Raw genomic sequence first — 72,089 nt, forward strand, 5'->3', positions numbered from 1 at the left:
GTCCAAATCTGGCAAATCGTTTTGAAAAATTGATTTTTAGAAAGAAGTGCCAAACATGGACTGCTTTGCCAGATACAGAGTCACCACCTAAATATTTTATTTTGGGGGAATTTAGGAAACCCTCACTCGTGCCTAAGGCCACGTGTCCGTCATCACCAAAGTTGCCTCGGCTCGGGAACTTGGGTACGATTGGGGAAGGTCACTTCGTGAGCACCCCCGCTCGCCCGATCAAAGATCGGTCACTACTAAAAATGATATCGAGTTTTTGAAAACACATGCGTTCTTATTCCGGTTTATTAGCCTAGGATTACTATGTGATGCACACAGCATACAAGTATAGACTAGATCGCCTGAGTTGGAACAAAACATTTCATGTTTGTTTATTTGAAAATGGTTTGATGGTGCTACTCGCAAATAGGCTAAGCCGTGGATTTGCCACCCTCAAGTGGGCTTAGAAAACATGGTGATTTGTCACTCTCAAGTGGGGTTAAAACTCACAATCGATGAATTGTTCCAATTCAAGTAATCCAACCTTCACCCATAGGCATTCAGGCAGGTATATCACATAATCAGTTAGCCTCATGGCAAGCATGCTATTATGACAGTCACTCACACACATACAAGGATGCTAAAGCATAAACACTTACCGAGTACTCCGAGCCAAAGAAAGAAGCTAATTAGAAATCATGCATGAATCCTAACTATGCTGAGATGCCTAATGCAACACATGCAGGATGCAACTAAGATAGGCTCGGCTATTCTAAAATGGCATATGAGATGTTACAGATAACATGTATTCAATTTGGAATTGAAATACAATGCAGTTAGTATGATGCGCCGAGCCCGGTGCATGCAAGATAGATGAATGGATGCAATCATGCGAGCATAAGGATGCTAATTGAAACATGCCATAAAATTAACCATCATAAGCTGGTAAATAAAAGGGAGAAAGATGTGGGGTTGGAAGACATGCATCACACACACGCACACTTATTACAACAGTGGGCCCTCTCGACAGAGGGTCCGAATAAATAATACAACACCAACTAGCTAATCTAAGCTAATCTAATTAAGCTAGTTATTACACAACCTAAATGAATAATAAATTACAGTTAATTATTACACAACTCTAATTAATTAACAAACTAACTAAGTAAGCAATTAAACTAGCATGCAAACGACATGAATGTAGACTGCCTCAGCTCTGCCTTGAATGATAAAGGATGCATACATGCTCGAGTCGCCTTGTCGGAAAATCCATCGCGATGCCCCGACTTGCCTTTGTTTGCAATTGATTTCAGAAATTTGCACAAAGCTCCAGAGAGATGAAACTCCACCCCAGGAAACTGTGGGAAGGCTGCCGACCAGCTTATAGACATGGGAGACCAACTACCAACCACCTTTTGTGGTGGAAACCAAAGAAGGTGGTCGGCCTGCCAGAAAACTTGGTCGGCCGACCAGTCTCCTCTCCTGGATTCTGTTTTTCTGCAACAAAGGGAAAGAAAGAGGCACGACAAGGTATTTGCAACACATGTGTGCATGACCACTCTCCCCGTCATTGCATTAGCTCTAGGGAGTGTAGTCCTCGACCCTCGGGCCACCGGTCGTGCATCTCAATGCATGATGGCTGAGGAGTCGAATTGTCCGACTCAATGTGAAAAGAATGCACATACAAGCACCTAAAGCCAACAACTCTGTCATGGGTAGTCAAGAGTGTCGGCGATCGGAAATCGAGGCACGTTTCGTCACTTTGAGTATGAAACATCCCTCGTTTCTCGTGTTCGGACTAACTCCTATTCCGAACATAATGCAACAAACAATGGCATGCACAATGCGACTTTAAGTATGCAACCTAAATGCTATGCAACTAAGTGATGAAAACATGCAAACGATGACATGCAAACATGCAACTAGCATACACAATGCTATGAACTAACAATGGCATACTCAATGCGCGTGGTACTTAGCATACACAATGCACCTAAGAACTAACATACACAATGAGATGAACAAGGCATGTACAATGTAATGATCAATCATGCGACAATGTGGCATATTCAATGCTATGGAATACAATGGCATACTCAATGCAAAAATGGACTTAAACCAAAATGAATGGACCTCAGCCACACCCAAATCAGTGGCCAAACATGATAAAAACAAGACTCCAAAACTCATGCTAGCATACACAATGCAAGAACCTAAGCCCAAGGGCACAAAATGCAACTCTACAAAAGCATTGAAATGATGAAATATGGCATACAATGACACATGTTCCAACTCTGAAATGACATACAAAATGGCTCCGAATAATGCAAACAACTCACACAATGCGTGTTGAAAGGCTCAAGTACCGAAGCTAGTGAAGCACATTACACTAGAGGCATGCAAGGCGATGCTCAAATGACAAAACCAACTCCAAACAGACCTTAAGCAAGCCCAAAACAGTGGCAAAATGAGCCAAGATGGTGGCTTGAAAGGCATAAGAATGAAGCTCAATGCAAAGGCTCATAAATGGGGTATAATGATGCAACTCTCAAACACATTGAAAGAGTGACAAACATGAGAATATGGCCAAGAAATAAACTCTGAAATATCATGCTCAATGATGCTAAAACATGCAAACACCTCAAGTTAAGCATGCAAGCGGATTCAAAACTCAAGGCTAAGCAAGGGTACTACACTACAACCATACATGGCAAGCATCACTCAACCAAGGGACCTCAAAACAGAGCTAAGGCAGCCCAAAATATGAACAAAATCAGTTTGGAGCATGGCCAAAATATGCTAGCGGAGAGGGCCAAAACAACATGCATTATAAGCTAATGAACATCATTTACACTACAAGCATGTGAAGGATATGAGAGGCTACCAAACCAGCTAAAAACAGAATCATGGCATGCCAAATGATGGAAAAAAACCCACTGAAACATGACTAATACATGCAAGAATGAGGTGTTACTTTGATAGGCTATGCAAGGGATTGTTCTACACATGTAAGAGGCAAACAAAAGATGACCAAACCAGCCATAGACAGAGTCTAGGCAGGTCCTAAAAGTCACTAAAAATGGCCTGAACCAAGGCTAGGAAGTGTGGAAATATATGCTCCTTTGGAAAACCAAAAATGCAAGCAAACAAGGCCAAAAGAGAGGGGGTCATCCATCTCTGATTTTGGCCCTTAAAACCACATGACAACCACTGAAAATCCGCTGGATTTCAGTGGCTAAAGGGCCAAGCAAAGCTCAATACAAAAGTCTCTTGGCATGGCTCCAAACAAGGCTAAATAGAGCATGCAAGATGGTAGATGACCCCCAACACCAAAAGAGCCCTAAACAAACATGAAAATCACTTAAATATGAACCTTTTTTCAATTGACAACAAAGCTCAAATAAGCATGCAAATGAGGCTAAGAGAAGGATCAAAATAATGCTTAAAAGAGGGAAAAGTGATTACCCTTGAAGCTCAGCAAAACCAGCAAACTTTGGGACAAAAAACCAGCTCTTTAACCTTTGAAAACAACCTCCAAGAACCTCAAATGAATGGTGGAAATGTATGGCTATGAGGTGTAGTGTAAAAGGGTCAAGAACAATGCACCTTATGAGCCAAAATATAGAGATATAGAGAGATATGTATTGTTTTGCCTTAGAGAAATTCTGAACCTGGTTCAAGGAGGGGGAGGGCCTCTCTTATAGACAAACAAGGCCAAAGCTTATTCAAGAAGCTAAAAACAAGGCTCAAGATCCTCTATACACGTGTATGGAGGATACAGTCTATGCCTTCCAGCTGGCACAGCTGGCACCCACTCAAACAGACAAAACAGGAGGGAGCTGGCTGACCAGAAAAGGTGGTCTCCCATACAAAAAAGTGGTCGGTGGCTCCATTTGGTGGTCTCCACTTTGAAAGCAAGCTAGTGGTGTAGTGGGAGACCAGCAAATGTGGTCCAAAGACCAAGAAAACCAACTTCCCGAAAAGAAAATCGGTTGGCGGGGAGAAAGTGGTCTCTAAGGAGAAAAGGTGCTCTCCCACCCTTGTACCACCTCCCAAACAAGGAAAACAAGGTTCATGCCAAAAATGAACCGACACGGATGCAAAACAAGAGTTCGGGGGGCAAAGCGCGCGGCCGGGTGCCCCGAAAACTGGCTGTTGAGCACCAAAAGTGGCGTACGGCCACAAAAGTGGTCTCTCGGACCACAGTGTCCCTCTAGACAGAGGAAACAAGGTGTGTTCTAAAAACCGTGCCAAACGGAGAATGTTAAGTGGTCCCAAACCGAGGCGCACGGTCGACGGCTCTGAAAATCGAAAACTAGTCTCCAAACGGGAACAGTGGCCTACGACCACGAAAAGTAGTCTACGACCACTAAGAGATGGTCTACAAGACCTCTCCCTCACTTCGGGAAAAGAAAACAAGACCTGGTCCGCAAACCGAGTCAAGGCACAAAAAGTTTCGAGGCTCGGAGGGTAATGCTCTTAGCCAAAACTCTGAAACTTCAGAACGAGCATAACATGCACCATCACCGAGCGCTCAATCGATGACGTCTGAGTCTTATGGTCGGTCAAAAATGGGGTGTCTATAGTTGCTTCTCTTTGACAGAACTCGAAAGTCATAAGTGACAGGAGTGAATGTCAAAGCCCCGAGACGACCCATTTTTGACAAGGCCGAAGACTTAGACAAACAGGCGAGATAATCAAAGAGAAGTGCCCGCAGGCAGGGGCAAAATGCAAAGGGTATGCACAAAGCCGAGTGTAACTTATGGTCACGCAAAAAAAATTGTAATGAAGCAAATATACACAATAAATGCAACAATTTTAAGCAAGAATGCAAATCAAACTACATTTCATGCAATAAGAATGTAAGAGAATTATATAATTCTCGCTACGTCTCACACGGATAATACAATACCGTTCGGTTCGTCTGGTCGCACTAGCTTCAAATGAACTGTACATACAATATCGTCTGGTCGCACCAGCCTCGAATGAACTGTACATGCAATATCGTGCCTGTAAAAGAGAGAAACTTAACAGGTACAATATAGTTAGCAACACATGTTCAACGCTACATCGAACACGGATACGTACGACGCTGATGGAAAAGTGCATAGCAATGCAAGCGAAACGTGCGTGACAACGCAAGTTAAGTATGGATGCGTGGTCATACCAGTGAAACGTGTACAACGATGCAAATAGTGTGCATAACAATGCAGGACAAGTACAACTTCAAAACATGTTTGAAACAAAACGCTGAGTAAAGAAGTGCAAGCCTCGAAGAGAGCAACTCAAACGCGACCTCTGATTTACCTCTCGAAGGGGTCGCAACGTACTCAAAAAGGATACACCTTGCTCTTGGCGAGTAACGGCGAGCCACGCATTGAAGACTTGATTTGAAGTTCCCGCGGAGGCGGTTCCCGCCAAAGAGTGCACTTTTCTTGTACTTTCTCGAGAGCCGGGGACTCCAATCATCGCCAAAATTCACAGGGAGAACAAAGGGACCTGGGAGACCACCCAGGAGGGCCACCGACCAGTTTTTGCTCACAGGGTGGTCGGCCAGCCAGAAAACCTGGTCGGCCGACCAATTTACTAAACTTGGGGTAGTTTGGTCCTTTTATGCTCGGTTCTTTAAATACACACATCCCAATCACTTTTGCTCACACCCTTTAGGCCGAAATCAGCTACCCTTCCTTCCTAGACCATTTTGTCCCTCAGATCTGCGCTTTATACGCGTTTTTCAACGCCCCACGCGAAGTTATTTTGCGAAAACTTTCAGTTCTCTTCACTTTGAACCGATTAAAATTTGATTTCGAAGCTTCTTTCTCCATTTTCACCACTTGGGGTATGTTTTTCTCGAAGTTTGGCACATTTTCTCGAGAGTTGACTTTTGTTGACTTTTTCCTTTCCCGAGAGTTGACTTTTGTTGACTTTTTCCTATTTTGGCTCATTTCGCTCATTTTTGCTCATTTCTTCGAATGACGGATCACGGCGGAGGTCCTTCACATGCCGGGGACGAACCATACATCATGTCATTGCCTCCGAGGATTCGTCCTTTCGATCTGGAGAGGTACGACCCTTAGGAGCACGTCCTACCTCCTGCCACCTTCCATCATTTTACCGACTTCGAGCGACGAGCAGCCGCGGACCTATTACTATGGGAGCCTGAGTCTCACTTATCTCACCAGGCGCGAGAGGTACGAACTTTCCTTTTACATTCTCCGCAATGTATTGTGTATTTCCTGCACATTTCATACTTTCGCTATGTATTTTTTATCTGCTCGTTCTGAACACATTCACGCACCATTCGATCCATTTGGCACACAGCTCATATGTAACCATACTTTGCTCATTTTAGCATACAGCTCACAACACAATATTCTGTCTATTTGGGCACGCGGCTTGTTCTGAACATGCGGTTCATTCTTATCACACAATTTGTCTCGAGCACACATCACATTTTTGGGCACACAACTCATTTTTTCTGGCACACAACTCATTCTTCTGGCACACAGCATACCTTTCGGGCACACAGCTTGTCTTCCGGGCACACAACTCATTTTTCGGGCACACAGCTCATTTTTCGGGCACACAGCTCACTTTTCCGGGCACGCAGCTCATTCTTCTGGCACACAGCTCACTCTTCGGGCACACAGCTCATTTCTCGGGCACACAGCTCACTTTCGAGCGCGCAGTTCATTTCTCAGGCACGCAGCTCATTTCTCGGGCACGTAGCTCACTTCTCGGGCACACAGCTCATTTTCGGGCACACAGCTCATTTCTCGGGCACACAGCTCGTTTTCGGGCAGGCAGCTCGTTTTTGGGCACGCAGCTCACTCTTCCGAGCACGCGGCTCATTCTTCTCACTGCTCACTTTGAACACACGGCTCATACATTTTCATTTGCACGCAGCTCATTCTTAATTCTGAACACGCAGTTCATAAATTTTCGTTTCTGAACACACAGCTCATTCACTTCATTTTGAACACACAGCTCACACATTTCAATTCTGAATAAGCAGCTCATACATTTTTATTTGCACGAAGCTCATTCTGAACACACAGTCCACTTACTTCATTTGCACGCAACTCATACTGAACACACAGTCCAGTTACTTCATTTGTACGTAGCTCATACTGAACACCCAGTCCAGTTACTTCATTTGCACGCGGCTCATATGTTTCATTCCGAAACTGAATACATATGTTCGTTTTGAATACAGGTATCTTCCCGTTCTACACGGGGCTATGGATCGATCCTTGCTAGGGAGTGGTACGCGGAGCTCCCAGACACTGTTCGCTATATCGTGGATAAGGCAGGATTTGGACCTTTCTACGCAAGGCTATCTCGTTATCCAACGAGTAGGACCCTGATGGGGGCACTTATGGAGAGATGATGGGACACCACCAACTCGTTCCACTTTTCAGCTACTGGGGACATGGCGATGACCCCATTTGACTTTGCCATGCTGACTGGCCTTGACATGGCCAGCCGACCGGTCCCTTATGACGCAGATATGGGCGAGTGGGAGGCGACTTGGATTTATCTGCTAGGAGTCTGCCCGCTGATCGACAGATCATCGGGTAGAGTTCAATACACCTGGTTTCCCATGCAGTACAGGGAGACTATGCCCGAGACCGTCGAGGAGATAGAGCAGTATGCTCGGGGGTTTTTGATGTTCCTGCTCGGGACCACTTTGTTCTCCGACAGGGGAAACACAGTTGAACTTTATCTGCTTAGTGCTTTAGTAGACCTATCCTAGGTCAGCTAGTATGATTGGGGCAGTGTCGGCCTCGCTACCCTTTACTATTATATGAGTGCGACCTCCCGCGGGCGGGGGAACATAGTCGGTGGCTACTAGAGAGCCTGGGAGGTACTTTTTGTCCTCTTGATTTACACTCCTACTTTTCATTATCTGTACACTGCACACACGACACACTTTTCATTCTATACTCTACATTCTGCACTCAGCATTTTGTATTTTTCGTATATTCTGTATTCATATTATGCACTCAGCACTCTGTATTTTGTATACATTCTGCATTCTGATGGCCATTGTTCTGTTTTTCACAGCTATGGGTTTATGTATACTTCCCGACGTTGGCCCCAGAGCTCGAGGTGGTGGCACCTCTTGAGATCCCTTGCTCTCGCAGATTCGAGGGTCGGTGTCGGCCGAGGACTCGGGAGACTCTGCCCTTCCTTCGATAGTTCTTTGATACTGAGCGAGCGACCGAGGTAATCTAGAACTCTCAGTTCTTCAGTAGTGCTTTGGTTCATCTTGCATATTTATGACATCTAATCAGTTTGTGCACTTGTTATCCACAGATCACTTGGGAGCCCTGGATACCTTTGGGAGGAGATACCCATTTCTGATTCCCTGGGACGTGGGCCTCTTCTCGATACCGGATTTTATTTGAGGGGCCAGTGGGCAGGGCCTGGTTTCTGGGGGATCGCTTCATGCGTTAGACGATGGGCGTCCCCGATCAGGGTATCCCGACAGCACCTCCAGAGGATATGCGGTCCACTGAGAGACTCACTCCCTGGGAGGTCAAGGAGGCTATGATGGGCACTGATGTAGTTCTGCTCTTGGAGGAGGGGGAGTACGCAACCTACCGCCATACGTACTTGATGCCCTCATTGACAGGTATCCGTACTCCTACGAGGAGGGCTGTCGGTGCATCATCGTCGAGCCGAGTCCGGGCTGCAGATACCCCTTCGATTAGTAGGGCCGGCACATCGAGAGGTGGGGCTAGATTGATTTCCCTGACTTACCAGCATGCTGGGTGGCCAAACCTCCCAACCGAGTTGACAGGATGGCAGTACGGGACATCTTACCCGATTCTATTGGAGCCGCCAGTACTCGATCATCGATATGTCAGTGACCCTGACTCGCTACCGGTATGCTTTACAGTTTTGATGTAACATTCAGTTATTTAGACATTCATTCATTCACTGATGACTTGAGCTTGTATCTGCAGCCTCCCAGAGAATATTGTGATAGGTTACTCGGAGTGATGGCCTCACTCGAGAGCATGGTTTCGCGGAGGGAGACGCAGCTGTTCATCGCCGGTGTTTCGGTACTTTCCAATTTTCTTGTACTTATCATACTTCTGATGACATGCTGAATTTGACCATTTCACTGCGTTGGTTGACTGCATGTGTAGAGCACATCTGACACACACCACATTCATATACTGTATCCGCATGCACCCATTCTATGTAGCTTTCCTGTCTCTGCATCTAATATACATATTGGGTAATGTATTCAAATTGCCCTCTCTTTTTTAGATGCCACCGCTACAGGCTGGGTCATCTAGGCCTTCTCGAGGAGCTGAGAGAGGGGACTCGACTCACAGCCGAGGCAGGCGTAGAGCGCCTATCAGAGATGATGAGGAGTCTAGCGAGGAGGAGGAGTCTGTGCATCCTCAGTCGGAGACATCCGCAGGCAGAGAGGAGGACTCTGGTTCCGGTTCTGAGAGTGAAGGTGATGCCGGAGAGGATCCTGAGGACAGCAGCTCTGATTTAGATGATGGTGCTGGCGCGGGTGTTGCAGAGGCTGTCCAGGCGAAGAGAATGAAGAGAGCCTCCCGATCTTGAGCCTGAGAGCACTGATGCAGATGTTCCTGCTTTATTTTCCTTTTCTACTAGTAGTTGTAGCACATTGTACAGTGTTAGACAGTTTCATTTTCTTAAAAACTTTGTACCCTTGTTGTAAAATGTTGTAACAAAAGGATCATGATGGAATGAAACAACTTTTTGTTCAAAAAGTGTTGTATTTTGTTTTCTTAGCATCGCATTGCATCATTTTGCACAAAAATGAGATTGAATGAAAATCGAGCATTGTACATTGCCAAGTCAGGTAGTGAACCGACGCAACAAACTAAACAACTTAACTTACTAAGAAACAACAAAACCTTATCAAGTTTATAACACGATAAACAAATCCCGACAATGTTGATTAAACAAAGAGTAACAACTCGATGCACAAAACTCGACAACTCGATAAGCAAACTTAACAACTCGATAAACAAACTTAACAACAACTCGATAAATAAAGAACAACAACTCGATAAGCAAATGCATTTCGGACAAACCAGGCGACGGAATGCATCCGAAACAGAGGTAAACTCGGACCTTCAACACTCCCAACACATGGAAAGGCTAGGAGCTATCTTCTAGAGACCAGGAAAAGACCAAAAACTAGCTTTCCTCCATAGCCGACCACCAAAAGTGGCTGACCGACCAGTTTCTTGCCTTGGAGACCAGTTGTGTGGTCGGCCGACCAGAAAAACTGGCTGGCCGGCCGACCGACCAGAAAAAGTGGTCGGCCGACCAGTTGGCTTGGCGATCTCTAGATTTTTGACACGTGTCTTCTGAACAGTGCCTTATCCTTGATAAAAGTTCCAGCTTCGTGGTTCTTTCATTTCATCTCAGTTTTGCATCAAAATGGAGGCATTTCTCATCCAAAATCTCACAGCTTGGATTGCTACTTTAGATGGCTCGGAAAAGTTGAACTTCCGGGGCTTCGGCATAAATGCACTATTCACGCTAAGTCGCACTCCGCTGCATCTTCCATTCTTCCATGCCTCGGCAAGGTTTTAGAATCCGATAACACATGTCTTTAGCTTTGGTGGGCAAGAGGTGCGTCTTACTTTCGAAGATTTCCAAGCTTTGATGGAGTCCGAGCGCAACGAGGAAATCTTGCCCCAGCTTCGCTTTGGCCACGCCCAAGCCTTAGGACGAATGTGTGGACTCACTATGCACGACGCCCGGTCTTTGATCCGCGACAGAGAATTGGACATCCTCAGCTTGATTCATCAGTTTTCTGATGCCGGTGACTGCGGCGACCATTACTGGCAAGGTTTTCGGCAACATGCCCTTTGCTTGTGCATGTTGTCTCACTTTTTGCTTGCCTCAGGCTTCAGTGGGCCTAGCGTTCATTTGATCGAAGTTGCCCAAGGCTTGAAAGCGGGCAAGAGCTGCATTGCCATGACATTAGCCGAGACATTGATGGGCTTGGATGCTTTCCATCGTCGGGAAACGACCAGATTTACGGGGAGTCCCTTACTGCTGCAGGTAATGTTCCCAGCCTTCCTCACACATATATTGCTTACGTCACTCGACCCTCAGGCTCGGTTTTTCTCTCAAAACCCTTTCTCACTTTTCTCTCAACACACACCTCTCTATTCTTTAATCTCTTATTTTTCATCCCTCCCCAAGTGTGGTTGATGGACAAATTGCAAGTTGTGGACTCTTGCCGAGCATACTCAGCTAGCGGCTACTTCTTCCGACGACGTCTAGTCGATGCCCTTGATGAGGGATGGTGGTTCGACTGGATGTGCAATTTGTCTGCAGACCGCATTGCTTGGCGGTGCCCTTGGCTTAATCTACCGACAATGAGCTACAGCATGTCCCGGCAGCCTGGGATTCAGTTAATTGGCCTGACACACTGCGTGTTCTACTTTCCTTTCCGGTTCCAGCGCCAGTTCGGCCATGATCAGATTTTCCCGGCGGAAGGGATAGAGTATCCAGCTACATTTCAGGTTCGAGGCGCACAGCTAGCTCGGTATGCCACGGCATGGAGGACGAGAGAGCTTCTAGCCCCCGCTCCCACTTTCAATTGCACTTTGTCTGATGAGTGCATAGATTGGCTCAATGAAGAGGCGCAGATTGGGCCCAACTTGGCATCAGAAGCTTCGACCAGCTCTGGGAGGGGGTGCAGGAACACCTGACTTATCTATGCCCCGAATTTATTGCTTTAATCAGTACTTTCAAGTTTTTCTTTATGAATGTAACCAAAAAGCAACATCAATTTGTATTCAAGAGTAGGAGAACTTTGTATTGAAATCAATAAAATTGAAGGTTGTGGGTATTAAAAAATTTTCGCTTTGGTCCAAAAATGGTCTAAGTTGTAAAAAGATTAATTTGAACAAAATCAACTTTTATTAAAACTCTTCAAAACCGTTTTCGAAATGGATCAGAACTGGACATGCCTGAGATCTGTCATTGAGATGCACAATCCCGGATTCCAGCAACTGGAAAGTTGCCCCTAGTCTGAATAGCACTGCACCGGATATGACAACCGAAGCTCTTGAATGTGGAACACACAAAGATGACTGAGATGATCAAATGGACCAAGTTGATCGGGAAAGAGTTTATGGCTGGACTTCAAGATGAAGTTGCCTACGTATCCCAAAGATGGGAATCAAGCCTTACGTAGTTCGGCTCAGGTTCACTCGTGTATTAACCCTCACCTTTTATGCTCTAACTTTTGCCAAGGCCGTCCTTTGCGGGTTTTCAACCTTGCGAGCTCAGTTTTTATAATTTTAAATTTTCTGTGCTCTAACTTTTGCCTAGGTCGCCCTTTTGGATTTTCGGCCTAGCGAGCCACTCAAGGGTAATATTTCTTCAACTTGTCCATATTGATCGGCTGTGAGAACTCTAGGCCATCTAGGTCCATCAGAATGACAGCTCCACCTGACCAGATAGACTTAATGATGTAGGGACCGGTCCGATTGGGTCTGAACTTGCCCCTAGGGTCGTGGATGGGAGCTCGATTGTCCTTGAGTACCAAATCTCCTTCTTTCAAATTCCTGGACTTAACTTTCTTGTTGAAAGCCCTGGCAATTCTATGCTGATAACCCTGAAAATGGTACAGTGCTTTCAGTCTGCGCTCGTCAAAGAGCATGAGTTCTTCGAATCTGCTCTGCTGCCAATCTGCTTCGGCTATCTGACACTCAACCAGCACTCGCAAAGATGAAACTTCAATCTCGATAGGTAGAACGGCCTCCATCCTATAAACTAATGAATACGGAGTCGCCCCAGTAGACGTTCTAATTGAAGTCCGGTAGCCCCATAGAGCAAATGGAAACTTATCTGGCCAATCCCGGTATGTTTTCACCTTCTTTTGCAGTATGTGTTTGATATTCTTGTTGGCGGCCTTAACTGCTCCATTGGTCTGTGGCCGATATGTGGATGACTTATGAAAAGCCACGTTATATTTTTCCAACAAGTCAATCACTTCCTTCTTGAAGTACGAACCGTTATCTGAAATAATCTCGTTTGGAACCCCGTAGCGACAGATGATATTGTTCCTGGTGAACTTTGCAACATGCGAAGCCTTCAATACCGCATAAGATTGGGCCTCAACCCACTTTGTGAAATAATCTATTGCGACCAGAATGAACTCATGCCTATTAGACCCTTTTGGAGTGACAGCCCCAATCACATCAATTTCCCAAACTGAAAATGGCTATGGCGAAGTCATATTGTACAGCTTCGACGGCGGGATATTCATGCGGTTTGCATGAACTTGACACTTGTGGCATCACCACACAAAGCCGATGCAATCCTCCTCCATGATGGACCAGTAGTAACCTTATCTGAGAATTTTTCAGGCTAGCATCACCTCGTTTACGTGTGCTCCGCACTCTCCTCCATGGATGGCCTCCATTAGGCGCTTGGACTCTTCAGCATCAACACACAGCTTATGCATTCCCAGATAACCCCTCTTGTATAATTTACCTCCGCAGATGATGAACTGAGCAGCCATTCTTCTGATTGCCCTTTTATCCTTGGCATTTGCCCCTGGTGGGTCCGTCTCTTTTTCCAAGAAGTTCCAGACATCGTAATACCAGGGGTTTTCATCTTGTGCTTCGTCTATGGCAGCAATCAGCTCATAGGCCGGCGTAAATTTCTGGTCGATGATGATCGGACACATCCGACTCTGAAAGGGATGTCTATCATGGAAGATAGAGTTGCTAGTGAATCTGCGAACCAGTTGTTCTCTCTTAGTAGATGAGCGGAGTTCAGCTTCTCAAACCGATGAATCAGCGAGTCCAAGGTCTGGTGGTAGATTCTCATCTTTTCTTCTTTGACTTTCCAATCTCCTTTTGCTTGAGACACAACAAGGTTCAAGTCCCCAATGACGTCCAACCGTTTTGCCCCTAGTTCTAGGGCTACTTCTAGACCGGTAATGCATGCCTCATACTCTGCTTCATTGTTCAAGACTTTGAACCGAAGTTTGAATGCTAGAGGGATACGGGAATTGTCGGGTGCTATCAGCAACACTCCTATCCCATACCTGTATTGGTTTGACGCTCCGTCAAAGTACATCGTCCAAAATTCTTCTTCGACATGTAGAATGGCCTCATCTGGGAATAAGTACTCAACTGCTTCATCCCCGTCCACCGGGTGATCGGCTAAGAATTCTGCTACTGCTCTTTCCTTTACTGACTTGCGCGTCACATATTTCAGATCGAATTCGGAAAGCAGAAGCAACCAACGAGCTAGCCTACCCGTAAGTGCCGGTTTCTCAAAGAGATATTTGATAGGATCTAATCTCGAAACCAACATTACAGAGTGAGCTAACAGGTAGTGCTTCAGCTTCCTGGTAGCCCATACCAAGGCCAAACAAGCCTTCTTGAGTGGAGTGTAGCGGGTCTCGTAATCCAACATCTTCTTGCTCAAGTAGTAGATAGCTCTCTCCACTTTGTCCTCAGACTCTTGCGCAAGCATGCAGCCCATTGTAGCTTTAGTCACTGAAAGGTACAAAATCAATGGTTTCCCTAACTCAGGCGATGACAACACAGGTGGGTTCTGTATTCCTTGATCTATTCAAAAGCAGCTTGGCATTGGCTGTCCCATTGGAACTTTTTTCCTTTCTTCAGGAGACCAAAAAGTGGTTCCCAAGTCAAGGTTAGTTTTGAGATAAACCGTCTTATGAATTGCACTTTACCCAGAAAGCCTCTCACCTCCTTTTCAGTCCTTGGTGGTGGCATTTCTAAGATAGCCTTGATTTTGGAAAAGTCGACTTCGATACCTCTCTATGTAATCAAGAACCCCAGCATTTTCCCTACTGTAACACCGAACGTACACTTCTGAGGATTCAGCCACAATCGGAATTCTCTGATCCTTTGGAAGAACATTTGCAAGGCGGTGTAGTGGCCCTCTCTTTCTTTGGACTTGACGATCATGTCATCCACGTACACCTCAACCTCTTTGTGGATCATGTCGTGCAATATCGTGGTTGCGGCCCGTTGATATGTGGCTTCAGCATTCTTCAACCTAAATAGCATCACTCTGTAACAGTAGGTCCCTCATGGGGTGGTGAAAGCAGTCTTCTCCTGGTCTTCGGGTGCCATCACAATCTGGTTGTAGCCTGAAAAGCCATCCATGAACGAAAGCAAAGCATGCCCCGTTGTAAAGTCCACTAACTCGTCAATATGCGGTAAAGGAAAGTCGTCCTTCGGACTGGCTCTGTTCAAATCCCTGAAATCCACGCATACCCGGATCCTGCCATCATTCTTCGGCACCGAAACGATGTTGGCCAACCAAGTTGGGTACTCAGATACCAGCAGGAACCCTGCGTCAATTTACTTGGTGACCTCTTCTTTAATCTTGAGAGCCCAGTTCGGGCGGATCCTTCTGAGTTTCTGTTTAACGGGTCGGGCCTCGGGGTCAAGAGGGATCCGGTGCTATACAATCTCAGGATCGATTCCAGGCATGTCTTCGTAGGACCACACGAAAACATCTTTGAAATCTTTTAATAAAGCGACTAAGCGCTCGCGTTCCTCCGAAGACAACGTGGACTCGATCTGGACCAGCCGCGGGTCCTTCTCAGTACCAATGTTAACTGTAGTGATTTCATTAACTAAAGGTTTAACAAATCTCTCTTACTCTTGATCAATTAATCGTTGTAAAATCGGAGGAATTTCTTCCTCGTCGTTTTCATCAAAATTTTGAAAGTCCTGATTGATACAGTAAATCAAAGGCACAGAAAAGTACTCAGAAGCCACAACCATTCCATTCTCATTAATCATTTCCAAATCGTCTGATTCCTCTGTTACAACAGACTCAAAAGAGAAAGAAAAAGACGACCTAGACAGGACTGTGGCATCCGGGTTGTCACCCCCAGGAATATCTGTCTCAGACGAACTGGAACCTGATTCCGACTCCACAGACTTGGTGGAATCAGATTCCGGCTCACTACTTGACCCGGTGCTGCTTAACAAAAATCCCTCCTCGTACTGCCAGATATGAGAGGGTGCGATGGATGCATCCAAAATGCTTGAAGGTGGGGGCTCGTAGCTGTTTCATTCCCAATCATGGACACCAAGAAGTTATCCCCCAAACACTTTTGTACGATCGGAGGATCTGAAAGTAGACAAGCCAGCACTACCCCCATTTCAATTTCGGTGCTCTCATAATCCACTTTCTCATTCTGCTCAACCTCAGTTGATGGGTCTGTCTGCTCTTCGGCAACATCATCCCCGGATAACTGCAGGTCAAAGAATATCTCAAACCCTGGCAAGCGACGTTTCTCCGCATTCAACCATGGCTCTGGGAAGCCGCAGAATGGAAAATCCTCCCCCTCCCGGACAAAGCGTCCGTTTAGGGTACTCTGGATGGGTCGGTGCATTAACTCATAAGGCTTTCCTGCCTGCTTTGCTCTGGCTCTCCCGGCCATCACCTTGCCTTTCCTTACCCAATCCTCTTTGGTGGGCAGATAACCCAAGCCAAAGGTCTGCGGGTTGTGTGGCACTTCGGCCGATACTGCAATGCTTTCCGGCCACTCGTCCCCAATCCCATCCCGGGGATGTGTTGGAGCTTGTTCATGAGGTACACTGATTGTGCGCTAACATATAATCCCTCATCAATAGCTAAGATGTTCTGTACGACCCGGGCCTCAGCCAGAGTAAACCCTGATAGGAACACATCCTCCGTGCCGTGCTCAATTTCCAAAACTGGTGTAAACACTTCTGGCGGCGGATGGATTGACGAATTCCCGAAAATAATAGTCACCCCCTTCCCGTGGGGATATTTTAACATCTGGTGCAAGGTGGAAGAGACTGCCTTTACCTAGTACAGCCACGGTCGCCCCAAAAGTAGGTTAAAGGTTGCGAAAACATCCAAGACATGAAAGTCAATCTCGTGTTGTCCCAGACCAACCTGGGTCTGAATTTTCACAGTCCCCATCACCTCTCTGCTTGTGTTATCATACGCCCTTATCACCTGGGTTGTTGACACAAAGTCCGCGGGCTTTAACCCGATTGCATATGCCGTCCTTGACGGGCACACGTTAATAGCGGATCCTGTATCGACAAGAACCACCGGTATCCATTTGCTTCTACATTCCACAGATATGTAGAGCGGTTTGTTATGATTTATGCCCTCAGGCGGTAATTCTTTGTCAGAAAAGGTCAACGTCGGGGAACCTCCTTCCGGAAAGACCAATCCCACTAGCTGTTCAGGCGTGGTGTCTATTGCCGATAGGATAGCTTGTCTATGAACACGTGAAGCCATAAGCAGTCCCTAGATGGAGTTGTCTGCCTGTATCTTTTTCAACTGCTTCAGCACGGCCTCTTCTTCAAGTAGCTTCTCTTTCTGCTTCTCCAACTCCTTGTCTAGGTGTGGGGGCTTGAAATACCGCCCGCTCCTAGTCATATGATCAACTTCGCCAATGTACCAGGTATCGTCCGGTTGGTTACTCCCCCAATCCTCATCTGTGTGAACAAGACATAAATCATCGTCTTCCCACCACATGCCATCGGCAGCCGATAGACACCTGTCCGGCTCCGTTGCAACTATCCTTGTACTCGCAGTACCTTCCGTCCATGTGCTCGCAGCACGCTCTATCTTTGTGCACGCAGCAGGTTCAGTCCCCACAGGGGCCTTGGCTTTTCTGGCTCTCTCAGAGTCTTCGATTCCTTTCGGTTCTAACTGCGTCAATGCAGCCTGCTGTTCAAAATTTTCTATATTCAAAATGCCCAAATCCCGAGCAAAATTCTTGGCACCAGCGCTCTCTGGCGACGCATTCTGATCCTCAGCCCTTCCGACCACAATTGATGTCCTTGCCCCTGACGAGCCCTTTTCTAGCTGAGATTCTTCAACAATATCTGGTTGGTCGTCAAGCCACCCTGTAACCTCTGCTGACTCCTCAAAATCAAACCAATTGACTGTCATGTCTCCTGGATCTTGTTCGTTGAAAAACTGAAGGTTAGCAATGTCCCCTTCCAAAGCTGTTAAGTCATCTATCCCCTGATCAAGTCCTTTCCCCCGTATTAGACAAAGTTCTACCCCTACTGGCAATTCCAGATTCAGCCTAACCTGACCTGCTGATACAATGTAGCCACTCGGATCATATACCTCCTCAGCACAGCTCCCAATTTCCTCATATTCTGAATCAATAGCCCCACTTTCCTCTGAAATCATCCCTGTTCCATCTTCGATGATCACCACCATTGGTTCAGGTTGGGCTCGGGAGATGTCCAACATGCATAAGTCAGTGCTGTCAGGAATGAACACCTCCGGCTTTGGTAGGTGAGACGGGGTGATATATATGCTAGGGTTGTATGGCACAACCCTAGTTTGGATTGAGTTGATGCGTTTGGGAGGTGGGGCTTGGTTGTGTAGTGGGAGAGGGTTGGTTGTGACGTTCGGCTTCTTCGGAGGCACGACCACCCTGTTGTCGACGAGATCCTGAATCTCATGACGCAATCTAAAGCAATGGTCAGTGTCATGACCATGTTGTTGGTGAAAGGCGCAATATTTGGCTGGGTTATGGGAGGGGGGAAGTGTTTCTGGCAATGGCCGCGGCTCCAGGGGCTTCAAGTGCCTTTTCCTAATTAAAACCCCCAGAGCTTTGGACAGGGGCATATATAATGAAGTGAAGGTTCTTTGGCCTCGGGGTTGGTACTTGGTTTTCTGTGAGTTACTACCGGATGCACCAGTGAATGGTGTAGCCGCAAGGGCTCTTGGGGGGGGGGAGTGGTGGTGACCATGCTCACTTCTGAGGCTCTGGCAGTTGCAGCACTACTCGTTCCTGCATTTGCGTTGCGGTTGAAGGTCCTCTTGGGCTGTTCTCTGCCATTGTTGATCAGACCCTGCTTCAAAGCGTCCTCGATCTGCACCCCAATCTCGTGCAGATCTGCAAAAGTGGGGTGAGGGAGAACGATCATCCTCTGCATGAGCTTGGGTTGGAGGTTGCGCACAACCATCCGTATTTGATCTTTGTCAGTTGGCCTAACGATCATCATTGAGGCCTTGGCCCTCCAGCGGGTTACGAAATCAGAAAAGCTCTCCTTCGGCTCCTGTCTAGTCGTCTCAAGATCACGAGTTGTGATCTCGATCTGCGTGTTATAGAAGTATTGAGCTACGAAGGCCTCGGCCATCTCCTCCCAATTCCTCTTGATGGAATCTTCCAGTTTTGCGTACCAGATGGCTGCTACACCCGACAAGGTCCGACTAAATAAAGAAAGCTTTTGTAATCTGGTGAGGCCCATCGGCCTTAGTATGTCGGAAAACAATCGCAAGTGCACCACGGGATCCCTAGACCCGTCAAAACGGTCAATGTGTGGCATCTTAAACCTGTCCGACAATGTTACGGCCGCGTCGGTGTACCCATCTTCGATATCTGGAATGGACTTGACACCATGAGATTTCTTGAACAGCTTTTCAAGCTTGCTCACTTTTAATGCGGTAGGGTCCACCTCGAATTCAAAGGGAGAATCCGATAGGTTGGTAGGTGTTTTGGACAGGTGGGGTAGGATTGGGGGCGGAGCCGGTCCTGTTGGAATGTCCGTATCTTCCTGGACATTTGGTGTCTCCCCGGGTATTGGAACCCTTGGCGGGGGAAGAGCTTGGTGTGAAGCGGATGCCCCGGCTTGCTGCTGGAGTCTGGTGATTAGCTCTGCCTGCTGGGCCATGACCTCGGCCTGCTGTTTGGCAAATTTTGCTTGGCGGACATCGTCCTGCTGCATGATTTTCATACTTTCTTGGAGTTGACGCATCATCTCCTCTATCCCTGCCATGTTCTGCTGATCTAGCTGAATATCCGGTACATGTTCCCTCTCTGCGGGAGAAACAGAACTCTGATCCCTACTGTACTCAGGTGGGGTAGACAAAGCCCTTTGAACTGACTGCTGAACTGATATCCTCTACCTAACTGCCCTCCGTCTAGTAACCGGGGGTAATGAGTGGAACACTGGTTGTCCGTCTACCAGATCCTCAGATCGATGGAGTCTGTGACCTCTAGTCCAGAGTGCTTGGGGAATATTTGTTTGGTCGGAAGCAATTGTGCTAAACTACCTAGCAAAAAGATAAATAAAGCATAATAAGAAAATAAACAACCAGAAAACGGACAGCATAACGTCTTAAATAAACACAACACACAGTCGGTCATGACAACACACAGTTGGCATTTGTAAGCTGAATATACTGTTCTCAAGTACTAATCATTGTTCCCAAATCACTACCTCAAATCTGAATCTGATACCCACAAGTAAAACTGATTCCCAAATACTGATACTGATGCCCGTAGGCCTAATACCCAGACTTGCAAACTGATACATGCATTCCGCAGAGACACACTCTAAAAGCACATAGCAAACAAGTGAGAGCCAAAACACCCCTATGGAGGGGTAGGATTTCCCTGTCCTATTTTGTCAGGAGCTAAGGTTTCGCTACGCACGCAGCGGTTTCAAACAACCTACAATCGAGTAAGCAACCTGTCCTAGTTTGGAATAGTCACTACGGATTCTGATATGCACTAGGTTGAATGGTCAAAAATGGTGCCCCAGTAAAAATCGGGATTTGTGTTCCCATCGTGGCAGAGCCCGTAACCGGTCAGCCTTATGGCACGCTTCTCAAAGTGAGCCTCTGGCAAACTGTTCAGGAATAGCAGATGGCAAACACGGTGTCCTAGGCGCACCAATGCACATGCAATGCAAAGAAACACATGAGTGTAGTCAAAACAAGATATCATGAGTTCGAGTCAAGTTCTCTAACTCCCCAGCAGAGTCGCCAGAAACTGTAGACGTTCCCGAACGTCCCGAGAAAATCCCGTTTTGTTCATTGGGCTTACTACAGTTCGGACTCAAATGTCACGGTTCTGAATCTAATCCCGCAAAGTGCAATGTGAGGCCGATAAATCACCAAAGAGTCTAAATTTGGCAAATCGCTTTGAAAAACTGATTTTTAGAAAGAAGTGCCAAACATGAACTGCTTTGCCAGATACAGAGTCGCCACCTAAATATTTTATTTTTGGAGAATTTAGGAAACCCTGACTCGTGCCTAAGGCCACGTGTCCGTCATCACCAAAGTTGCCTCGACTCAAGAACTTGGGTACGATTGGGGAAGGTCATGCAATGAGCACCCCCGCTCGCCCGATCAAAGATTGGCCACTACTAAAAATGATATCGAGTTTTTGAAAACACATGCGTTCTTATTCCGATTTATTAGCCTAGGATTACTATGTGATGCACACAGCATACAAGTATAGACTAGATCGCCTGAGTTGGAACAAAACATTTCATGTTTATTTATTTGAAAATGGTTTGATGGTGCTACTCGCAAGTAGGCTAAGACGTGGATTTGCCACCCTCAAGTGGGTTTAGAAAATAGGGTGATTTGCCACTCTCAAGTGGGCTTAAAACTCACAATCAATGAATTGTTCCAATTCAAGTAATCCAACCTTCACCCACAGGCATTCAGGCAGGTATATCACATAATCAGTTAGCCTCATGGCAAGCATGCTATCATGGCAGTCACTCACACACATGCAAGGATGCTAAAGCATAAACACTCACCGAGTACTCCGAGCCAAAGAAAGAAGCTAATTAGAAATCATGCATGAATCCTAACTATGCTGAAATGCCTAATGCAACACATGCAGGATGCAACTAAAATAGGCTCGGCTATTCTAAAATGGCATATGAGATGTTACAGATAACATATATTCAATTTGGAATTGAAATACAATACAATTAGTATGATGCGCCGAGCCCGGTGCATGCAAGACAGATGAATGGATGCAATCATGCGAGAATAAGGATGCAAATTGAAACATGCCATAAAATTAACCATCATAAGCTGGTAAATAAAAGAGAGAAAGACGTGGGGTTGGAAGACATGCATCACACACACGCACACTTATTACAACAGTGGGCCCTCTCGACGGAGGGTCCGAATAAATAATACAACACCAACTAGCTAATCTAAGCTAATCTAATTAAGCTAGTTATTACACAACCAAAATGAATAATAAATTACAGTTAATTATTACACAACTCTAATTAATTAACAAATTAACTAAGTAAGCAATTAAACTAGCATGCAAACGACATGAATGTAGACTGCCTCAGCTCTGCCTTGAATGATAAAGGATGCATGCATACTCGAGTCGCCTTGTCGGGAAATCCATCGCGATGCCCTGGCTTGCCTTTGTTTGCAATTGATTTCAGAAATTTGCACAAAGCTCCAGAGAGATGAAACTCCACCCCGGGAAACTGTGGGAAGGCTGCCGACCAGCTTATAGGCATGGGAGACCAACTACCGACAACCTTTTGTGGTAGAAACCAAAGAAGGTGGTCGGCCTGCCAGAAAACCTGGTCGGCCGACCATTTTCTTCTCCTGGATTCTGTTTTTCTGCAACAAAGGGAAAGAGAGAGTCACGACAAGGTATTTGCAACACATGTGTGCATGACCACACTCCCCGTCATTGCATTAGCTCTAGGGAGTGTAGTCCTCGACCCTCGGGCCACCGGTCGTGCATCTCGATGCATGATGGCTGAAGAGTCGAATTACCCACTCAATGTGAAATGAATGCACATACAAACACCTAAAGCCAACAACTCCGTCATGGGTAGTCAAGAGTGTCGGCGATCGGGAATCGAGGCACGTTTCGTCACTTTGAGTACGAAACGTCCCTCGTTTTCCGTGTTCAGACTAACTCCTATTCCGAACACAATGCAACAAACAATGGCATGCACAATGCGACTTTAAGTACGCAACCTAAATGCTATGCAACTAAGTGATGCAAACATGCAAAGGATAACATGCAAACATGCAACTAGCATACACAATGCTATGAACTAACAATGGCATACTCAATGCGCGTGGTACTTAGCATACACAATGCACCTAAGAACTAACATACACAATGAGATGAACAAGGCATGCACAATGCAATGATCAATCATGCGACAATGTGGCATAGTCAATGCTATGGAATACAATGGCATACTCAATGCAAAAATGGACTTAAACCAAAATGAATGGGCCTCAGCCACACCCAAATCAGTGGCCAAACATGATGAAAACAAGACTCCAAAACTCATGCTAGCATACACAATGCAAGGACCTAAGCCCAAGGGCACAAAATGCAACTCTACAAAAGCATTGAAAGGATGAAATATGGCATACAATGACACATGTTCCAACTTTGAAATGACATACAAAAGGGCTCCGAATCATGCAAACAACTCACACAATGCGTGTTAAAAGGCTCAAGTACCGAAGCTAGTGAAGCGCATTACACTAGAGGCATGCAAGACGATGCTCAAATGACAAAACTAACTCCAAACAGACCTTAAGCAGGCCCAAAACAGTGGCAAAATGAGCCAAGATGATGGCTTGAAAGGCATAAGAATGAAGCTCAATGCAAAGGCTCATAAATGGGGTATAATGATGCAACTCTCAAACACATTGAAAAAGTGACAAACATGAGAATATGGCCAAGAAATAAACTCTGAAATATCATGCTCAATGATGCTAAAACATGCAAACACCTCAAGTTAAGCATGCAAGCGGATTCAAAACTCAAGGTTAAGCAAGGCTATTACACTACAACTATACATGGCAAGCATCATTCGACCAAGGGACCTTAAAACAGAGCTAAGGCAGCCCAAAATATGAACAAAATCAGTTTGGAGCATGGCCAAAATATGCTAGCAGAGAGGGCCAAAACAACATGCATTATAAGCTAGTGAACATCATTTACACTACAAACATGTGAAGCATATGAGAGGCTACCAAACCAGCCAAAAATAGAATCATGGCATGCCAAATGATGGCAAAAAACCCACTGAAACATGACTAATACATGCAAGAATGAGGTGTTACTTTGATAGGCTATGCAAGGGATTGTTCTACACATGCAAGAGGCAAACAAAAGGTGACCAAACCAGCCATAGACTGAGTCTAGGCAGGTCCTAAAAGTCACTAAAAAGGGCCTGAACCAAGGCTAGGAAGTGTGGAAATATATGCTCCCTTGGAAAGCCAAAAATGCAAGCAAACAAGGCCAAAAGAGAGAGGGTCACCGCTCTCTGATTTTGGCCCTCAAAACCACATGCCAACCACTGAAAATCCGCTGGATTTCAGTGGCTAAAGGGCCAAGCAAAGCTCAATACAAAAGTCTAATGGCATGGCTCAAAACAAGTCTAAATAGAGCATGCAAGAGGGTAGATGACCCCCAACACCAAAAGAGCCTTAAACAAACATGAAAATCACTTAAATATGAACCTTTTTTCAGTTGACAACAAAACTCAAATAAGCATGCAAATGAGGCTAAGAGAATGATCAAAATAATGCTTAAAAGAGGGAAAAGTGATTACCCTTGAAGCTCAGCAAAACCAGAAAACTTTGGGACCAAAAACCAGCTCATTAACCTCTGAAACAACCTCCAAGAACCTCAAATGAATGGTGGAAGTGTATGGCTATGAGGTGTAGTGTAAAAGGGTCAAGAACAATGCACCTTATGAGCCAAAATATAGAGATATAGAAAGATATGTATTGTTTTGCCTTAGAGAAATTCTGAACCTGGTTCAAGGAGGGAGAGGGCCTCTCTTATTGACAAACAAGGCCAAAGCTTCTTCAAGAAGCTAAAAACAAGGCTCAAGATGGAGGATACAGTCTGTGCCTTCCAGCTGACACAGCTGACACCCACTCAAACAGACAGAACAAGAGGGAGCTGGCCGACCAGAAAAGGTGGTCGGCCGACCACTTCTCCTGGTCGGCCGACCAGGATAGGTGGTCTCTCACACTAAAAAGTGGTTGGTGGCGCCATTTGGTGGTCTCCACTTTGAAAGCAAGCTAGTGGTGTGGTGGGAGACCAACAAATGTGGCCTAAAACCCAAGAAAACCAGCTTCCCACCAAGAAAACTGGCTGGCGGGGAGAAAATGGTCTCCAAGGAGAAAAGGTGGTCTCCCACCCTTGTACCACCTCCCAAACAAGGAAAACAAGGTTCATGCCAAAAATGAACCAACACGGATGCAAAACGAGAGTTCAGGGGGCAAAGCGTGCTGCCGGATGCGCCAAAAATTGGCTGTTGAGCACCAAAAGCGGCATACAGCCACAAAAGTGGTCTCCCGGACCACAGTGTCCCTCTAGACAGAGGAAACAAGGTGTGTTCCAAAAACCGTGCCAAACGGAGAATGTTAAGCGGTCTCGAACCGAGACGCACGGCCGACAGCTCCGAAAACCGAAAACTAGTCTCCAAACGGGAACAGTGGCCTACGATCACAAAAAGTAGTCTACGACCACTGAGAGATGGTCTACAAGACCTCTCCCTCCCTTCAAGAAGAGAAAACAAGACCTGGTCCGCAAACCGAGTCAAGGCACAAAAAGTTCCGAGGCTCGGAGGGTAAGGCTCTCGGCCAAAACTCCGAAACTTCAGTACGAGCACAACATGCACCATCACCAAGCACTCAATTGAAGACATCTGAGTCTTAAGGTCGGTCAAAAATGGGGTGTCTACACATTCATCAACAACAAAATTTAGTACAAATAATAGCAAGGTAAAAAAAGAAATTTTCATTAGTAAATTGGGCACAAATTGTAGCCATTTTACATACGAAAATTACTAAACAAAAAGCTACAGTTCGCTTGAAAATGCCTAGCAAAACAACTATGGCTGTAGCAATACATGAAAATTACCAAACGAAAAGCTGTAAAAATACATAAAAAATCCTAAAACAAAAACGTCGCCCAAATTAGTCCTCGGAGTCAGACTCCAGCGACTCAACATCCACTTGCTCGTATGGAATCGGCATAGCCAATGTCACATCAGCAGCAGCAAGGGCTTTGAGCCAGCCGTGTTTGAATCCCCAATTCTTGAATTTGGGGACTTACTCCACTTAATCATTGAGGGCGGTGCTCTTCCCAGCCTCGTACGCCTTCGAAGCTTCAGAACCGGCTAATTCCTTCGCCGCCTTCGATTCTGCCAAGTCCGCCTCAAGTTTGGCAATCGCCTCTTGGGCTAACTTGAGCGCAACTTCACTCGTATTCGCCCTCTGCTCGGCAGCCAACCTGAGCTCATCTGCATTTCTGGCCCTCTCCATCTCGGCCTCGGCCCTCGCTCCGTCCATCTTCGCCTTCAAAGCCTCGAACTCGGCCCTGCTCCTTTGGCCTTCAATTTTCGTCTGTAAACGGCCAAGCTGTTCGACGGCATCATGATAACGACGGCCCATCTCCGCTATCCTACCGACCGTTTGCAAAACAGGAAATTAGAACCAAAACGGTATTTACATAAAATGAAAAGATGAAGTCAAGATATATACCAAAAGAGCCGACTGAGCGGCTAATGCTATCGCAACCAGATCCGGCTCTGACTGGAAAGCCGCCTTGTCAGCCAGCAATGAAACGGACGTAGCCATGCAGAGCGCGATGACAGGATCTTTAATAACCGAAGCATCAGAGGAGATCGCGAGTTTTTTTATCTTCGGCTGAATGACAAAAGGCACGATCACATCCGATTCCTCTAAACGAGGTCGTTTGTCGGCACGATTTTTCGAGCCGGCCTCGACCTCAGCAGGACGCTTCTCTGCCCTTTGCTCGACCTCTTGATCGGCCTGCACAACCATAGCGGACTCGGCATTTTCGTTTTTTGCCATTTTTTCAACAGGCAAAGGGGGTTGAGATTCAGCAACAGGCAGGGAAGGCTGGGATTCGGCGACAGTTGGCATTTGAGATCAAATGGCCTCTGCTCTTCGCCGCGCCGCCATCCTTTCCACATTCGCCTTCTTGGCAAGTTGTGTGAGACTTAACCCAGCCATGTCTTCGGGGTATGTACCGGGAAGGTCCTCTAAGCCGTTAAAAACGTTTTCAAATGGAAGGTCCCCTCGGCCCGAAGTAAACGGAAGGCCGACTGAATTAAGGCCAGCTTCCTCAAAGGCCAACTTCAATGCCTCGTCTACTTCTGCTTCAGACTGATCTGACTCGGCGACCTCAACTACCTCCGCGCGCTCCGAATCGGATCCCTCGAAACCGACTTGTCGCAAGTTTTTGAAGTCGGTGAAAATGAGAGCGGTAAGAGACTCTTCACCCTTCGATATTGGGATGTTTTGTGCCGCCGAGAAGGTCGTATAGGTCGGCTCGTAGGGAAGCAGCATGTAGGCCGCCCTCCCCTATCTCTGGAGACTTGGACGGACGAAATATTTGAGCGCGACTTTGATTTCCGAAAGAACGGCTTCGTCGGTTGAGGTCAGGATTTTCTTCAAATCGTTTCCTGGATAAGCAAAAATCATAAGGTCTCAAAAATAAAGCTTTATAAATACAACGAAAAATAGACACAAGAAGCTATACAGCCACCTAGTTCGCCCCTCCGTCTAGGAATAGGATCAAGGTGATCCTCGCCTTCGCCGAATTCCCAATTGCCTCGGACAACAACCATAACGTCATCAACTCGCTTTCTAGAGCTGGAAAGCATAGTCACTAGTTGATGGTCAATGTCCTTAGCCCTAAGGAAATAGCGTCCATGCCGACCAGAAGACTTCACCAAGGCGTAACAGTGTCGAATAGCAGGAGTGCCGAGGTTAATCCTAAGGTGACGGTTTAGCTCTATAATCCCCATTACGATTCTAAAAAAATTGACATTGGGTTGAGAGGGGATTAGACCCTAATGGCGAAGGACAGCCCTAAGGAATGAATGAAGCGGGAAACGGATTCCACCATCCGCAATCGATAAAAGAGGGAAAACGATTGTACTTTCATCGTCCCTCTCCATATCGAGAGTGCCGTCTGTCACAAACGACAGACAGACAAACATCATCAGGGATAGAAAATGGCGTCGAAAGCCAGAAATTCGATCCGTAGGAAAAAAGTCTTTTAGATGCTTTGTCATTTCGATCAGCTTATAGGAGTGTGCTAAACTAAGGGCAAAGCAGGAAAAAGGACTCAAAGCAGAGAGAAAGTAGAGAGGAAGGAGACTTATAAGAGATGGAGAAGATAATGGAGGACGAATGGAAGTTGCAGAAAAGAGTCGAAAGGCAGTTCACAAACTTTAAGCGTCCAAAATGTGCGTGTTCGAAAAGACGACAAGATTTTAAATCATAATAAATGGAGGCGTACGAAGGGGCAGGAAGTTGAAATGATAACCAAGAGGCGTGTGCTCTGACAATCGCGTTGAAATGAGGTGAGCCGCCGAATTTCGGCTCTGACCTTTCGAAATTCAAAACCAAACACTACAGCTAACTGTGGTAAGTGAAGTGCTCGGGGGGCAATTGTAGGGGCCGAATATTGGGATTCATGGAGAGGCCGAATAGTTGGACCTAGGTCGAAGCATATATTTCATTCGACCCCATCCTGCAATTTAAATCTTGCCCTATTCGGCCGTATAGCCGATTGAGTAAGGGGCCGAGTGAGAAACGGTTTGCTGCAAACTAAGCCAAATAAATAATTACACGGCAAATTGAAAGTGGGCCCAGTCCCGAGGCTCAAGAAGGAGAGTAATATAAATACAAGATCATCAGTCAGAGGAAGGTATGTGAGAACCATTACGCTTAACTTATAATACAAGTAATCCTGAGTGTAGAGACTAACTTGCCCGTCAGAATGCTAATTCCGACACCCCCGACCGGAGTGTTTATTCATTTTCAGGTGGTAACCAGAGGATCACGAGCATCCCCCAGGATCGAAAGAGTATTTCCAATCTATATCCCCACAACACCACATCCTCAATTGGTACACCAATTGTAAGAGTGAACTTGCGGTGTCTAATCCAATATGGATAAAGAATGGCAAACAAGCAACTGAGAAATAAGTTTTGATCTTATCAAGAAAAAATATATATAAAAAAGAGTAAATATAATGTGATGGTCATTGTGATTTAATCATTGATCATAAATTTTCTTGAAAATTGATATTACAGAGTTATGTGATCACTAAGACCAAGCAATCTGATACGAGTATTGTTATTATTCTCTCTTTTTCCTTTGTTTGGTTCTTCATTTAAGAAAAATAAATAAACAAAACTAGAAGTCACAAAGTGAAAATAAAACCACCAATGTCCAATCAAAACATAGCTGTCACTTTTGGTACTTCAAAGAACATCACTACATCTGAGTCCGGATTCTCGGCCGCCCTTCTCCTCGGCCGTCCCAGCAGCCCCCCAAAACCATGGTTTTAAAAACCGGACCGGACCGGCCGGTTCAACCGGTTGAACCGGTGACCGGATAGGGTTCCGGTCCGGTCAGCCCCCTTAAACCGGCCAATTGTAAAAACCGACCTATTTATTGAAAACCGGTGGACCCACCGGTTAAACCGGTGAACCGGTCGACCCGGTCACGGGTTGATCGAACCGGACCGGTCTCATTTTTTTTTTTTTCTTTGTTTTTTTTTTTATTTTCTTTCTTTCTTTTCTTTCTTTCTTATTTTATATTTATATATATATATATATAAAATATAAGAATAAAAGAAAATTTTAATTTGAAACTCTTTTTCAAGGGTCTCCTCTTGTGAGGAATCCCATTAAGAGTTTGATGAAATTATTGTGAAAGTCTTCTCCTATTTATAAGAAAAAAACTCTTTCAAAAAAACTCAAGAAATCCATGTGGGATTCAATCAAATGTATTGGAGGGAATATTGAAATTTTGATATCCCTCCAAAATTTTTGCTTTCCTTTCAATCAAATTATTTGAATTAAAATCATATGGAGGGAATATTAAATATTTGATTTCATCTTCCAAAATTGAAATTAATAATATTTTAAAATATATTATTATATTTTTCAGTAAAAAAAATATTAGGACAAATATTTAAGATAATTTAATATTTTTAATATTTTTAATTTATAATTTTATTACTTATATTTTTATTTAAATATAATTTTAATATATTTATTACGTCACGGTTCGATTCCGGTTCAACCCGACGGTTGAACCGGTGACCCATCCACCCGATGCCTTTTCCGGTTCGTTCACCGGTCTGGTTTTAAAACATTGCCCAAAACGACGTCGTTTTGGGGGTTTTTTTGATTTTTTTTTTTTTTCTTTCTTCCTCGTTCGAACCAGAGGGGAGGGGAAGAAGAGAGAAGGGGAGGGGAAGGGAAGAAGAGAGAGAGGAAGGGAGAAGAAGAGGGAGCCGCCGGTGGGCCGGACTGGAGGGGGCCATAATCACCGGGGGAGGCGGAGGCGGAGGCGGAGGCGGAGGCGGAGGCGACAGCGGTGCAGCTCGACGACCTGCGACGACGATCGGACGGCTGGCGAGCTCGACGACCTGCGACGGCGAGTCTCCGGCGAATTCGGACCCCCTCCCCTCCCCTTCCTCTCTCTCTCTTCTTCCCCTCCCCTCCACTCCCCTCCCCTCCCCTCTGGTTCTGCGAAGAAGGAAGAAGAAAGAAAAAAAAAAAAAAAAAAAAACGAAAAAACCCCCAAAACGACGTCGTTTTGGGGGGCTGTTGGGAACGGCCGCCGAGAAGGGCGGCCGAGAATCCGGATTCCACTACATCTTGCTCTTCTCAAACCATTCTTTAGCTGGAGCCTCGTTCACTGAACCTACTTTAGCAGCAGTCTCTCCCACTGACAATAAGAACTCTACAAAAAAATATTTGAAGAGACCCAACCTACTGAGAATACTAAGAGATAGATCTGTCACCATATCTTCAACCAGCAGGCAAAATTCCCCAAAACCTGTTCAAAACTTCAATGATGCAAACATAGAAGATGTTCTGGCTTTTCTCTGTTCTACACTGCATCTTCTCACCGAAGAGCTCCTCAAAGATCAAACCACCCTCATTAACACATCATTATTCATTCTTCGTCACTGTCACCTCTGTTTTCAGCCACATTCACCTTCTCCATAGCATTGATATCTGGTTCATCTCCTGAATAACAAATAGATGTATCTGAGGATGATCCAACAAATCCCATTTCATGCGGTGTCAGACCATGGGATGATGGGTGAGGAATTGATTGTAAGAAGTTGAAGTAAGCATATTTTATATCGAACTGCATATCATACCCTGCAAGATAAAATGTGCTTTAGATTCTTATACTCCTTTTTTTAAGTCGAAGTAAGAAAAAGGAAGAAGCATCAAAGTCATAATTACAATAGTTCACTGCGATAGTGTGTCCTCTGCTGTTTGGACTTTGTCTAACATGATGAAACCACATACTTGGCCTGCATAAACTCCAGCAATTCAGCATCATCTTAACTAATTATCACTAAAAATCTGTTCAGCAATAAGTAGGACATTTTACAATAGGAATAAAAATACAAAAAGCTCATAGGAGGTAATTCCCCACATATTCCAAATTTTTTAAGCCCGGACATTAAGCAGAGATTAAACTTTTTCCCTGACATCCCAAGCATCATATTTCAATATAGTGAGGGGAGGGTCAGTGATATAAATGTACCAATTTGAAAGTGATTCTAAATTTCACAGCAACTTATGATCTAATCTTTTTTGCTGATGATCTATGCATTCAAGCTGATCATCCTATGTAGATTGTGTTGTGTGTGCGCGCGCGCGCACGGGTACCCAAGGTAATTTGACATTCTTTGGATTAGCTTTGTCATTAGGAACTACCCAAGTAACTCATATGACCCTGGGCAACAAATAACTGGACCAAGAAACAGTTTGGTCCTTCGGACCGAGCCAGGTAACTCGTGTGACTCTTGGGAACAAATATGTGGACCAACACTGTAAGCATCATACTCTTAACAAACCACTGTGGTGGCAACCTAAATTCACTAAAAGTCTAATGCTCTCAAACTTCGGTGGAAGGTTCTTTTGGTGACTCCTCCCGAACTAAAGTTCAGTCAACAATTATTCCTTACTGGCGAACAAGGCATCCAGAAGAGAATCTTCTATCAAAAAACAAAACCTGAAATGGTACTTCACAAAGTATCAAATCACCACATCATGAAAAAAAAAATTGATCCTTTCCTAGTCAAGAAAATACTTAAAGAAGCTAGTTCACATGGTTCTAGAAACTATCACTTGCATTTATTGCAATTTCTGGAGGAAAGCTGGAACTACTTGCGACCACTTTTCAAAACTAGGCTACTTAACCCAACATTATTGCTCTTTGACAATTCCAAGCTTGTTAGAATGGCAAATAACCCAAGTACAATTTCAAATGACAGACCAAAATAAAATTAGAATTTCAAATTAAATGACACTCATTGGCAATTGTATCAATGCACCGTAAGAGAAACTGTCAAGGGATGTCCCTTTGGAAATCCCCAACTTATGTATCGTCATGTTGCAAAATTTCAATCCACTGTACCTTCATCCAAAAAGCCTAATTCTTTCTAGAAATCTTCTCAAAAATTTGTTTGGAGACACATTCAATAAATTTATCATCTTTGATTTACAGTATCATTACTAGAGACCAAAGTTCAAACTCGATAGACAAATCCAAATTTCATATAAGCAGTTGAGAACACCCAAAACAACAAAAAGAAGAGTAAAGCTTACAAGTAAAGAATTTCCCCAGCCTTAACCGTGACCTCAAACCGCTTCGGTCCATCAAAATACAGAGGAAATTTTGACATTTCTCTCTCTTTATTCTCCGGTGAAGGGTAAGGATCCACACAGCACCAAGGCACGTACCTCACTGCATCCTCAAGCTCCAATTTGAACTCTCCAGTATCCTGCAAATCATAACCTAAGTCTTACCAACAATGTTCATGAACAAACCAATCCATATACATCCATATATATGTATATATAAGAGCTCTCCAATCATTTACGAATTTTTGCATCAAATTCAAATTTTATAAATAAAGAGCTAAAAGTGAGCTCTAATTATTTCATCGAACTTGTATCAAATCAAATCACGAAAGATGCAAAATTTTTACCAAATTAAGGATGAATCAAATACTTCACCAAATTTCCCAACAATCATATTTTTACTCAAAATTGATGAAATTTTAGAGAGTAATGACCTTGTGGTAGGAGTAGTGAGCTGCAGGGTAGTTACGAATGTACATGCGATGAACATCAGTAGGCGGAAGGAGAAGAAAATGCTTCTCTCCGGTGACGACGGCGTAGAGATTCTCGTAATGATCTTTGTGGAAGGAAGTCTCAAAGAGGTGGTTTCCAATCCAGAGATTCACAGCCTCAGGGAAGCAACCTAGGGCTTCTGTAGCCCAAGGAATGTGAGATTCGCAATCCTCGGCAAGAGCAGAGTACTCGGATCGAAAGTAATCGTTCTGTTGCTGAGCATAGGCGACGAAATTCGAATCCAAATCGGAAGAATAGATGGATTGGAGAGCGAGAGGGAAGGGCATGGAGGAGATAGAAGCGGAGGCGACGCAGAGGGAGGAGGGAATGGAGGGGTGGGGGGAGAGGGAGTCAGCGCGGCCGGTGGGGGTGAGGTGGAGGGAGACGATGGCGGAAGAGAGGGAGCGGAGGAGGTGGGCGTCGGAGGAGGACCAGAGGGAGGTGGCGGGCCAGTGGAGGGTGGCGTTGGAGATGAGGCAGGGTTTGTTTGGGGAGACGAAGTGGCGGAGGAATTGGAGTGGGGTTGGTGGTGAGTGGAGGCGTTCTACTCCGGTGGTGGCGGTTCCTAGGCTTAGGTCTCTTACTTCTTCCCAAAGCTTTTCAATCTTTCTTTCATGGTGTCTGCTACCATTATCACAGTGCTGCTTACTCTACTGCTTCATTAGCTCAAGAACAGAAATCTACGGAACTTTGTACTACAATTCTTGAACTATAGTATTTTCTTCTAGCAATCATATCAGGATTCATGCAGGTGCTAATTCCAATCAAAAGGATTCTCTCCTCTCTCCGCTCACATTCTGCACATACCTCAATTGAATTTTCCTGCACCCTTCTATTCAATTATAAAATTAAAAAAAAAATTCAATCAATCTAAAATTATTTTTAAAACTCAAACCAAACCAAACCAAACCAAATCAAACCAAGCCTTAAATCTCATCAAATAGAGTCGACTATATAAATTTTTCTTCTTCACGAGACTCTATCAAAAGCCATTTCGTTAGTCAAATTAAGGGGTTGTTTGAGATGATTTAAATAAGTATACTTTTTGTCTTTTAATGAAAAGATGTGAAAAAAGTAAAGAGATGATATGATGGAAAAAAGATAAAAAGATAAAAAGATGGATTATTTTTGGGTTGTCAAACTTGGCCTAAGTATATTCATATTTCTATTTACAACGCTAGCCAACGTTAATCTAGGTCTGTCGAGTCCCCTAACACTTCCATCCACTGTCACTGTCGCTGCATCGCATCTCTTCACTACTGCCTTTGTTGGTCTTTGTTAAATATGACCAAATCATCTCAATCAATTCGCTCTCAACTTATCTTCTATCGGTGTTAAATGTTAATCCTACTCATTCCCGAATACACTCGTTCATAATTCTGTCTTATCTAGTCTTACCACACATCTACCTTAACATCATCATCTCAACCACACTCATCTTATTTACATGTTATTTCTTGGTTGTCCAACACTTCGTCCCATACAATATCACTAGTCTAATAGCCGTTCTATAGAACTTACCTTTTATTAACAAAGAATAAAGCAAATTGTTTTCATTTTTTTTTTATTCTCAAAATTGAAAAATGAAAACTCATGCAAATATATATATATATATATATATATATATATATATTATATTTGACAAACTATTTCTAAAAGTAAAAAAAACAAATTATTTCTTCAAAAACAATTTTCACACAAATAAAAACCATAATTGTTTTTGAACTTTTCATTGTTTTCATTTCTAAAGGCATGAAAAACAGAAAAGAAAAAAAAAAAGGAAGAACATAAACTAAAATAAAATTAAAAAAAAATGACAAAGATAATAATATACTTTCACAAAGTGGACATGAATTCGATCAAGTTCAAGTGTATAATCCAAAAGTTGCTCTGCTTTTCTTACTAGTTTTTGATGTATTATTTCAGATTGCTCAAATCTACTTGTTTTTCATCATTCAAAATCTGCCTAAGCAAAATCACGGCTATAGACCATAAAAGCATTACCAATCTAAAGCAGGTTTTGTCTAGAAAGAGGACCATGCAATGACATGCTTAAGTCGAGAAGGGCAAATAGTGAAAACTGATGGTATAGTTACTACACAACGGGTCTCAGATGGAATGGGTCGGACTAATCCACGCTTCTTCAACCAGTAACTGGGTGTTCAAGCCCACCAAAAAACCTGCACACAAGTTCAACAGGGGAACGGGAAGTCCCCTAGCGAACCCTCCGACGAGCAAGTTAGAGAGAGAGAGAGAAGTGTAATGTAGAGATATGAATTGGAGATAGAAAAACTTAACCTTCTTCTTGCCTTCAATGTTTGCTTATATTCTTTGGTCATCATTTCGCTGTCCCTTCCGACCTGGCGTCTTGGCCGAAAGTCTATGTGGTACCTTACCTTGTTCAGGGTAAGGGGGTGCTGTTCCGACGGAGAGGTGTTGTCGTAATAAATGCTGTGATGGGCCGCATTAATGGTGATGTGCAGTGGCAATAACTTTGCAGATCTTTGTCTGCTGATGTGGCTTGTCATTTACCTGCCGTATGTCTGAATGTCATTGGCTCTTTATGCCACGTTGGATTCCAGCTGTTCTGGACTTCACCAGTTGGGTTATGTATTGAGCTCCAAGTGATGGGCTTAGGTTGTTCATAGTGGACTATGGCTTTTATGGGCTTATCCACGTCAGTAGTCCCCCATTTTCGAGTGTAGCTTTAGTCCAACGAATGGAATACTAATGAAGAGAATAAGGGTGTTAGAGATTGGCAGGATGGAGGTCGACCGACAAGGGTGACCGAGTGGGTGGACCGACCGCGAGAAGGGCCGACTGCGAAGGTTGGCCGAGTGGGAGGGCCGACCACGAAGGTTGGCCGAGTGGAAGAGCTGACCATGAGGAGGGCCGACCACGAAGGGTAAGGTGAAGGGGCACGGGGTTCAAGAGGCGGCGTGTCACGTGGTGATTTGAAGTGGAAAAGATAGGGTAAGGGGAGGAGATAGTGGATCGTGGTCGTACACGTGGCAACATCTCGTGAGGGGGAGATTCGGCATTGGATCAGAAATGAGACGATAGGTCATTATGGGTATTGAAAAGACACTTTTGGCGGATGTTTTGAAAAGTTTTCAAACTAGCTCAAATTAATTGCGACCCTTGGAATACGGGCAAGCCTTGGGCTTTTGGCATTATTCGATTTACCTTCTTTGCGAAAAATCAAAACATCCCAAATGTTAACTCCTTTGTTGTTGACGATACACCTCTGCAACATTTTTTCAATTTCTTTGCACCTGCATTCGAAGCGATTCACAGACATACCGTAGAAATGGCCCAAGAAGAATCTGTGAATGTCAGGGTAGATCAGCTTGGTGATGACGACGCAGTGGAGTTAGCAGAGCAGTATAGGACGGAGAGGCAAATAGAGAGGGTGGGGGAACCGGTGGTACGATCTCATGCTTCCACCATGATAGCAGCTCCGAAGCCAATCAGCCAGGCGGAACCAGATCACTGGCACGCGAAGGCTGACAAATCAACGATTACCGCGGCGGAGTTGGAGGCTATTCGCGAAAAATACCAGGTGCCTGCTAAAATAGAATTATTCTTGCCGACGTCAACAAAAAGGCCATCCGACGCAAGGCCGGGGGAGTTTGCCCTTTACGAGAAAGCATTGAAGGGAGGACTGAGGCTGTCACTGCTGCAAGTGGTGGTAGATGTCCTAAACCGTTTGGAGGTGGCACCGGGCCAACCAATGCCCAATGCGTGGAAGATTGTACTGGCCTGTGCAAGCGCGTAGCCGAAGGCGAACGAAGGGGCGGCCATGACAGTAGACGAATTCTTCACATGTTATAAGGCCTCAGGACAACAAGAGACTTGGGTGACGTTGCAGGCGGCGGCAGGGAGGGGTCTTGTAGCGGGGCTGCCGTCATCAATTAAAGGTTGGAGGCCGCGGTGGTTTTATGTGTCTGCGAACGGAGGGGCTAGGGTGCACACGGTGTGGAGAGTGCCCACCAAATCGGTAGAGCCAAAACTGGGAGCAGCGACAGAGGAGAGAATAAAGAAGGTGAAGGCATGGCGGGAGAAGGAGGGGGTCAGGTGGGACGAACTCGTTCAACCCTCAACCTTGTTTGGAGTGGGGCTGGGTCCTCAGCCGAGCGGTGGAGATCTAGGGCGAGCTGAATTAGAGGCGAGGAGGAAAGCGCAAGAGGCTGAGGATATGGCCATCCTCGCCAAAGCCAGTAAGTTCAAAGAGTCCCAGGAAGACCGACCGCCAAAGCCGATTGCAAGGGAGAGGATCCGACCTCGCCCCAAACCCTTGGGGGAAAAAGACTTAGGTGGATTTGTACCCCGACCGCCCTCAGCAGATCCGTTGAAGGAGAGGGCTTTGAAGGAGATGGAGGTGGAGGGTGTGGTAAAGAAGAAGAGGAGAGTGAGGAAGAGTGAAGAAGAGCCTGCCGTTAAGAGGAGGAGGGAAGTGATGGCAGAAGAGACCAGCATGGCCAAGGAGGCAGAGAAGAGGGGGAATGGAGGAGACCCCATGAGGGGTGGTCGTCCCAAAAGTGGTGGAGATCGCCTCGGAGAGAGTGGAGGTCGTCCCAATAATGGTGGAGATCACCTCAGAGGTGGCAAGGGTCGCCCCCGAAGTGCAAGTAGAGGGTGGGGCAACTGGCCCTGAGCCAAGGGGAGGAGAACAGCCCCAGAGGGGTCCTGCGCCCCAAGGAGGGGGTGTCAGGCTGACGACCGGGATCTACCACGCTCGCGCAGTGGCTGGGCAGCTGGAGGGAGAAGAAGGCCCAGCCAGGGCAGGTGCAGATCGCCTTATGGGGATCGTGGATGAGGCAGCCGTGCGCTCAGTAGCCAGATTCAATAAGGTTGAGTTGCTGAGGGGGTTATGCTCTGCTCAAATTGAGGTAACCACCTTAGCAGGAGCTCTGCTGAGAAAGGTGGCGGCTGCAAAGATGAGGGCAGACGAGGCCAAGGCTCAACTTGCGAGTTTGAAGGCAGAGCGTGCAGGCTAGGAGAGTGCCCATGCTAAGCTACGAGCGGTCAAGTTGGAGTTGGAGAACGAACGCCGCCAGGTTGTGTCGCTCGAGTTCCAACTGCTAGGCGAGCAGAAAAAGCTGGGGGATGCTCAAAAAGACTGCGCGGTCGCCATCGAACGATTTGAAGAGGCTATGACCAGCAATGAAAATCTGCGTACCCAGCAGATCAAGGAAAAAGAAGACGCAGACCAGGAGATTGCTGAGCTGTAGAAGGAGCTGGAAGATGAGCGTGTTAAGGCAATGGAGGGGAGGGAGGCCCTGCAGAAGGAGTTGCAGGAAGAGAGGGCCAAGGCGATTGCTGAAAGAGCGACCCTGCAAAAGGAGTTGGAGGAGGAGAGGGCTAGAGCAGCCTCTGAAAGGCGGCATACCCCGATCTGTGTGTTGCAGAAGTGGATCAGTTCAAGGGGTCTGCTGAATTTCAGATGGCTGTTGATGCCGCGGTCGCCAGCAGCTTGACAAGGGAGGAGTCTGGGGGGGCGGCCCCATCGAGGACGACCGCTGGAGGCAGGACTGAGGCATAAATTATTGAGAGCTTCCAACGGTCCGACTTCTATAAACATGAAATAGCTAAGTTCTGGGACAGTGGTTGGAAGATGTTCAAGCGTAAAGCTGAGGAGCTGTTCCCAGACTTAGACCTGAGTAGTGTAAAAATTGACGATGACGATGTGGCCCAGACCCCCCTGGATGAGGGTACTGAAGAAGAAGATCTCGTGTCCAGTGAGGAGGAGTAATTGAAGAAGAAAAAGAAGAAGACCCTGTACTTAGAGTTGTTTTTGTGTTTGTTTTTGTTTTTGAATTACTGTAATGAACTTATGTACAAATTTGTGAGTAAATAAAATTTCAGTTGTGTTTTCATTCGATTATCTGTGCTTATGCATCTGAAATGAATGAGAATGGTGGCTTGTGTACATCTGCAAAGTGGAGGTAAAGTTGTAATAAAAACTAAATTTAAGAACTCAATGTAGAGTGGAAGTGAATCTGTAATAAAAACTTAATGCATAGTAAAGTTAAAGGCTCCTCAATGCAGAGTGAAATTGAACTTGTAATAAAAACTCAGTGCAGAGTAAAGTTAAGAACTCTTGAATGCAGAGTGGAATTTAAAATGTGATAAAATTATGAGTTTGTGTTTGCCACACTGCTGAAGTGGATGAGAATGGTTTATTGGAGTTAGGCTTGACTAGTAAGGAAAGAGGTTGACTTGTAAAAGTTGATGGAGAAGGAAATAATCTGACTAGTAGAGGAAACATGTACGAACGTCGTTGGAATTTGACTAAGTGAAAAGTGGTGTAAAAACTTGAACCTGGAATTGTGACTAAGTGTGTCTACTAATGCCACAAGTATGCGTGCTCAGTTGGGGCTAAGCTGTGATTTACTGACGTTGCAAGTAACTCAGTTTGGACTTGGAATTGTGGCGCTCAGTTTGGCTGAGACTTGTTATGCTTGGTCTGGCTGAGGCTTGGTCTGGCCGAGTGCTTCATGCTCAGTCTGACTGAGGCTTTTAAAGCTCAGGCTGGCTGAGGCTTTTGGTGCTCTGAGGCTTTTGGTGCTCAGTCTAGCTGAGGCTGCTGGCGCTCGGTGCTCAGTCTGGCTGAGGCTGTTGGCGCTCGGTGCTCAGTCTGGCTGAGGCTTTTGGTGCTCAGTCTGGCTGAGGCTGTTGGCGCTCGGTCCGGCCGAGGATTTTGGTGCTCAGTCTGGCTGAGGCTGTTGGCGCTCGGTTTGGCCGAGGCTTTTGGTGCTCAGTCTGTCTGAGGCTTTTTGTGCTCAGTCTGGCTGAGGCTGTTGGCGCTCGGTCTGGCCGAGGCTTTTGGTGCTCAGTCTGGCTGAGGCTGTTGGCGCTCAGTCCGGCCGAGGCTTTTGGTGCTCAGTCTGGCTGAGGCTGTTGGCGCTCGGTCCGGCCGAGGCTTTTGGTGCTCAGTCTAGCTGAGGCTGTTGGCGCTCGGTCTGGCCGAGGCTTTTGGTGCTCAGTCTGTCTAAGGCTTTTTGTGCTCAATCTGGCTGAGACTTCTGGTGCTCAGTCTGGCTGAGGCTTTTTAAGAAGTGCTGCAACAAAAATGTTAATGAGACAACACACAGATAGCTAAGATATAAAATTGTTGTCATGGAAAGTGCGATCCAGTTGATCAAAATTTACATTATGCCAGGGGAGAACAAGTATGTTCATGTGTGTAAAAAGAAAATACAATAACTGAGCAATAAACAGGTAGGAGTTTATTGAAAGTAGTGCTTCAAGTGTTCAGCGTTCCATAGGTGGGGGAGGTCTCGACCTTCTATGTCCTGAAGTCGGTAAGTGCCCAGACGTGGTCGAGCTTTCACAACGTAAGGTCCCTCCCATTTGGCTGCCAGTTTTTCCTCAGTCGGATTTTTGGTGGCAAGAGTTACTTCTCTCAAGACAAGGTCCCCTACAGTGAACTCCCTTGGTCGGACTTTGCGGTTGTAGTGTGTTCTCATTTTCTGTTGGTATGAGGCCAATCTGACAGCGGTGGTCTCTCTGAGCTCTTCGATTAGGTATTGGTCTGCCTGTCGGAGTTCTTCGGTTAGTTCTGGATCTGGATGTAAAACCTTGGGGTAGGCAGACTGACTTCCACTGGAATAACCGCCTCAGCGTCGTATGTTAAGCGGAAAGGGGTTTCCCCAGTGGGAGTCCGAGCTGTAGTTCGGTAAGCCCAGAGTACGTTCGGTAATTCCTCAGCCCAAAGTCCCTTAGCAGCTTCTAGCTTAGTTTTGATAATCTTTAGAAGAGAACGGTTGGTGACCTCGACTTGGCCGTTGGCTTGGGGATGACTTGGGGAGGAGAAACAGGGTTAGATCTGAAGGTCTGCACAGAACTTCCTGTACTTGGCGTTGTCGAATTGTTTGCCGTTGTCGGAGACGATGGCTTGAAGGATGCCCAACCTGTATACGATCGACTGCCAGATGAATTTGGTTGTGTTCCGTTCGGTAATGGTGGCGAGGGGTTCTGCTTCTACCCACTTGGTGAAGTAATCAATGGTGACAATCGCGAACTTGGTCTGGCCTCGACCGGTGGGAAATGGACCAACTAAATCGATCCCCCATTTGGCAAACGGATGAGGACTGCAAAGTGTGATCAACTCGGTAGGAGGAGCATGAGAGATGTTGGCGAAGCATTGACATTTATCACATTTGAGCATGAAGTTGGTCGCATCTTGGTTGAGGGTAGGCCAGAAATATCCAGTGCGAACTATTTTGTGGGCTAGGGACCGGCCGCCTGAATGATTACCGCAAATACCCTCATGGATTTCTCGCATCACATAGGTTGCTTGAGCTGGACTGAGGCATCGCAGATACGGGCGTGAAAAACCACGTTTGTACAAGACACCACTGACGATGATGTAATTAGACGATCGGGCCTTAACTTTGGCGGCTTACTGTTGGTCATCTGAAAGTTCCCCCGTTGTCAAAAACAAAAAGATGTCCGACGCCCAAGAGATGGGCTCATTTTGGAGGAACTACACTTCTTGCTGATCAGGAGAAATAGCTGGGTGGGCTAGATATTCGAGACGGACACCATGGCTGAGGTCGGACTGGTCTACAGAAACCAACTGAGCCATCTCATCCGCCTTTGAGTTTTTCGCCCGAGGAATGTGCTAGATATGGAAGGTATTGAAGAGGTGAACGAGGGGAAGGGCAATATCCCTGTAAGCCCGCATTGTGTCCTCCTTTGCATCGAATTTCCTTGTAATTTTTCCGACAATGAGTTGGGAGTCGCTGAACACCCGGATGTGACTGACACCAATGTCCTTGGCTAGGCGAAGCCCTGCTATCAATGCCTCATACTCGGCCTCATTGTTACTGGCATCGAACAAGAAACGGAGAACACATTTGAAATAGCCACCCTTAGGGGCGATGAGGATGAGGCCAGCCCCACTGCCTTCTCTACGGGATAATCCGTCGACATTGAGAGTCCAAGAATGAGGGTCCTCTGGCTCGGTAGGGGTTGGTGGGGCGGAGTGGCCGTGGTTGGGGTAGGATTAGTGAACTCCAGGATGAAATTGGCGACAGCCTGCCCTTTAATTGATGTTCGAGGTCAGTAAGAGATGTCAAACTGGCTGAGTTCCACCGACCATTGCATGAGTCTGCCAGAGAGCTCTGGTTGCTGCATTACCTTCTTCAAAGGTTAGTCGGTGAGGACCACTATGGAATGGGCTTGGAAGTAAGGACGGAGTCGTCTGGAGGCGATGACCAGGGCCAAGGACAATTTTTCTAACAGTGGGCAATTCTGCTCGGCGCCCCTGAGAGCCCGACTGATGTAGTAGACCGGCCGTTGAACAGAGTCGTCTTCCCTGATAAGAGCTGCACTAACTGCGGTGCTTGAAACGGCTAAGTAGAGGAAGAGGGGTTCGCCAGTGATTGCCTGAGAAAGGAGGGGGGGTTGGCCATGCACTGCTTCAACTGCTGAAAAGCCTCTTCGGACTCGGTCGTCCATTCAAAAGTTTGTCGAAGAACTTTGAAGAAAGGAAGGCACATATCCATTGCATGGGAAATGAAGCGGTTAAGGGCGGCAACTCGGCCAGTGAGTCTTTGAACTTCCTTAACCGTTCTGGGTGACTGCATTTCAATCAAGGCTTTGATCTTTTCAGGGTTAGCTTCAATGCCCCGCTGACTGACCATGAAGCCCAAGAACTTCCCAAATCCTACGCCGAAGGCGCACTTCTCTGGATTGAGCTTCATCTGGTACTTCCGTAGGGTAGCAAAGGTTTCTCGCAAGTCGGTCAGATGGTCAGCGGAGAGTTTGCTCTTGACTAGCATGTCATCGACATATACTTCCATGTTCCGACCGATCTGATGATGGAAAATGGCGTTGACCAACTGTTGGTAGGTGGCCCCAGCATTTTTCAGTCCAAATGGCATCACTTGGTAATGGTAGGTGCCTCGGTCGATAATAAAGGAGGTGTGTTCCCGATCGGATGGATGCATCAGAATTTGGTTATACCTAGAGAAGGCATCCATGAAGCTGAGCATTTGGTGACCAGTCGTGGCGTCGACTAGCAGATCTATGCGGGGAAGAGGATAATTGTCTTTGGGGCAAGCTCGGATGAAGTCTGAGTAGTCGACACAAAGTCGCCATTTACCATTGTTCTTGCGAACCAGGACCATGTTTGACAACCATCTAGGGTAGTCCACGTTCTTGATGAATTGGGCCTCAAGGAGCTTGTCAACCTCTGCGGCAATAAGAATATTGCGCTCAGGATGAAAGATGCGCTGCTTCTGGCGGTAGGGTCGGAAATGGAGTTCAATGCTGAGGCGATGGGTTATGAAGGAGGGGTCAATACCCGGCATGTCTGAATGGGTCCAGGCAAAGACATCATTGTGCTCGGTCATGAGGGCAGTAAGGTCGGCCTTTTCTTGGGGGGATAGTTGGCTGCCGATTTTGACAGTTTTCGTTGGGTTGATGGGGTCGATGGGAACCTCCACGAGCTCCTCCACAGGTTCTCCTCTGACCAGCTCGTCCTCATCTTGGACGTCAAGTCCTTCAATGATCATGGCTTCCTTCAGCTTGACTTCTTTTAGTGAGGCAACGTAGCATTCCCTGGCCACGGTCTGCTCTCCCCTTACAGTCCCGACCCCCAGATCAGTGGGAAACATAACGGCAAGGTAATAAGTTGATGTGATAGCTTGGAAGGCATTTAGGGTAGTGCGGCCAAGGATGATGTTGTAGGCGGATGGGCAGTCGACGACAAGGAAGGTAAGTAACTTTGTAGTGTGCTGTGGGTACTCGCCGATTGTGATGGGAAGATCAATGGAGCCGATAGAGGTGACCCGGTCACCAGTGAAATCGACCAAAAGGGTTTGGAGAGGAGACAGACTTTCCTCCCAAATTTTGAGCTGGTGAAAGCAGTTGAGAAAGATGATGTCTGAAAAATTGCTGTTGTCGATGAGAACTCGTCTGACCTTGTAGTTGGAGAGGAGGGCAGAAATTACGAAAGGATCATCATAAGGGTAGCGGATGCCTGTACAGTCGGCGTCTGTGAAGGTGATAGGCTCGGTCCACTGCTTGGGCTGTTTGAAGGGTCGATCGACCGTGGCAACTGCTTTGTCTGAGCCTTACCTTATCTTCCTGAGTTCTGCCCTCTGAGCCGAACGGGATGGTCCCTCGCAAGCAAGGCCGCCTAAAATGACTCTGATCTCTTCAATAAGTGGAGAGGGGTTGCCTGGCGGCCGAGGTTGCTGTGGAAGGCGATCATGACCTTGATTAGGTTAGGCTAGCTGCTAGGGGGGTGCGCTGGCGGTTGTTTCTGAAGGGCTCAGTTCTTTGCCTCTGTTGAGGGCAGGTGTCCGTGAACCGGCTAAGACGCCCTTGGCGTATGAGGGTCTCAACCTAATCTTTGAGGTTAACGCACTCATCGGTGTTATGGCCATGGTCCTGGTGGAAATGACAATATTTGGACTGATCTTTTCGATTGGAAGGGGTTCGTGATGGTTGGGGCCATTTAAGGAGGTAGTCCCGCTGGATCTGATTGAGGACTTGTTCCATGGAAGAGTTAAGGGGTGTGTACCACTCGAACCGACCGGGCGGTCAGGCTTGTGCCGACCGGTCAGCTTGGGGAGGCCGGTCGGTATAGTGTGGTGTTTGGCTATTATACTGGGTGTTTCTGGGTTCTGAGTCTTTTCTCTTTTCTCTAGGGGTCGGATTTTTGGTTATGGGATCTTGCTGGGCGGCTAGGGAATCCTCAGTGTTCATGTATTTTTGGGTTTTGGAGAGTAGGGCTGCCATGGAGGTCGGGGGGTTTTTAGAGAGAGAGAACAGGAAGTCGAACGACCGCAGACCGGCCATGAAAGCAGTGAGGATGACCTTGTCATCATTTTTCGCAACTTGCAGGGCCTCGGTGTTGAAGCGGGTAACAAAACTGCGTAGCAACTCCCCCTCGGTCTGTCGAATGTTGAGTTGGGTTGCCGGGCGTCGCTGGCGCTGGGCTCCAATAAAATGGCTAAGGAATGAGTCACTAAGATTCTGGAAAGTGGAGACGGAGTCTGCTGGTAACTGGCTAAACCACAGCCGAGCTGACACTTTCAGCGTCACGGGAAAAGCTCGACACATGATCTCGTCAGGGAATGCATGGAGAGGGTTCTGTAGGTCTCCAGATGGTCGACTGGGTCCGTCATACCATCAAAAGAGTCGATGGTGGGCATCTTGAACTTGGGGGTAGAGGTTTGTCGCGGATGGAGGCGACAAATGGTGAGTTTGCTATGGTAGAGGGTTTATGCTGGATGTTCTGCATGACCCCCTGGAGTTGGAGCTTCATGGCTCGGAGTTCCGCGTCCTAGAGAAGGATGTGGTCACCTCCAGAGGGCAACGGGGGCTGGACGCTGCTAGCCTCTATTTCAAGGATTGGTGACGGGATCGATGGTTGTAGGCCCCGGGGTGGTAGGTATATACTTGGAGGAGGGGGTTGCAAGCCTTCTCTGTTGGGTGGATTAGGCTGCGGAATAGTATGGCTCGGGGTTTGTTCATAGTTGGAAGGAATATCGGGAGGTGGTGGAGGGGGCATGAGAAGGTTTCTTTGGAGTAGGGTATTGATCAGGGCTTGGTTTTGCTCGGCCATGCGGTTAATACTGTTGGTAAGCTCGATAAAATATTGTGGTGGGTTGTTTGGATTGGGGGGGTCGACTTGGTGGTCGGCAACATTTTGGTGAAAAGCCATGGATCTAGTCGTGACCATACACTTCGATGGGTAGCGAGAAAGGGTTATTAGAATGGGGTCTCCGGCGACAGTGAACACAACTGGCGCAAGGAGCAAAGCTTTCCCACAGACGGCGCCAACTGATGATACAGTTACTACACAACGGGTCCCAGATGGAATGGGTCGGACTAATTCACGCTTCTTCAACCGGTAACTGGGTGTTCAAGCCCACCAAAGAACCTGCACACAAGTTCAACAAGAAAACAGAGAGTCTCCCAACGAACCCTCCGACGAGCAAGTTAGAGAGAGAGAGAAGTGTAATGTAGAGATATGAATTGGAGATAGAAAAACTTAACCTTCTTCTTGCCTTCAACGTTTGCTTATATTCTTTGGTCATCATTTCGCTGTCCCTTCCGACATGTCATCTTGGCCGAAAGTCTATGCTGTAGCTTACCTTGTTCAGGGTAAGGAGGTGTTGTTCCGACGGAGAGGTGTTGTCGTAATAAATGCTGTGATGGGCCGCATTAATGGTGATGTGCAGTGGCAATAACTTTGCAGATCTTTGTCTGCTGATGTGGCTTGTCCTTTACCTGTCGTATGTCTGAATGTCATTGGCTCTTTATGCCATGTTGGATTCCAGCTATTCTGAACTTCACCAGCTGGGTAATGTATTGGGCTCCAAGTGATGGGCTTGGGTTGTTCGTAGTGGGCTATGGCCTTTATGGGCTTACCCACGTCAAAAACTATCATATTCCCATATAGAATGCCCTATTTGGTAACTGGTTTATATGTTACAACATTTCAGAAAAGCAATGAATGGCAACAACTAACAAAATTCAATGTCAAACTTCTCTATGATCTAAGACAAACACCAATCAATATCAAAAAGAATGGATGTTGTTCTGAAATTTAGCAGCAAATCATTTCTGAAACAAAATGCACTACTCCACCAAGTCCCAGCTCATCAGCACCTTTCAATCATCTGTCAACATCTTCAAGGAGGTGCCATTCACCAAGGTTGGATGAATTATATGGACAATGCTCAACCCTCCCTAGCCTTTCCATGATTTCAACTTCTACATTCCATCTTCCCCTCTAGACAAAACTCCATGGCACAACTCTTCGCAGCATGGACTAGGTGGCTCAAAAAGGTTGTACCGTAGCAGACGGGTACAAGCAGTCCTATTATGATTGAAGGCATTTTCTTTCCTCATTTGTTGCTTGGGAATGGCCACCTTCTTTGTATAATGTTAGCATTCCACATCAGAGGAAGCACAACCAAGACGGATTCTGTTAGGCAAAGGCCTTGCGATAAGACCATCAGTCGCCCAACCTGCTAGTTGCCCATCATTTTTGACATGGTTGAATTCTCTTTGAATGTACTCCAGAGATATTTGCAGCTTCCCCCCTGGTCTGCAGTCATCAACCATGCTCCTTGTTTTGATTCCTACATTTTTCTCTAACCAATACAGATAACTGACATGGAACAATGACTTGAGCATGTCTTGTGGCAAGGAACTTTCTTTGAGTATTACCTGATCCAGGTCAAATTTCAACCAAAAACACAATTTAATTGAGTTTTGTAATTCCTATCAAAGTTTCTCCAACACAAATATCACCTTCAAAAGAAAACAGGTCAAAGAATAACAAAACAATGAGAGAATAATCTTCATTAACACCCTGAGGTTTTTGTCATTTATTTACTAACCATGGGCAGATGCAATGCAAGGTCCCACAATTTTGAATAGAAAAAATACGTCTTTAGGCTGAAGGTATTAAACTTGTTGATTTTACTGGCTTTCTGATTTTGACGCTAAGAAGAAGAAGAAGCTCAAAACCAATAAAAGATATAAACACCATCAGAAGAAGAAACAACCCAAAAAAATTGGCATGCATGATGGGAACCAAGGTAAGGTTGTACGTACACAAAATCTTTGCTCATGCTCGGTCAAAATATAACCTTCATCTCTGAAGAGGTCAAACAATGCAAGTGCATCATCCTCACTTTTAACAACATCAGAGAGTTTGGACCCCAGCTGCAGCCGACCCTCGATATTAGCAGCTGCATCCATGGCTTCTGCAGACAGTACTTCTAATTGTGCCTGGGAAGGAAAAACCACAATGCATAAGAATCAGCAGAAAAATTTTCCCATGTTTTTATTCTTCATTTAATATCAATGAATCAGACTGTACACTGGAATAAAAACATGTTCCTGGATGTCTATATTATTCAATACCTTGTCTTATACATCTCTGACCCATGCACATCAAATGCACATCACACTGATTCTTGCACCACATCTAAAATGGTTGCAAAGGTTCTGATAGCATAAAGCAAAATGACATGGCACATAATTCCCCTTGAGATCAATTTGCCTATTGAATTGATATAATCCTTACTAGATGCATCAATTTTTTCACTTTGCCATACTTTTTCTTTTCTGATATATAAATGTACATTGCTTCTTATGGAAATTGTTACAAATCAATTACATCTCCAAAATTTAGAAAAAAAAGTAAAGAGACATATCTGTGGTTACATTTGCAATCCTAAAAGTATCCAACAATTTTTATACAAATCTTAAGAATGTCAATGTAGTAATGGTTATTCAGAAGCTATGATGCATAGACACGGACACGAGACACAACACAGACACGCGGACATGCAAATTTTCAAAAAAATGGAGGATACGACACGTTGGGGATATGTTTAATATATATAATTTTATTTATTTATTATGTGTCTAAAATAAAAAGAAAATCATTGATTCTTGCATAATTACAATAATAATAAAATTAATAAACACATTTCTTAAAAAAAATCTAATAAAAAATGAGTTTTTTTAAATAAAAATAATTTATTTTATGAATTTTAGGTCTAACAAAAAGAAAGAGAAAAAAGACAAAAAGAGGGTGAAAATCAAGAAAATAAAGGAGAGAGAAACAAAAGAAACAGCGGGTAAAAAAAAGGGGGGGAGAGAGTGAAATCAGAAAACAGAGAGAGAATCATAGAAGACGAAGAGGTGAAACAGAAAAGGGAGGAGAAGAAGAAGAAGAAGAAGAAGAAGAATATCTCAGGGCTTCTTCGATTGATCTGAACAGGTTAGGGCTTCTTTCTCTCGCTCGATTTCTTTCTCTCTTTCTCTCTCTCTCCTCTCAACAGTTAAGGCTTCTTTGATCCACCTGCTCGTGTCCGGAAAGTATCACGGCATGTCCATGGCGTGTCTGACTAGAAAAATTCAAAAAAAAAAAGGGACACATTAGAAAGAGTGTCGGACACATGTCCACAGTGTATCCGACGTGTGTTCGTGTCCGACACATGTCCGACACTCGTACGCAGTGCGTCATAGTTCAGAAGAAATTGAAATGAAACTGAAAGATGGTTAGCAACATTGGTGAAAACGATGAAATAGTAACTCAAGAGTTAAATCTATCAACAACTAATGATTGGTTTTTTTAAGTTAATCATGATCATGCAGGTAATCAACTCCATTCTTTAGGTGGCTAGCGGGCTTGAATGCTTGAACATAGAAACTTTAGCACAAAACCAAAACCAAAAAGAAGAAAAAGAAGAAAAAGAAGAAGAAAAAGAAAAACCCAGCATGGAACGCAACTTAATTATCGTAGAAGAGTAACAGGGGAATGGATACCCCCAAGAAGGTATTCTTTATTGATGCACAAAGAGAACTAGTTGAGAGCAATTTGAAAATGAACAGGCAGAAAATAGCGACGAAAATTCAAGATAGTACTGGATCAAACTAAGCAACTACAAGGCAAAAAACAAATAAAGCTTTCAAGAAATATTTGAGCAAAAGTGGGGCTACCATAACCACGGTGTTCAAGAAACCGATATATCGAATTCTGAGCAAAATAAGAGATGAGCCTTTCGTCAAGTGGCCAGCCAAGCTGGGAGAAGCACAGAAGGACTACGACGAAAGATTGTGATGCACCTTCCATAAAGAAAAGGGGCACCACACTGAGAATTGCACACCATTGAAACAGTACCTGGAAGAGTTGGTGGCGGCAGGTCACTTGGACAAATACATTGAAGGAGGGACGCATCCAGCCCCCCAGGACCATAATAACCCCAATGGGATGCCAATCGACGCCCTGCCTCAAGGCATTATCAATGTGATACATGGAGTTTTTGAACCTGAGTGTGTATGCGAGCTCAGGGGATCAATCAAAAAGGCTGAGCACTTTAGAGAGGTGCTAAGTGCCCAACCTACCATTAAGAAAGGGAAGACAGAGGCAACAAACGTCATGTCTTTTTCGAATAAAGACTTGGAACGAATTTACTGCCCTCACAATGATGCCCTGGTCGTCACTCTCCGAGTCAAGGATTTTGACGTCAAGCGAATTCTGATTGACCAGGGTAGTTCATGTGAAATCATGTACTACGAAACATTTAAACAATTGAAGCTGCAAGACAAAGACTTTGCGCCTGCCGTATCTCCCCTAATTGGATTCAACTCTATGCCAGAATGGCTCGTCGATAAAATAATTCTTCCAGTCAGAGCAGGAAGCGTGACGAAGCAAGTGGAGTTCTAGGTATTGAAGGTCCCCTCCACTTACAACATCATCTTGGGCAGAACATGGCTACATGCCATGCGATCAGTGGCGTCATCCTACCACCAAGTAATGCGGTTCCCCAACGATACCGGGGTAATTGAAGAAGTCTATGGAGATCAGATCATGTCAAAACAATGCTTCGTCACGGTGAATAGCAGCCGCGCTGCCAAGGATACGTTCATTCGATGGAAGAACCTGAGAGCAATGAGCTATTCGCAGATGTCGGAAAAGCGGCTGATCAGAAAGCAGTGGAGGACTTAGTAGAGGTAAAAATAGATGAAAAGAACCTGGATAAGTTCTTTTTGCTCGGTTCGTCGTTGTCCAGCACTGAGAGATTAGAGGTCTTAGAATTCTTAACCTCTAACATCGAAGTTTTCGCCTGGACGCCCTACGACATGCCAGGCATTGATCCAAACTTCATCAGTCACCAACTTAATGTCCACCCATCTGCTAGACCAATCATCCAACGAACACGCAGATCGGCACTCCACCATGTCGAGATAGTGGCGGAAGAAGTAGGTAACCTGCTGGAGGCAGGAGCAATTAGAGAAGTGCACTACCCAAGATGGATCTCCAACACAGTCGTAGTACCAAAGAAGAATGGCAAGTGGCGTGTCTGCGTCGACTACAAAACAGTCAACAAGGCGTGCCCAAAAGACAGCTTTCCTCTACGACGGATAGATCAACTGGTAGACCTAACGGCGGGGCACAACCGACTTAGCTTTCTGGATGCATGTAGAGGCTACCACCAAATCGCCATGCATGAACCAGACCAGGAAGTCACATCCTTTACAACTCTAAGAGGACTATACTGTTACAAGGTCATGCCCTTTGGCCTGAAGAACGCAGGGGCAACATTCCAACGAATGGTCACCAAGATGTTTGAACCATTGTTAGGCAGAACAATGGAGGCTTACATCGACGACATGGTGGTCAAGAGCAAGGATGAGAACGACCATCTCAAGGACCTAGGCGAGATGTTTGAGATCCTGAAGAAGCACAAATTGCGCCTCAATGCGTCCAAGTGTGCGTTCGGAGTAGGGTCTGGCAAATTCCTGGGCTTCCTTGTTACCAACCGGGGTATAGAAACAGACCCCTCTCAGATCAAAGCAATCCAAGATTTGGAGAGACCAAACTCAGTAAAAGAAGTGCAGCATCTCACCGGCATGGCGGCTGCGCTCAACCGATTTATCAGCCGGTCGTTAGACAGACTACAACCATTTTTTTACACCTTAAAAGCCAAGTTTGAGTGGGATGAAGAATGCGACCAAGCTCTGGAAAGCTTGAAGGAATATATGTCTTCCCCACCACTGCTTGTTACCCCAGTACCTGGTGAAGAACTCTTCTTGTACCTGGCAGTCTCTCAGCACGCAATTAGCGCAGTGTTGGTTCGTGCAGAAGGAATCCAGCATCTGCCCATCTATTATGTCAACAAGACATTACTAGGGGCCGAAACAAGGTACTTGCCATTGGAAAAATTAGCATTGGCCTTGATGATGGCCTCCAGGAAATTGGCACACTACTTTCACGCCCACACCATAGTCGTCTTCACAGCTTTTCCACTAAAAGCTTTGTTTGAGAGGGCGAACTTTTCTGGGCGAATCTTGAAATGGGCAGTAGAGTTGGGACAATTCGACATCAAGTTCCAACCCAGAACCGCAGTAAAGGCCCAATCTTTGGTAGACTTCGTCGCAGAGTTTACTCCTGGAAGTCATCATATCTGCCCAGTCGACCTAACTGACACAACCGAACTAGGGATGGAAGTTGACGCCGGAATAGCGCAACCCCAAGCAGAAAGCACTCGGTCAGACTCCAAGGAAGACCAGACTAAAGACAGCAAGGAAGAAACAAACCAAGACTCACCAACAGTACAATCAGATGGCGAAAGGCAGACAGCAAGCATGGACCTTGAAGAAAACACCAGCGACATTCTTGACCCCACGACATCATATGACCCCTCCACTTGCTGGAAGTTGTTCGTTGGAGAGATGTGGAAGCTCTTTGTGGATGGAGCATCCAACCGGCATGGTGCAGGACTTGGCATAGTCCTCATCTCACCAGACGGCCTGGTTGTAGAGCAAGCAATCAACCTTGGCTTCCCAGCATCAAAGAACGAAGCGGAGTATGAAGCGCTTCTCGCAGGACTCAAATCAGCATACTACATGAAGGCCACCGAACTAATGGTCTATAGCGACTCACAGGTGGTGGTAAACCAAATTTCTGGCAACTATGAGGTAAAGGATGATAGGATAGCCAAGTACCAAGAGTTGGTCAGAACAGAGATCAAGAAATTTGAAGTAGTAAGGATAGAACAAATCGGCAGGGAGGAAAACAGCAGAGCGGACGAACTAGCAGGCTTTGCCTTAATGGCAGATACACCCATCCCTCATCCATTGCTCATCGACTACTTACCAAGACCAAGCATCGAAGACCCAGAAGCAGAAGAAGTATGCTGCGCAGAACTAGGCCCCTCTTGGATGGATCTCATTATTCTGTTCTTAAAAGACGGCATCTTACCAGAAGAGAAAAAAGAAGCCAACAGAATAAGAGCGAAGTCGCAGAATTTTGGCTCTCCCCATCTTTGGCATTATACAAAAAGTCATTCTCAGGACCTTACCTAAAGTGTGTTCATCCCAGCAAAGTGGAAGCATTCTTGTTCGAAATACACGAAGGGGTGTGCGGAAGCCATCAAGGCGGAAGATCACTAGCTTACAAGGCCATTTCGCAAGGATACTGGTGGCCATACATGCAGGCAGACTCGGAGAAATATGTGAAGAAGTGCAAGAAATGCCAGAAATTCGCACACCAAATACATCAACCAGCTAGAGAACTCCTACCATTGACTAGCCCATGGCCTTTCGCAATGTAGGGCTTGGACATAGTAGGACCACTTCCAACAGCACCCGGCAGCAGGAAGTTCTTTCTCGCAGCAACAGACTACTTCACAAAGTGGGTGGAAGTAGAAGCATTGGCATCAATCAAGGAAAAAGATGTGAAGAAGTTCGTCTGGCAAAACATCATCACTCGGTTTGGCATACCAAAAGCCCTAATTTCAGACAATGGCACTCAGTTTGACGGCAGAATCTTCAGAGGCTTTTGAGAAGAGTACAACATAGAGTTTTATAATTCTACACCGGCATATCCTCAAGCAAATGACATATCCTCAAGCAAATGGCCAAGCAGAAGCATCAAATAAAGTCGTCTTGGATGGACTGAAGAAAAGGTTAGAGAAGGCAAAAGGCAAGTGGGCGGATGACCTTCCTCATGTTTTATGGGCTTACCGCACCACACCTCGACGATCAACAGGAGAGACACCATTCTCCTTAGCCTACGGAATGGAAGCAGTAATCCCACTGGAAGTTGGCCTCCCCACAATTCGAAGCGAAAATTTTGATTCAGACTTGAATGGAGAAGCCATAGCATTGAAACTCGACCTTGCGGAAGAAAGAAGAGAAAGAGCACTGGTTCACATTGCCTCATACCAACAAGAGTTATCCAGGAAATACAACAAAACGGTGCATCCAAGACAATTCAAGATCGGAGATTGGGTACTATGCAAAGTGATGGGAAACACCTTGATACCAGGAGATGGCAAGTTTGGGCCAAACTGGGAAGGTCTTTACAAAGTGGTTGGGTTAGCAGGCAAAGGGGCATGCCACCTAAAAGACAAGGACGGCAAAGCAATCCCTAGGCCATGGAACACGGCCAATCTCAAGTTATTTTATTTTTAGCTTTCTTCTTTTCAAACATGTGTAATTTCTTTTCCCTCAATAAAACAATCGATTCTTTTCAGCATGAGTTGTTCTCTGTAAAAGTTAGCTTTAGTGAAGTTTAGGAACATTACAAACATTTTATTCTAAGTTAGCTGGAAAAACTAACTTAGAGGTTGGCTGGAATAAACCAACAACCCTCCTAAGCCCAGGATAAGGATCCAGGCTGCAGGACGTTTGGTCGGAATAATCAAACATTCTATTCTAAGATTGGCTGGAAAAACTAACTTAGAGGTTGGCTGGATTAAACCAACACCCCTTCTAAGCTCAGGATAAGGATCCAGGCTACAGGACGTTTGGTCGAAATAACCAAACATTCTATTCTAAGTTGGCTGGAAAAACTAACTTAGAGGTTGGCTGGATTAAACCAACACCCCTCCTAAGCCCAGGATAAGGATCCAGGCTGCAGGACGTTTGGTCGGAATAACCAAACACTTTATTCTAAGTTGGCTAGAAAAACCAACTTAGAGGTTGGCTGGAATAAACCAACTCTTGTTACTTTTCAGCCGAAGTATAAGGCTGAAGAGTGGTTGGCTAGATTAAACCAACTCTTGTTACTCTTCAGCCGAAGTATAAGGCTGAAGAGTGGTTGGCTGGATTAAACCAATTCTTGTTACTCTTCAGCCGAAGTAAGTATAAGGCTGAAGAGTTGTTGGCTGGAATAAACCAACTCTTGTTACTCTTCAGCCAAAGTAAGTTTAAGGCTAAAGAGTGGTTGGCTGGAATAAACCAACTCTTGTTACTCTTCAGCCAAAGTAAGTTTAAGGCTGAAGAGTGGTTGGCTGGAATAAACCAACTCTTGTTACTCCTCAGCCCAAGTAAGTTTAAGACTAAAGAGTGGTTGGCTGGAATAAACCAACTCTTGCTACTCTTCAGCCGAAGTAATTTTAAGGCTGAAGAGTGGTTGGCTGGAATAAACCAACTCTTGTTACTCTTCAGCCAAAGTAAGTTTAAGGCTGAAGAGTTGTTGGCTAGGAATAATCAGTCAGATTACTCAGCTGAGACCGGAATAAAGTATCTCGGCCATTCTACTATTAGAAAGCAAGAATTTAAATCGAGATAACAGTTGGAAATGAAAAGATCATGGAAAAGTCATTACAGGTACAAGCATACAGATCAACCGAAATAAGAAAAAGGAATTTTTCATTCATCAAACAGCAAGTACACAGGAGGGGCTGCAGCCCGGTTACAAGTCCAAGAAAAAGAAAAATACAAAATTAGTCAAAAAGATCATCGAGATCGGCTTCAATTTCAACACCGATTCCGGTTTCAGAGGGACGAATAGTCTCAGTTGGAGGCATGGTCTCTGTTGGAAGCACATTTTCGGTCGTCAAGTCTTCGACTACTGGCTCCAACCGAGCTAATTGATCATTGACGATCGGAGTCTCAGTTTGCTCATCTTCTTCATCGTCAGACGCATCAAGAAATTGTTGCTGGAGGTCGGCAGCATACTCCGCCAGTGAGGCTGGAATGAAATACTGCGAAGCATTGTAGACATCGGTGTTAGGCCCACAACCGAGCTGCTCCACAGCACCCCTCCGGCCACATTTGAAGAACAAGTCCTTCGCAGCCTCACACTGTTGGATGTACGCAGCCTCGCCATCCTTGAAACCCTTCACCACGGCGTCCTCAGCCTTCTTCTTCAGAACTGTTATTTCGGCGTCTTTAGCGCCCTCAAGCTATGTCATCTCCCACAAATATTTGTCTTTCACTTCGGTAACAGCTCGCTGTTTATCACTGTCAGCCGAGGCAACTAGTCCGGTTAGACGTGTTACCTCGGCCTCCAACTCGGCCATCCTTTGTTGAGAGCGTTTTAGTTCGGCAGTCTTGGCTTCGGCTTCCGCCATTGCCTGTCTCGTTGTTTTCCGGAGCTCCAGCACTTTCCTATGTGCAATGTTATTCTTCTGAATGGCCTGCAAAATAATAACTCTCTTTAGCCGGACTAACAATTGGGAAAAAGTTAGACAAAGAAAATAGAGAGCCACCTACCAGGATCATTGATTTTGTTGATGACCGGATGGCCTTCAGCTCGATGTTTAGTTGCTTGTTGTGGTGCTCCATATCTTTTGGAAGGCAAACACTCTTGGCTAGATTGAAAGCCGTCAAGTGATCCTTCTCAGCAACAACCGAGTCAGCTTCCTGGATATTTCGGTTTTGAAATGTGAGAATTGGAGCCCATTTGGAGGAGTCAACTCGGTCAGATTGCTCCGGTTGAAGGCTTGGTTGAGGGCTGGGCGGAAAAATGGTCTCATCCTCGTCAACAAGTCGTTGCTCGGTTTGGCCAGTCCGGGCACGCTTGTTCGCCCGAGATGAGGATGGCTGCTGGGATGGAAGGGCTACCACGGTCTCAGTCGCTTGGCTTGGTGGCGGTACCTCGGGTCTGTTGGTCTCGGTCAAGAGTGCCCTTACTCTGTTCCTTTTAGCCATTTCTTCTTTAGCGGTCAGGGGGATTAATCTGATTTCTGGCAAGGTTGGGTCCAGTTCTGGGGCCTCCTCTAGAAGAAAGTCGGTCACCCTCGCTTTTCGGCGGCCGCTGTATCTATAGGTCGGCTCGAACTTTAGCAACTTGGCCCAACTACGTTCTGGATACCGTAGTGCGGCACGCAAAGTCGCTAGATTTGGGTAGCTATATAAAGAATGGAGGTGGGCAGAATCTACGAAAGAAGACTGTTAGTTCGGCTGAAAGATTGAAAAACTGAAATATAGTAAAGCACGCAAGAAAACCGAAGTAAATATACCGGGTTCTCCTTTTTTCCAGTTTATACGTCAGCCAGGAATCTGGGCTTGATGATCCTCAAAGTTCCCAGACACCCAGAAAAAGTCGTCATCGTTTAAGTCTTTATCCGGTGTATGTTTTATTATCTTCTCTCGGCGACGGCGTATTCTTAAATAGTAGACCCACCCATCTTCTTTTGAACCAATGGAGTATTGGTGGAAGATTTCGGCCAGACCAAGGTTGAGACCGGCTTGGCGGTTTAGTTCGTATATTCCCATTATGATACGGTATGAATTGGTAGATAGTTGGGTTGGGCATAGTCTGGTTTGCCTAAGAAACTCACAAATTAAGGGTTGGATTGGAAATCGTAGTCCGGTTTCAATTATGGACAAGAGGGTGAAGGGGACAAAGCCTTCATTTCCCCAGGGCATGACATCTTTTTCGGCTAAAATCAAGTGGACGTCATCGGGTATATTGTAATCTTTTCAGAATTCGGCTAGACCGCCCGGAGTATTTACTAAATATCTATACTTTCCCATTTATTTTATAAGTATAAATAAATTAGTTCGGTACAAAAATTGTGCTCAGTAGCTCGGTTGAGCGCACAGAGGAGTGCCTGGGCGACCTAAGTCTGCAAAGTGAAGAACAAAGGTGTTAAGCACAGATCATTGGGTTGTGCTACAAATTAAAAGTAAGGTAAAAAAGTCCTACTTCGGCTTTGAGGGATGTTACAGGCTCTATCTCGGTATTCTGCAAGGTGATGAGTAGCTCGGTTTGAGCAGGGTTTTTATTAGCTCGGCATTGGCAAACGTCTCGACATATCGGTTATGGAAACGATTTTGTTAGACCAGTTGATCGTCTAGGGGCAGCTTTCCGAGTTCGGTCTAAAAAACTAAGAAAGCTGGTTTAGCCCCAAAGGCCTAAGATCGGTTGAAATTCAGGTATCTCAGTATGCTAAGTGCAAATTTAGTTCGGTTTGTTGCCTCGGCTAAGGTTTTTCAAGAAGTGGTTTGACTTATTCAAAGCCTACTGGTGTAAACATGAAGTGTTAGTCCGATTGTAAGCTGGCTACACTATTACCTAGCTTAAACAGTATTCTAGTTCGGTTGCATCATGATTTTGGATCAAAAACCAGCTTTCTACAGGATATTTCATATACTCGTGTTCTATGGTGAAGTTTTTTCCATAAAAGTACAGAGCAAAGCAAAATGGAAAAATACGTTTTGCAAAAACACAGAAAACAGAACATAGAAAGCAAAATACGAAAAACAAAGTAAAGGTGCAATACTAACCAGATGAAGAAGCAAGAAACTGAAGATAGGAGCAAAAGGCAGCAAAACGCGAGCTCGGAAAATGAAGAAACAATGGAGGCTCAGAGAGAAAAGTTGCAAAGTATGTCAAAAATGAAGAGACTCGTTTTAGGTAAAGAGAAAAAGACGGGACTGTTCAAATCTCACGAAGTACGAAGACGGCGTGACAACCGTCCTTAGTCAATCAGTGCATGTCACGTGTCCCAGGAAGGAGAAACGATTCAGTTGCTGTGATTGAAGAGACGTTTTAACCGGACAAGCAGAGCCCGGTGTAAAATTAGCTCGGCTTGAAGGCTTAAGAGTTTTAGCTCGGCTGGAAAGGCTAAGCTGTTTTTAGCCCGGCTGGAAAGGCTTATAAACTTCAGCTTGGCTGATAGACAGGTAATCCCTATCATGCTGTGCAGATGGAATTAAGGGGCAATTGAGAGGGTAATTTTTGTGAAAATTGGGCCGAGCTGGGAGACGGTCATTATGGCTCACAATACGAAAGGCTGAGTAAAAAGGCCGTAAAGTTACTCCGGCCCAAGAGAGGTACAGAATTACTCCGCCCCAAGATAAATGTAATGTTACGTCGGTCCGGAAGCGACTTGGAGTTAGGCCGGTCTCAGTGTTAGTCCGGTCATGGCGTATTGTGGTTAGAACGATTAGAACCCTGCTACTCGATAGCTCGGTCTAAACTCACCATGGTTCGTACATGGGAGAACCGAGATAAAGTGTAGTAAAAGGAAGAACCGAACTAAGGATAAGTTCGGCCTACTCTGTGGCTCAGCATAGCGATGATTACTTCGGTCATGTTGGAGTTCGGCCATGGTAAAAACCATCTCACTTGGTTTAAGCAGTGAGGGGGGTGTTGAAGGATAAGCATTATCTTTCAGGAATATGAATCCTAGGAGGACTCTGCATGGAGGAGTAGAAGTCCTACTAGGATTGTACCATACGAAACCTATAAAAGCTCACAAACATCACCTTTGGAGAGGTAACACACAACTTTGCTTTCGGAATACACAGAGCTTTTGTCTATTTGTCAAGCTTACTGACTTAGGCATCGGAGAGGTTTCCGGCACACACCCGCCGGCTAGCTCACGTTTGTGTTTTCAGGTGGCAAAGCAACATTATTTGGAGGAGTGCAGACTTGATCAACAGGATCATACGAGAAGGTTTATTTCTTTCCCGTACAAATATATAATGGCATTTCTTTCTACAAAAATGACAACTAATATGAGGGTGTGTCATGAGAGGTGCCTTTTCAAAAATTGTATTAAGATTCTTTTGTTTCTTAATAGGATCATATCCAATACCCGCTTTATCAAAAACACATCTTTGATTTCCAAGAAGTATGTTGAGATTATCTCTACCTTTTACAAAATTTTCAAGTGTTTTTGTTAAATCATCAATATTGTTTTTTAAAGTAATTTTCTCATTAGAGATAGTATCAAAATCATTTTTCAAAATAATTTTTTCTTTCTTTAATCCTTTTACATTAATAGATAAAGATGCAACAGATTTCTTTAACACATTATTTTTGGTACAAACTTTTTAAAATTCATTTGATAGTTCATGGAATGCACTTTCAAGTTCTTCATAAAGAGTAGTTACCTCATCTTGAATAGAGTCTTCATCTTCAAAAGCCATGAAACATAAGTTAGCTACTTCATTTTCAATTTTATCACTTGAGCTTTTATCTTCACTTTCTTCCCAAGCTGCTACCATGGCCTTTTTGTTTCTTTTGTAGTCTTTTCCATGATTCTTCAATTTTGGACAATCCATCTTCATATATCCAGGATTTTTGCACTCAAAGCAAATAATAGGCTATTTCTTGTTATCTTTGTTGTACTCTTTCTTGAAAGGTCTTCTTCCTCCATAATTATTTTTCTTGAAGTGCTTTTTGAGATTTCTACTAAATATGGCATAACTTTCATCCTCACTAGAGTTTTCATGTTCTTTTTTATTTGATGAGGTTTTGAATGCAATTCCACTTTTCTTTTTGTTTTCAGCATCTTCATGTTCTTTCATGGTGATCTCACGAGTCATAAGGGAACCTATAAGCTCATCCAATCCAAGTATGGAGAGATCTTTGGCTTCTATAATGGCAGTGACCTTTGCTTCCCAATTCTTTGGTAAACACCTAAGAATTTTTCTTACCAATTCACTGTTAGTATAAGTTTTGTCAAGAGATTTCAAAGAGTTTACAATTTCAGTAAATCTAGTAAACATATTTGAAATAGATTCATCAGAGTTCATTTTAAACAATTCATAACTATGAACAAGTATATCAATACGAGATTCATTTACTTGATTTGTACCTTCATAAGTTACTTCAAGTTTGTCCCAAATTTCTTTTACCGAATCACAATTTGAAATTCTATTATACTCCTTAGAGTCTAATCCACAAACAAGGGTGAGTTTGGCTTTAGCATTGGCTTACAATAATTTGTGATCCCTCTCATCACATTCATCTTCAGTTTTAGGTACACTAATATTGTCTACCAATTTGGTAGGAATTTTTTGAACTTTGGTGACAATAATCCACATAGCATAATCAATGACTTGTAGGTATAGGGTCATCTTATCTTTCCAATGACTATAGTTGTTTCCGTCAAATAATGGTGGCCTATTGGTGGCTTGTCCTTCAGTAGTGCTAGTGCTAGCTAAGGTTGTCATGGATCGAAACTCTTAGATGGTTAAATCTAAAGTAAGAGTTTAGGCTCTGATACCAATTGTTACCCAAAAGACAATCTAAGAGGGGGTGAATTAGGTTTTTATAATTAAAATTAATAATACCCTAATAAAAATTATGACTAGCACAATAGATAAATATAATTAATGAAATAAAAATAATTAAAACAAGTGTCTTAACAACTATGTTAGTTAATGATTTTAGCACAGTAAAAATGTGAAATATAGTTATGGCAATTTAAAATAAAATAAAGAGATAAGGGAGAGAGAGGCAAACAAATTTATAGTGGTTCAGTTTCAACTCGGCCTACGTCCACTCATCAAGCTTCACTTGAGATTTTCCACTATACTCTAGCTTCACAGGGTGCTAGCAACCTTTTCACAGATGGAGCAATCCTCTACAGATTTTACACTGACTTTCTAAGTCAAGAACACTGAGTGTACTACACTCTTACAAGGTTGAAAAAAATGTGTTTTTGCTTTCACAGAAAGTTACAAGAATTATCTCTCAAATATATAAACAAAAATGAAGCTCTGGTTTTTCTGTAAACCTCACACAGAAAAGATGGGCTTAAAGTTATAAGGCTCAGTGTATAATTTCTGAAAATAGATGTGATTGATTATAAATCAAAGAATATTTTCAAGTTTTTCTAACTTGTTTACATTAGAGGCTTTGGTATATATAATGAAAATTATATCTGTTTATAGCCATTGTAGTCATTTGAATTTATAACCGTTTATAGCCGTTGTACTTCCATCATTACCAATTTGAATATATTCCACTCCATCATTACAAATTTGAATATCTTCCACTTGAACCTTTTGAACTGTTATTGTACTGAGCTGTTTGAACCTCTATTTTGGGCTGTTTGAACTCCTGATTTAATCAAATATTAAATACATTCTAATAACATTTAGGATAAAGGTTTAGGTGAGAAATAATGGGACAAATAAATTTTGATTTTATTAAAACATAAAATTATCAAAATAAATGTTGATTCTATTTTTCTCTTTCAAATAAATCATCAAAATAAATTTTGATTCTATTTTTCTCTTCCAAATAAATTAAAACATAATTAAATAAATCATCAAAATAAATAAGTCTAACAGGTATCTCCTGTAAGATCTCATCAATTTGCTCCCAAAAATCTCTTCTATTCTGATCATCTAATCCTACTTGAGGGGCGCATGCACTAATAACGTACACTATATTCCCTCCAATAATTAGTTTAACTAACATAATCATATTCCCTTTCCTAATGACCACCACTACATTCTCCACAAGACCCTTGGCAATTATGATTCCTACCTCAGTCCTACGTCTATCTTTACCGCTATAATACAGTTTAAAACCGATATCCTCAATTTCCCTATCTTTCTCACCCGTCCACTTAGTTTCTTGTACGTAAGCTATACTAACTCTTTTCCTAATCATAACAATTACTAATTCCATCGTCTTACCAGTTAAAGTTCCTATATTTCAAGTGGCTACGCTAAACCTATAGTTTTGAACTTACTTCTTTACCCACGCTCGTCCAGAAAAACGCGGGAACCTTTACTCATTTTTCACCGCACCCAAGCGTTGATGTGATGCCCCTTGCTCACTTTTCGAAACACCAAGAGGCAAGTGCAACGCGTCACTCGAGAGAAACGACCTAGCATTTAAACGATTCAAAGTAGGATTCATTGTCATAAGGGATCCGAGCGGCTTTTTTACGTGTTGGCTGTCGGCTACTTAACGCACAACCCTCCTCCTTAACCCGGGCTTGGTACCGGCGGAGTTGTATGTATATATTGTAATACATAATTTTTATGTATTGTAATGTTGTACATGTCATTTCTCCTATGAAACGTTGATGTCCTTCCGTGTATGTCAGATGGGACTTCCCATTGGACAACCCTTTTCTCTATTGATTTGAATATATTATTAGAAACTTACCTTACCATCTTGATTAGGCCCGGGGAAATCATAGTTCTGGAGTTCTACTAGTGAGGAAGTTCATATATACCATCTGAAAAGGCTATGTCAAGTTAAAAACGAGAAAGCTCATAGATTTTTTTTTGTGTTAACTTTATAGTAATATTGTTGTGGATAATTTTATGTTGTTGAAAGATTGCTTCTTTTTGAAGGCCTCCAGTTTACCTTACAAATCTCTTAGTTTTTGCTTGTATCTCAGCTCTGAGGGCGAGTAGCTCATTTGACTTGCCTTTGGATGCCTACTTTCTGCAAGCAGTCAGTGCTAATCAATATTTTAGGTAGCTGAGCTTAGATTCTCAGTTTATGAAGCTGTTTACTTTTGGTTGATGGTCTTTTACTTTTGTTGGTTGGAGGTCTTTCTTTATTTTCCCCCTTCTAAATAGAAAAATAAAAATAATAATACATGGAATTTACCCAAGGACCCTTTTCAGCGTGCAGGTTTGGAGCTCATGGATATGATGGCTGTGTACCAAGAAGGAGCCTATGAGCGCCTATGCAGGTGAAGCTTTAGATGACTGGAAACTACTTAGTTTTCATCTTTTTTTCATTGATATTCTTTGTTTATCTTGCCAGTGTGCCGTCCAAAATATGAAGTTTTATTTTTTATTTTTATTATGAAAACATCTGTATAGGCTCTTAAACTATAGTTTCAATCGCTTGAGAGACTTTATCTATTTATTTATTATGTATCTCCTTACTCTCATTTGGTACAGGTATCTTTCACCTCTTAATATATTTGGTCATCTGGAGGAAGCACGGATGTGCCTCCGAGGATGCTGTGTTCGTCTCAAACACCAACACACATAAAACATGCCTTTTTTATCCTTTTTTTTTTTTTTGTTGAAAACTACACAAGTTCCAAACACATGCCAAAGTATGTGTCTATTGCTTGGACACACACACACAAGGCCTTGCCACATGTTTGAAGTCAATAAAATGAGGCTCAAAGATTAAATTTTTTAAAAAGAAAGTATGGATTGGTACACATCCTTCTTTCCTTTTGGGATTTTAATTGCAGATGGCCGAGCTGGTTGGCACAAGTATTGTCAGGCCGTAAGTTAATACAGCTACACAAAACCAGCCCTTGACTGTTACAGTTTGAGCAGGGCAAGGTTGATGGTGCTGTGCATGTCTATAGGGGGAAAAAAAATGGAAACTCTAAACCCTTGAAAGTTGAAACTTTAATTTTTTTTTTTTTTTTCTACTTAGGACTTCAAAACTTAAGACATACAGGCTTTCTATTTCCATTTCTTTTCAAGTTATAAATGTGAAAAATGGGTCACTTGTCAATTATATTGATTGCGAATTATTGAGTTAACTCAGTCCTATTTTATGTTTCTTTTGAGTTCATACGCTGCCGTTCAATTTTGTCTCTTTAATATTAGTAGTCAATGACGCAATAATATTTTGGTGATTTCATAATTTCAAGGGTTTTTCTATGTATCAAAAACTGAATAGGAAATTTTTTTTGCGTAGATATTGTCATTTTAAGTTTTTGAAATTAGTTTATTATAGTTCTGTGGCTCTTGCATATACTTTTTAAAAAAAATTATTTTTGGGGCTCTTCTCTCTTCATCTAGGTGGGTTCAGGCAGAATGTAGGAGACTAGGTGACACTGATAATCCTGAAGTCAGTGAACTTTTGAGAACACCAGTGCGCTGCCTCAAAGAAAGGCCTGTCCTTTTCAAGTATTGTGCAGAAGAGGTAGTTATATTATAAAAGCTTTAAATATCGAGTCATTCAAAATTGTACAAAATCCATAGAGTTTCCTAGCAGTTTACATACACATTTCCATTGTTATCATACAGGTGGCAAATATGAGGCATAATGCATTATTTAGGAGGTTTATAAGTGCTCTTACCCGTGGAGGACCTGGTGGAATGCCCAGACCCATTGAAGTACATGCTCATGATCCCTTACGTTATGTAGGTGACATGCTAGGGTGGCTACATCAGGTGTGGCACACATTCCTTATTTTTTTTCCCTTTTTTCTACTTTCAATCTTTTGAGAGCTGAAACTGTTTTTATTGTGTAAGAATTACCTTATGGCATAATTCTGTCGTTTTTCTTGCAGGCATTGGCATCTGAAAGAGAACTTGTCCTTGCATTGCTAGATCCAGATGCAGTGGTTGATACTGGCCCGACTGCACGCCGATTCTCCTCCAAAGGTTTAGAGAGTGATATAGGAAAAAATGAGACTGACTTGACGTTTGTTCTAGACAGGATTTTTGAAGGAGTTTGCCGGCCATTTAAAGTTAGAGTTGAACAAGTTTTGCAGTCGCAACCTAGTATTATAATTTCATACAAACTTAGTAATACCCTGGAGTTTTACAGCTATACTGTGAGTTGAATGATAATCCACTTTTGGATGAATCAGTTGTCTTGTGGGTATTTCTTTGCTTGTTTAACAGTTTATTCTCTTACAGATATCAGATTTGTTGGGGAGAGAAACAGCCCTTTGTAACACACTTTGGGCACTAAAAGATGCTTCCCAGAAAACATTCTTTGACATTCTGAAAACTCGAGGAGAGAAGCTGTTACGGTATCCACCCCTTGTTGCTGTTGATCTTTCCCCACCACCTGCAGTGAGAGAAGGAGTATCAGTATTGCTTGAGATAATTGAGACGCATGATGGCATGATGGTTCCTGCTTCAGGAAAGAAGTCTGACTTTGATCCGGTGATATCTGCATTATTGGATCCTATTATTCAGGTTTCTTATGCTTTACATTTGATGGTGTTTTTTCCCTTGTAATTGACAGACCTGCTCCTAGTTGCTTCATTTTGAGACAAATACAAAGTTCATAGGTGCTAGATATCTGCAAAATTTTGAGACAAATACAAAAATTTTACATTCTGATTATAAGCAAATTTTACACCCACAGTATTTAACTTTTGGGTAAGTTACACTTTTCACGCGCAAACATCTGAATTTCACTTTACTCACTCATCTTCTGATAAGATTTCATCTGTAACTGCCTCTGTAACTGAGTAACTGTCTCTGTAACTAACTCTGCATTTCCACAGATCCCTCAGTCCAAGCTTCATTAGTTCACTCAGTCCAAGCCTCATCAGTCACAGCCGTAGCTCAACTGCATCAGAATCAGCATTGATATGTTGTCTATCACAGTCCTGTGTTGATAGCAGTCCTCATTATAATATCTGTAACAGTTGTAAAGTTTGTTAATGAGTTAGAAGTGTTTGTTAGTGAATTAGTTAGTTAGTGTCAGTTAGTTATAAATATCATCTCTATTGTAATGTAATCATTGAGTGCAGAAAGTAATGAAATAAATCTTCATCTTCCACATGGTATCAGAGCTTGTGAGAGCTCTCACGAGCAGATTCATCCATGGCTGATCCTGTTTCTCTTCCGTCTAATCTTACTTCTCTCTTATCAAATTTTAGTTCTCTTGTCACTGTTAAACTTGATGTCAGCAATTTCCTTATATGGCGAAATCAACTTCATAATATTCTTCGAGCCACTGGTTTTTTGGGCTATGTCACTGGAGCAATTCCTTGTCCTTCATCCGAAATTACTGATGCCTCTGGCAAAACAATTCCTAATCCTGCATATGCTCAATGGGAGGCTATTGATGCAAATCTTCTCACATGTCTCATTGCAACTCTTTCTCCTGCTGTATATTCTTCTGTTCTTCATCTACAAACTTGCTCACAAGTCTGGAAAGCACTTGAACAGAGATTTACATCTGTCTCTCGATCTCATATTCATCAGCTAAAGAACAAACTTCATACCATACGGAAGCAGTCTTTCTCAATTGACAGTTATCTGTCACAGATCAAAGCTATTTCAGATCAGTTAGCTTTGTCTGGTGCGAAGGTTGATGATGAAGACCTAATTCTTCTCATATTAAATGGCTTACCAGAAGAATATGATGCATTCAAAACATCCATTCGAACTCGATCTACTTCAGTGTCTATGGAAGAACTGTGTTCTCTCCTTGGATCAGAAGAAATTCATATTGAAAGTAAAATCAAGCATTCATCTAATCAAGACTTGCATGTTGCCTATTCAGCATCAAAAGGTTCTTCATCTGGTTCTGTTTTTGATGCTTCATCCTCCAACTTTGGTTCAAATCATCGCTTCAATAATTTTAGAGGCAGAACTCCGCACAGAGGAAGCCGAGGTGGTGGATCTTAGAATAATTTTCGTGATTTTCGTGGTGGAAACAAAACTAATCGACATTCTTCTGGAAATCGTTTTAAATCAGAATATCCTGGAACTTCTGTATCTGTGTGTCAGATCTGTGGAAAATCAGGCCATATTGCTTTAGATTGTTGGTATAGACATGATAATGCTTATCCATCTACTACCACTACTACACCAAAGGCCTATACAGCAACAGTGCCTTCACCATCATCAGACTCTGCTGTATCCCCTTGGTATATCGATTCAGCCGCTACAAATCATCTCACACATGACTTGACCAATTTTCAGCAATATCAAGAGTATCAGGGATCAGATCAAGTTCAAGTTGGAAATGGCTCAGGTTTGCCTATTCAACATGTTGGCAATTGTATTCTTCCTACACCACATTTTTCATTCCTTCTTTCCAATCTTTTACATGTTCCTTCTATATCTTCCAATCTTCTATCTGTTCATCAATTAACCAAGGATCACAACTGTCTTGTTATTTTTGATTCTGATTCTTTTATCATTCAGGACAAACACACACATAAAGTTCTGCATAAAGGCTACAATGTGAATGGTCTTTGTCAAATGTCTCCACCATCTTCCATCTGTTCCAAGCAACCAATGTCTCCACCATCTTCCATCTGTTCCAAGCAACCACAGGTTTTTCAGTCTTCCACTGGTTCTACTGCTTCAGTTTCTGATCTGCTGTGGCATAAAAGGCTGGGGCATCCTTCAACTGTCAAGCTGCAGCACTTGGCATCACATCTTCCAAATAAAAATAGTCTCAATAAAGCCATAGCTTGTACTGACTGCTATGTGTCTAAAAGTCATAGACTTCCCTTCCAATTGTCTTGTTCATCTGTTGATAGTCCATTTTCTCTTATTCATGCTGATGTATGGGGACCTTTTACTGTTGATCATGCCCCATTTCGATTTTATGTTTTGTTTGTTGATGATTGTACTCAATTCACTTGGATCTATCCTTTACACTTTAAGAGTGAAGTCTATGACAAATTGCTTGAGTTTAAAGTTTATGTAGAAAATCAATTTCATACTTCTCTTAAAATTCTACGAACTGATGGAGGTACTGAATTTGTTAACAAATGAATAGCTGCCCTCTTCTCTTCCCATGGTATTATTCACCAAACCAGTTGCCCTTATACTCAAGCTCAGAATGGTGTGGCTGAAAGGAAGCATAGGCATATAACTGAAACAGCTATTACTCTTCTTCATCAATCTTCTCTTCCTTTAAAATTCTGGTTTGATGCTGTAGCCACTGCTGTCTTTTTAACTAGTTCAAGATCTTTGTGGATTTAAATGTTGGTGTAGTTGATTGATTTGATGTCATTATGATCTAGACCATCAATCTTTGATCCATTCCTCTTTGTGCATTTCATTATGTCCATAAACAATGTGTTATATTGCTACAGTTTGCACTTTGCTCATGTATTTTTTGTTATTGCTTCGGAGTCTTGTAACCTGAGATATTGTGGGTTCGTGCAGACTAGTGAAACACCCTCCAAGATTTTCCTCATCAACTGCTTGTGCGCCATCCAGCAACCATTATTAGGACACGGGGTTGCATCTGAATATGTGAAAAAGCTCGGAACAATGATAGGTAATCACATGAACAGTCTTGTGGAAAAAGAAGTTGGCACCATTCTAAGAAGATGTGGCTTGTCAAACAAAATGTCTCACTTCCAAAATTCATTGAACAGCGAGGAAATCCTATTAGCTGAGATGGAGGACACGTCTCCAACTGCTCTTTCAGAGTGTTTGAAGGCGTTCTTTGGACTTATTTTAGGAAGCGAAAGTTCTCTGCCAGAGTTTGAGCAGATGCAGGTACCAAAGTTACGATCTGAAACTTGTATTCAAGTGGCTAGATACGAGCTTATTTACAAGGCGATCATGGATCCAAAGAATCGGTACCCATCCCAAGTCCTTGGCTAGGCATCCCCCTGATCAGATAAGGACCATCTTAGGAATTTGAAACAATGTTTTCCTGTTATTTTGAGGGGATTATTTAACAATCTTTTTTTTTTTTTTGGTTCATAGTTCTTGGAACTGAGTTTCTGTTGCTATTATTCTTTTGGGATTGTTGGACAATCTGCTGCAATTCAAGTATAATTAGTTCAATGAATGAAGTTTTATATTCCTCAAAAAAATAAATAAATAAAAATAAAAATAAAAATTAGTTCATCGAAATTTCTTGATCATCACTATTATGGACACACGTTAAAAGATTTAAAAAAATTGTCGATTTTTATTGTTCTCAATTTTATACAAAATTGAAGAATTATTAAGGCTTCGTTTGGCATAACCTATATAATTCATCTTTTTATCTTTTTTTCATCACATCACCTCTCTACTTTTCTGCACATCTTTTCGTAAAAAAAACAAAAAGTACACTTTTTTAGGACATCCCAAACCAACCCTAGATAAGACCTTAAGTATTATTCTAGGCCGCAATTCCAAGCCAGCAATACTTATCCATTTTTAATTTTTAATATTTAGAAATTGTTTGGATGTTCTAAATAAGTATATTTTTTGTCTTTTTGGACTAAAAAGTTGAAGAAAAAAATATGAATGTTTAAGTTAACTTTTTAACTTTTTACGAAAAAAATGTGTATTAAAAAATTATATAAAAGAAGTTATTGATAGCGCGTACAGCAGTGTGGCAGAGCAGTGGCAGATTAGGAGATAGGAAATTATTGCCTACTTCTCGGGCTTAAATTGGCGGTGTTGTCCGACCCTTGGGGACTGCCACGGGTCACGTTTTGTTAATCGGAACCGTTGGATGTGTAGAACTCGTCGAGTACTATAAAATTATAAAAAATTATGGTGATCGGATATCGATAACTATCTGATCGTTTTAGTTTTTTTTGTCAACGGTTAACTAAACACCATCCATTTTTTATACAAAACTAATTTGATCATATAGTTAGAGATATCTGATTAACGTGATTTTTTATAGACATATAGTACTCGACGAGTTCTACACATTAACGGTTTAAATTATCAAAGAGAGATCTGTGATGACCTCCACTGGCCCAATATTACCCTCCACTTTAATGAATAGATATACCTTCTTTTTTTTTTTTTACCCCATTGACAGCCCAATAAAGTGCACTGCCACCACGGGTACCACAAGTCATGTCTTTGTATGGTAATATTGTGTAAATTAATATTTTTATATTTTTAATTGATAAATAGTGATAATTTTTTAATTTTTTAAATAATTTTTTAACTTTTTAAATTTTTCATGCGTTATCAAACTTCGCCTTAATATTTAAGATTGGAATTAGTATTAATATTTAAGATTGGAATTAGTACTTAAAACTGTAGAAGTTATTTTAATAGATTGAGTTGTCCATACTCTACTCCTTTTTATTTTTAAATTTTCTGAAGTTATCCACTGACTTTAAAACGTGTTGCCTTTTATCATTGGGATTATCATATCATATGACCTGGTCTATTCATTATTGTTTTCGTCTGGTATTATTTTAGTAAGAATACTGCTATATGCATAGGAAGAAGATATTAATTAAGGGCGGGACCCTCTATTCTAGAGGTGCTGTTTGTGTGTGGGGTTCAAAGTATTTATTTCAGAGAATTTTGTGTGTTTTATGGTGAAAAAAATTAATTGATATGATATTCATAATTATATAATTTATTTTAAAATTTGTATTTTTTTGTTTATTTTTGAAAAATAAATATATTGAAATTATATAGTTAAAAATATTAAATTTAATTAATTATTTTATAAATAATTAATATACAAAGTCTAAGAAAATAAATAATTTAAATTGTCAAGATGGGATTAATAATAAACTTTACAAATCTCAAAGCTGCCATCCACTCTACACCAAGGATCCTTTAGAGTATTTTTTTTTTCTTCAAATGATTTTAAAATAATTAAAATTTAATTATAAAAAAATTAAAAATGATGGCATAAGTTTATTTATTTATTTAGATTGGGACACATGGGTCATGTTTGGTGTAACTATTGAAACAGATTATAGATTATAGCTTAACAGATTATAGATTATGACTTTAATCAGAAGCTGTTAATCTGTTTGGTTTAGCTGTTGAATTATAGATTATTTTTTATTATTCACTATTTGTCTACATTTCTCATAAATAATAATAATAATATTCTATAGTCCATTTGGGTCTTTTTCTCTTTTTAAAAAAATTAAAAATAAAAAAAATCTAAGAGTATAACCGTGAATTAACATGTCCACAGCAGAAATTGATAATCAGAAGTAAGGGGTAAGCAGCTTCTCAGAATTAACTTTTTTTATTTAAAATAAATTATTAGAATCAGAAATTATTTAAAATAAACTTAACCAAACAATCAAAAATAACTTTTTAAAAGATAAAAATTATAAATTGGTTAAAAAAAGCCTTACCAAACCCATGTTTGTTTGGCTGTCATTTGTCAATTAATAAGTAGTTAATGCGTCTCAAAATTGTAAGATTTGTCGTCATTTGTAAAGTTTGGGAACCATCTCCGGAAAACGATGTGTGACAACATAATACTTTTTTTTCTTATCAAGTGACGAAATAGTAATGAATAGCTTTTGGACTACATGTTAAAATATGAACTATTTCATTCAAATGAGCCAAATATTATATATACATATATATATATATTTGATAACTTCTCTTCATTTCTCCGTAATTTTATAAGTAGAGATTTGAGATAAACTTATCCGCTCACAAAAAAAAATAATTTAAAAGAAATTTTATGTTTTTGACAAAAATAGAGTGTGTCATAAATTCGGGTTCAAAATCTCACATTGGCACTTTAGTGCCTTTTTTCATGATTATTTACACTTTGTTTAGTATGTGTTAAAATAGCACATGTTATTTTAATATATTATTCAATTTGGATTATAATTATCTTACTTAAATCATATATAACATCTCTACTATATCATCTCAAACACAATTCATATTTAATATTTTTTTATAAAAAAAAAAAGGTATGTTAATCTAGCATTTTCCAAACAATCTGTTAGACTTCAAATCAAGTAAATTTAATAGTGACATGTTAGAGCATCTTTATTGCTTCATCAAATTTGATAAAAAGTTTGATCTGATACACTGTAACGCTAAAGAGTAAGTTTTCATCAATTCTATCAGTCACCACGGCCAAGAGTAAATTTTCATTAAATTTTTTTACAAAATTTCTAATTCATTCCAAAACTTAGTTGACGCATAGGTTGTCTAGCCGATAGTTCAGCTAGTCATCCACTAATG

General features: G+C 43.4%; 1 protein-coding gene and 1 long non-coding RNA gene across 3 annotated transcripts; both read right to left on the reverse strand.

Annotated features, from left to right (window-relative positions):
- Window positions 1-21,882: 21,882 nt before the first annotated feature.
- LOC145806089 (uncharacterized) lies at window positions 21,883-25,923 on the reverse strand. Its single transcript, XR_014348606.1, has 2 exons — window positions 24,375-25,923; window positions 21,883-22,407 (listed from the first exon to the last, which is right to left on the reverse strand). It is a non-coding gene; the product is annotated as an uncharacterized LOC145806089 (long non-coding RNA).
- A 4,582-nt stretch (window positions 25,924-30,505) lies between these two features.
- Window positions 30,506-47,864, reverse strand: LOC114267656 (lysine-specific demethylase JMJ32-like). 2 transcript variants are annotated; one of them, XM_082901826.1, is made up of 4 exons: window positions 47,577-47,864; window positions 32,460-32,635; window positions 31,086-31,156; window positions 30,506-30,998 (listed from the first exon to the last, which is right to left on the reverse strand). In XM_082901826.1, exons 1-4 carry the CDS (start codon window positions 47,721-47,723, stop codon window positions 30,787-30,789), a joined length of 606 nt encoding a protein of 201 aa, XP_082757952.1. In that variant the 5' UTR covers window positions 47,724-47,864; the 3' UTR covers window positions 30,506-30,786. The 2 variants fall into 2 exon arrangements, with proteins under 2 accessions (XP_082757952.1, XP_082757950.1); XM_082901824.1 differs by lacking the exon at window positions 47,577-47,864 and adding an exon at window positions 32,930-33,879.
- Between the last annotated feature and the right edge of the window lie 24,225 nt (window positions 47,865-72,089).

The sequence above is a fragment of the Camellia sinensis genome, chromosome 13 (genome assembly GCF_055761805.1).
Source record: "Camellia sinensis isolate YWXY chromosome 13, ASM5576180v1, whole genome shotgun sequence".
Taxonomy (NCBI): domain Eukaryota; kingdom Viridiplantae; phylum Streptophyta; class Magnoliopsida; order Ericales; family Theaceae; genus Camellia; species Camellia sinensis.

Bases quoted from the DNA above. Each gene is read 5' to 3' on its own strand.
- LOC114267656 (XM_082901824.1), bottom strand. From the start codon at position 33,274: ATGCCCTTCCCTCTCGCTCTCCAATCCATCTATTCTTCCGATTTGGAT. The intron at 31,157-32,459 runs GTAAGCTTTACT...GAGTTTATGCAG, and splicing joins GCTGGGGAAATTCTTTACTT to GCCAAGTATGTGGTTTCATC. The intron at 30,999-31,085 runs GTAATTATGACT...TTTATCTTGCAG, and splicing joins CACTATCGCAGTGAACTATT to GGTATGATATGCAGTTCGAT.